This window comes from Lactuca serriola, chromosome 9 (genome assembly GCF_051521515.1).
Source record: "Lactuca serriola cultivar US96UC23 chromosome 9, Lser_US96UC23_V15, whole genome shotgun sequence".
NCBI lineage: Eukaryota > Viridiplantae > Streptophyta > Magnoliopsida > Asterales > Asteraceae > Lactuca > Lactuca serriola.
In genome coordinates this window covers 21,214,469-21,286,557 of record NC_136416.1, presented here as the reverse complement: position 1 = coordinate 21,286,557, position 72,089 = coordinate 21,214,469, and the positions used below count along the sequence as shown (strand labels likewise).

The 72,089-nt window shown below is 36.1% G+C and overlaps 3 protein-coding genes and 1 long non-coding RNA gene across 20 annotated transcripts; 2 read left to right on the top strand and 2 right to left on the bottom strand.

Annotated features, from left to right (window-relative positions):
- Nucleotides 1–18,392: 18,392 nt before the first annotated feature.
- Nucleotides 18,393–25,634, bottom strand: LOC145072985 (putative ribosomal RNA-processing protein 12). 4 transcript variants are annotated; one of them, XM_079019507.1, is made up of 19 exons: nucleotides 25,384–25,634; nucleotides 23,843–24,392; nucleotides 23,339–23,759; nucleotides 22,663–22,872; nucleotides 22,498–22,583; nucleotides 22,218–22,428; nucleotides 21,958–22,142; nucleotides 21,697–21,885; nucleotides 21,354–21,560; nucleotides 21,237–21,278; nucleotides 21,029–21,163; nucleotides 20,874–20,942; nucleotides 19,737–19,835; nucleotides 19,432–19,596; nucleotides 19,254–19,355; nucleotides 19,119–19,178; nucleotides 18,976–19,044; nucleotides 18,787–18,888; nucleotides 18,393–18,719 (listed from the first exon to the last, which is right to left on the bottom strand). In XM_079019507.1, the coding sequence occupies exons 2-19, from the start codon at nucleotides 24,341–24,343 to the stop codon at nucleotides 18,600–18,602; spliced, it is 2,973 nt and encodes a 990-aa protein (XP_078875633.1). In that variant the 5' UTR covers nucleotides 24,344–24,392; nucleotides 25,384–25,634; the 3' UTR covers nucleotides 18,393–18,599. The 4 variants fall into 4 exon arrangements, with proteins under 4 accessions (XP_078875633.1, XP_078875634.1, XP_078875636.1 ...); XM_079019508.1 differs by having other exon boundaries at nucleotides 25,395–25,634; XM_079019510.1 differs by lacking the exon at nucleotides 25,384–25,634 and having other exon boundaries at nucleotides 24,220–24,357.
- A 25,637-nt stretch (nucleotides 25,635–51,271) lies between these two features.
- Nucleotides 51,272–54,862, top strand: LOC145073176 (uncharacterized). 14 transcript variants are annotated; one of them, XR_013691268.1, is made up of 10 exons: nucleotides 51,272–51,643; nucleotides 51,854–51,922; nucleotides 52,024–52,087; nucleotides 52,173–52,215; nucleotides 52,387–52,480; nucleotides 53,007–53,239; nucleotides 53,331–53,521; nucleotides 53,670–53,766; nucleotides 54,318–54,436; nucleotides 54,576–54,862. It is a non-coding gene; the product is annotated as an uncharacterized LOC145073176 (long non-coding RNA). The 14 variants fall into 14 exon arrangements; XR_013691281.1 differs by having other exon boundaries at nucleotides 51,274–51,643; nucleotides 53,606–53,766; nucleotides 54,312–54,436; XR_013691280.1 differs by having other exon boundaries at nucleotides 53,606–54,436.
- Nucleotides 54,863–58,935: 4,073 nt separating this feature from the next.
- On the top strand, nucleotides 58,936–59,412 carry LOC145075426 (zinc finger BED domain-containing protein RICESLEEPER 2-like). Its single transcript, XM_079021678.1, has one exon. The coding sequence runs from the start codon at nucleotides 58,936–58,938 to the stop codon at nucleotides 59,410–59,412; it is 477 nt and encodes a 158-aa protein (XP_078877804.1).
- A 1,037-nt stretch (nucleotides 59,413–60,449) lies between these two features.
- On the bottom strand, nucleotides 60,450–61,135 carry LOC145075424 (zinc finger BED domain-containing protein DAYSLEEPER-like). Its single transcript, XM_079021677.1, has 2 exons — nucleotides 60,931–61,135; nucleotides 60,450–60,778 (listed from the first exon to the last, which is right to left on the bottom strand). The coding sequence occupies exons 1-2, from the start codon at nucleotides 61,133–61,135 to the stop codon at nucleotides 60,450–60,452; spliced, it is 534 nt and encodes a 177-aa protein (XP_078877803.1).
- Between the last annotated feature and the right edge of the window lie 10,954 nt (nucleotides 61,136–72,089).

Genomic DNA, 72,089 nt, shown 5'->3' with positions numbered 1-72,089 from the left:
AAGTTATGATTTTTCTAAGATTTGGCATAGCTATGCATAGTCCGAAATTCGAATTTTAGATTGATTGATTTTTGGCCAATGCAACCTAAATGAGAATTGAAGATCTCATTAATAGTAGCGCAACGGTAAAAAGACAGACGAAAACGGATGTCGGATGAAGAAGTTATGAATTTTTAACGGACTTTTCTTGTCCCGGCCTGTTAAAAATATAACTTTAAAAATAAAGTCAAAATTAGCCGACAGAGTCTATATGAAAGTTGTAGAGTACGTCTCCACCTACGTGTAGATATAAAGAACGTCAAAAACGGAGTTCGTATGAACAAGTTACAAATTATAAGAACATATTTACGTATTAAAATAAAGTATAAATCATATATATATATATATATATATATATATATCATTAGAAAGGTATTGACGATGCGGTCATCATAAGACTAATGTCGAGTTCTTTTGACATTAGTTTTGTATAAATATTGTTAAATCTATTTAAAATAGTATTATAAAGGGGTGTTTATTTGTTTATATAACTATAAGGTCATTAAGTAACTATGATGGTAGTTTTTGAAAATTCAATTACTATAAATAAGAGCCTTGGGCTCTCATATTTCTTGCACCATTCTCTTGATTCAAGAGTCTTTCTCTCCTTATCCCTCGAACATTTCGGTCCCTCGTGATTCGACTTCTCTTTCTGTAGTTTTTAGTATAGTAAGGTGAGCGGTGAAGCGTTGCACGAATCTTTCTTAGAAAGATTCAGCGACGAAGTTCTGCCCTTACAGAGCTCGGCTCCTAACTAAAACCCCCTTGTAAGTAAGTTATGTTTACCCCACTTTACGTATAACTTATAATTAATATTAGTATTGTTATTATGAACTTATAATAAATATTAGTATTGTTATTTTGAACTTATAATAAATATTCGGGCTATTATTATGAGTTATATAAGTGTCGTTATAATGTCTTTTTAACCACTCGCGGTACGGGGGTTCCGGTTTGGAGGGCCGCTTGGGTTGCTGGATTCAGAAGTGCTTTTATGCTGAAATGATCCTACCCTCCGGTGTTCCATGTCTGGCCTCGTCTGTATATAGTGGGTGAAAAGTATTGTGTCACGCTTATGTAATAGTAATAATAGTTAGACTATTAATTAGCCGCGATTAACGTCAGACTAAACCCTAGTGATATTGATACTAGGTTTTGTCGAGGGAAAATTGTTTTAAGATAACGAAGTGTTGGTCGAGTGCCGAGTCACCACCTAATCAGGTGAGTGCATAGTCTCTTTCATCTTACACATAGATATGAAGTATTTTAATATAAATTACGTGTTATGTGTGCATATTGTCTGAATACTTGCTATCTATGTTGGGTGAAAGATTTTTGTACATGTTTTAAATGATTTAAACTGTATACGTATTTTATATCTACAAAATGTGTTGGGTAAACATGGGTAGATGAAATGATGAGGGATGAAAGCTGATATAGATGAACATTAGTAGTATAGACCTAGTGCCCTATATGATAACATTGGCAGCAATGGACCTAGTAGCCTATAGATGAGCACTGGTAGTTGCGCCACAACCTGTAGATGTTTTTGATTTATGGTAAACGTCCTAGCAGCTGCGCTCTAAGGACAGTATCGGCAGTTGCGCCTAATAGAGAGCCTTATGACCATGACAGTAGCGTTTAAAGGTCAATACCGGCAGAAGCGCCTCATAGAAAATGTTACGATTCTGGCAGCTGCGCCTAAGTGATAACATTAGTAGCTGTGCTTGACAACTGTGTCATTGGCAACAATGGACTTAGCGCCGTTTCCTTAGGATGATCCTTAGGAATAAATGAACGAGGAATAGTTGATGCTTGGGGTAAATCCTTAAGAAGATAATGGGGATGGGTAATTAGGTTGATTGTTTGATGTTTAAACATAATTATTATATTATCGTGGGTTGAAAACCCTATGTACTCACCTGGTTTCCCGACCTGACCCACTCAAGCTTATTTGTATTACAAGTGTCGATACGAAGCTACTTTACACTGAGAGATTTAAAAGAGATGTAGATCACTAGTGTAAATAAATGTAAGTTCTGTTTATGCTTATGTTTCTGTATTGACGATGACATCCCAAATGTTTTAAAATGAATAAAAATACATTTCTTCGGAAATGCTTTGATAACGTATTTATCATGTTTTTCTGGGAACAAATTCCGCAACATTTTTATTAAAAGAAGTACTCTGGTTTTTATAAAGCATAAACAAAGTTGGTCTTTTCTGACGGTGAAAATGGGGATGTCACATAATCTCCACTAACACTTAAAACCACTCTAGGCTACAACTTCACTTGCTTTACACACACTCAAAGGGTATCACCGAACTCAAGCAACCCTACCCCTCATGGGTATCTACTACTCTATCAGAAAACTCCTCCAATGCTCATCTAGGTCTCTCTCCTAGATTACTCCTCTACTCAAAGTTCTCTCTCAAAGATTCATGCTGGTTACTCTTACTTCGCACATACTCAAAGCACATCACAGTTAACAACAAATCCTAGGCTAAGGCATCACAAATCAGGCAACTCTAGCCCTAAAATCTGAAATACCTAGCCTATCTTCTAGCATGCATTACCAAGATCACAATAATAATTCATAACATTAATAAGTAAGGGTATTTTAGGAAATCATCGTTCGGAATCTGGCTAATTGTACACACTGCTCTTTCTCGCTTTTCTGTTAGAACTCTTGCTCGTTTTAGAAAATCATTTCTTTTGAATTTTTTCTCAAATCCTCGGTTTGAGTCCAGACTTGTCCGAAGGTGCATCCGAATCCCTCAAACCAAGACTTTGATACCAACTTGTAACACTGAAAACTTCCAAATAAAATTTTCATTTTTCATTTTATAAATTTTAATAACACATTTCACAAAACTCATTCATTTAATTTACAACCGCATCTCCATAATTAGTTGATTTAAAATCTAGGATCCTCAAAGTATAACTCTTCCGCGGATGTGTACAATCAAGCTTGTGCCTTCCCGTGATCCTGAGAAAACCTGAAACACATAACACATAACACGGTAAGCATGAAGCTTAGTGAGTTCCCCAAAATACCGTACACAATAATTAGCCACTTCGGTCGATGTGTCTCAGTGGGACCCTCCAGTCCCATAACTCTGATGGACCATTCGGTCCTAACTCTGTAAGCTCTGAATAATATACCGCATAAATCACAAAGAAATAATGCAGGATATCACAACATAATGTAAGCATATAAGGCATTCCAACAACTCCTAATGGACCTTCCGGTCCTCACTCTATACACATAATACACATGACATAAATCACATAATGCGTAATATCACAGTACTCAAATAAACACATAAGACCCTCTGGTTGCACATAGATACCACTCTGGGTAAGGTATATTGAGAAGACTCACCTCGAAAGCAAGCAAGCACTAATCCTCATACTCGAATCTTGAACCAGCCACCGCCTAACACATAGGGCAAACATCTCTAATTAAAACTCTACTCATACTCAAATATACCAAAGGTTGTTCTCCCTCTCTCTACAATCTCTTGGAATGATAAAAGACCATTTTACCCCTCCAGGGTCTCCATTTCTCATGTTGACCAAACCCTAAAGTCAACAGAGTCAAACTCGACTCAACAACCCATATTTGACCTGACTCGCCAAGTGCACCCGTGTGACTCGTCGAGTCCCATCGATTTCCTCATAAGTCTCGTGAAGGTTGACTCAGCTCGTCGAGTTGACTCCCAACTCGTCATGGACTCGGAGAGTTCACTCGACCTAATTTCTCATTCAGACGTCCAAGGTCAGATCTACCACACCAGACTCTAGATTCATCCCTTAAAGGCACAAAAGTCACATAAAGTCTCGACCTTCACGATCATGCATGGCATATATGCCCAAAAATGCCAATTCAAAGTCTTACAAAGGGTTAGGTGCTCAAAGTCTAGTCTCTATCTCAACAAATCTCAGGTCCTTGGGCTCACAAGACCTCCTATACTCCAGATCTGAGGTTTCAACCTCAAATCATACACATAAGGCTCAATAACTCTAAATGTTGGGCGAAATCCCTAGAAAACTCCCATATCAAGATCTCCTTAGAAGATGAGCAAATCAGCATGTTTACCTCAAGCAAGCACTGTTGAATCTGTGGATCCAAAGCCTCCTCTTGTCCCAATCCTCGATACTCTTCACTTCTTCTTCAAAGAATGCACCAACAACCATCAATTTGGCTCCTCACTCACTCTCTAGCTCTAATAGTGATTAGGGTTTGCTCTCAGGGGTGTAGGGTAACTGGTGAGGCGGAAATGGGGGCATAAGTTCCCTTATATAGGACCCATTCCTAGGAAATTAGGGTTTCCCTACCCAACATCTACTCAGCGAGTCAGTTTCCCGACTCATCGAGTCCATTCATTAAAGCCCCGCGAGCATCTCGAATTGACTCGGTGAGTTGGACCCTCAACTCGTCGAGTCTCCTCACAAAACTCCAAATTACAATACACAATAATATATATGAAAATTCGGATGTTACAAAAAACGAAAAAAGAAGTTTAAGTTTTAAATGAATTGAAACTCCTAGATCTTTTGAGACTCGTTGAATTTTTCAATGAAATGTTTAATCTCGATTATTCTTTTCAAGTTTGTGACTGGGATGCCGAGGATCACAAACAAGGTGTGAATAACCATGCAAATATACTTGGTGCCCTCATGTTACCATCACCTAATCAATGTGCCGGTTAGCCACACACGCTCCATTGATCTTTGAAAAACATCGAGTTACCCTTTTCCACCCTTGCCAGTCCCAAATTAGTGTGCCGGTTAACCACACACGCTCCACTAACGTCTCAGCAAGGTGCAAAGTGTAATTTCATGGGTTAGCACCAAATTCACATTTTTCCTAAAGTGACTAAGATTTGGGAATTTATAAAAAAGTGTTTAGTTACTTTGTACTTCATTATACTTATAATAGAAGGTGGTGCCCTATCCTACCCGTTCGGCTAACGACTCTCCACTGGTCAAGGGTGTGGTGGGTAAGAGTGGATACCCAATGACGGTCATTTTACAGGCCGCTTCGTTAAACACCCCTTATAGACTAGCTTCGTGAATGAGGCCTACTAACGGTAAGACTGACTCTTTACTCATACATATATATATATATATATATATATATATATATATATATATATATATATATATATATAATATTAGACTTTTAATTTTATATATGGTATAAGGGTGTATTTTACACTTTTCAAATACTAGGTGGTTTTATTAATTTTCTCTTTTAATTAAAATTTTAATTAACTTAATGAAACCATAAGGGTGTAATTTGAACTATTCAAACATCAAGGTTCTAATTTTAAGATTTCAAAATTAAAGCTATTTAATTAAATTTTAAATTACAAAACCAAGAGGTACATATTTGAAACTTTTCAAATTACTAGGGTTTTAGAATTTAAATATTTCAAAATTAAATTTTTAATCAAAAAAATTGAATTCCAATACTTGAGGGCAAGTTTTGAAACTTTTCAAAACATATTAGATCAAATTACAAATAATACAATTAATCAAATAATTGGGGATTATCTAAATTTGACTTAATTCAACTTCTTGTAAGATAATTCAAATTAAATAATATAAATAAATCAAGTTTATCATATAAGGCAATCACCATCCAATTAAATGACAATTATCTTTTATTTTGGCAAGGATAATCACTCCATATCAATAAAAATCGGATTTTATCAACAAAAAAACGTTTTTTTTTTTGTAATTATCCCACAACAAAATAGGTCAAAATCCCGAAAATTCCTCATTCTGACCCTCTGACTCGTCGAGTTCACCAATGGACTCGGCGAGTCAGGCCTCCAGAATGCAAATTTTTTCGATTTTCAACTTGAATGATCATGTAAAGCATCAAATACATTAGATAAACAATTTAGACTCTAATACCACTAATGGGTTTTGAGCACTACATCAATCCTATGGTATACATGCAAACCCTAAAGCTTTGGATCTAGTTTGTCTAATGAACATGCAATAATCATCCAAAGCTCATAAACTCTAGATCTAGTATATAATAATCGAAATTAGGCTTTAGATCTTACCTTGAATGTTATGTAGTAATAACAATCATAAACCTTCTTGATCTTGACTTCAGAAAGCCTAGTGCCCTAAGTGTTACACCTCTAATGGAGTCACAAACACCACTAGCAACAAGGATGAAGAAGAAAGAAGAGGAGAGGCACCAAAAAGGTCCTAGGGTTTCTCTTAGAAGGTTAGAGACGTTTTTGGGAGCCTATAGGGTTCCTTTTATAGTTAGGCTTCTAGGGTTATCAACTAGGAAACCCTAATCTGACTACTTAGGCCCTAAGCAGCCCATGAACTCCCTCCTTAGAGGCGTTGGACAAAATCTTATGGGATTCCCCATAAATTTCGTCCACTCCAACTCTATGGAGTCCATCAACCCATTTATGCAACTATCAATGATTTGCATAACAGTCCTTTTTATTTAATCAGTCTCTTTTGACCACCAAATTAATTCCAAATTAATTTCTGATCAATACTAATTAAATAATATGATTTCTCTTAATATATTAGTCTCATAATATATTAATAAATCATAATTAATCATCGTTCTCCTTAATTTATCCTACAAGTTGTTATGGTGAAGGCAACCCAAAAGTACCATGCTCATAATCGGGTCAAGTACATACCAAAATAGTTATGGGCTTAAACACCTAATCCAACATAAAGTACAACACAAAATAAACACAAAAGAGACATATATGACAAAAGGTACGTTGATGTGACTTAAAAGGTGAAACCATAACTTTCTATGATTTTTTTGTTTGGAAAGTGTGAACCTCCTTTTTACAAAGACAAAAGAAAAAAGTTTTAAGTATGATGTATGATGCTCTCCATAGCTATTTTAGAATCGGTGTTGAAGAAAAGGTTTGAAGAACAAGACTTCAAGAAGTTGATGTGTAAACCCCTGAAAGTTGGTGTCTTCAATCTGTTAAAGAAAAGGTCAGAATGGATCAAGTTTAGCTTAAGGGAAAGTGTTGAAGTTAAGCTAAACTCTCTTAATTAGAAGTGTATATATATGTATGTAAATCTGATGTAAAATATTGTTGGGTTATATCAATAAAGTTCTTTGTTGTGTACACACCCACCCTCTCGTTGCTTCCCTTTCTTTTATCTTTTCTGCACTTTTGTGTTAGGGGGCTGATTCTTCCATGGGTAGTTTTTTATTATTCACTAAATTTTCTAATATAATGACAATTATACCCCCAAGCTAAGAGAATAATTACATCATGTTTAATATTGATATCCCATAAATAGATGTTTAATATTGATATCCCATAAATAGCTATAGAAAGATATTTTCCAACCGTAATCTCTTGTCTCCCTTATATCTTTGTGTATCGAAGTTCATCGAATCTGGCGCTGGTACTACTCCACCGTCAACATATTGTTGCAAGATTAAATGCAAGAAAGACCCTACCAAGTTCATAGAGATCAGTTCTATTGCCGATGGTAACATGAATCAAATGAATGATCAAGTTCAAGTTTCTTTAATTTGAAGAAGTTGGAGTTCGATAAGCTTGTTGATAAATTGAACGTGTTGATGATTGAAGTTTATTCGGGTCATATGAGTAATCAAATTTGTGAGTTTGGAATAGGTAAACTTTTGGGAGTTGTGAGGGTGATTTGGATTCATAGGTGGTTGCAGATGGCGGTGGTAACCGGTGATGTGTGGTGGTGCGAGACGGTTGGGTTGGAACTGGTGATCGAAATCCGAAGAACTTGGTTCAGTTGCATCCTAGGATTCGGGTTGAATGTTTCCTGATATTTGTATTCGAGTTTGATGGTGAACGTGAGGGTAGCCATTAAGCAATCCAAGTGAACAAGAATCTTCGTCAAGTTGTTTTTACCTGCAAATACAGTTTTAGAAACAACATAGAACAAAATATGATATCCTAGTAAGTTCTCTATTCTTGTACTTAAGATGTTCGACAAAATAATAATCATGGAGGGTAGGGAGGGATCTAGAGTTCAGAGCTCTAACTTATGGAGAAAAAGTGGCAGAGATTTCTTCAAAGATCTTCATGTGAAAAAGACAATGAATAAGCATTAAAATGGTTAAAATATTAAAGGATATCCACAAATCTTCTAGTAGAGAGAGGCATACTGAAAAATAGATAATCTTGTGCTTGTTGATGGAATGAATCTGTTAGAGAGCCTTGTTGAGACACATACACAGGGAACCAACATAATCAAACACATACAAGAATCGTATGCTCTGAAGTTATCATACTTTGTGAATATTATCGTTAGAATTAATACAATCAGAAACTTGCAGAGGAAAAAGAATCAGAGACACCGAAGGATTGCAGACTTGCAGCTTCGAAGGAGAAAGAAGCATTGCAGCGTCCCAGTCTTTTGGAAACATGAGATCTTTCTCTCTCTTTAGTATCTCCAAATTTAAATGAGGGCATAATTGTCCATTTACTATAAAAATCAGTGGATGGATAAAAGAGAGTCGTGGAAAAATCAGTTCCCTTTGTGTTAATCTCTATTTGAACCAAACAATGTTTTCTATTTGATGTTGATAAAAAAATATGTACTTGGATTGTTGGATGTGCTCTAGGGTAATATAACATTTAAGTTTGTTTTTATGTGTGTATCGTGGATTGCTGGATGTGCTCTACACTAATATAATTTTTTTTGTGGTGGAATATTGTTGGAGTGATATTAATACTAATATTCATGTTTATTGTAAAGATTATAATATTCATGAGTGATGAATGGATGTTGTCAATATTTTTTTTGGATAATAAATGAATTATTATATGTAAATTAATAATATAAATTAAATGGTAAATAATAAAGGAATTATAATAAAAAAAAAGTATTGTTTGGAGGTAACAGTGGTGTTGTTATTCACACCCAAAAAGTAGAATGAAAACCATTTTTTGAAGTCAAAACCGCTTTGACTAATTGACGCATATCATTAGGAACAAACAGTAAATAGATTTTACACTTATGGTCTCTCGTGTTATATAACAACTTTGATTTTCATTTGTTATACTTTTGTATATGAATAAGGGATCATATATTAGCAAATTTTACATATACGGTCCCTTCTTTTACATATCATTTTATATTTTAATTCTTTATGTTATTTATACTATTTAATATAAATAATATTAAATATATGATCTTTATTTTACATATTATTTTTAATATAAATTTGTTAACAAATTTTACATATATTGTCTTAAATTTTAGTATTAGTTTATATTCTTTTTTATATTATGTAATATTAATAATATTACATATATAATCCTTATTTTACATATTATTTTTAATATAAATTAAATATTTATAGATATAAAAATAATATATTGTATATTAATATTAAATAAATGTATTTCTTAAGATATGAGATTGACAATTCCTTAATTATTTTCTTTTTGATCTTTCATATATATGTATACTTAGGTATCTACATCCACCGTATTATATCGTTTTGTATAATATATGGGTTGTAGTCATTTAAATTCTTAAAAACCAACTTCTAGCTTGATTTATTTTTAAGGTTTATAAAAATTTTACCATCATATTCATCTTACATAATTTTCATTTGTAATGTAATACTACATCCGTCCCGAATTAATTGTCCACGCTTGACTTTTGAAGTCTTACTTTTCAACTTTGACTTTAAATATTTTTATTTTTTTATAGATAATACTTGATTAAAAAATATATGAATGGATTGTATTTAAAATGTCTTTTCATTGTTTTAAGTTTTATCAAATAATATATAATACAAATAGAAATATTTAAGGTCAAAGTTGAAGAAAAAAACTTCAAAAGTCAAAAATAGGCAATATGTTCATTTACTTATCTATGTTTATTGAGTTATTTTTTTCTAAATGGACATTATAGTTTATTGAGTTAAATACATTTAAAGTTCTCAATAGACAAGTCTAAATGAACGAACATAAATAAACTTTTGTTTTATTCGTTTATATATAAAGAAAACAAATATTTTTATTATTCATAACAACCAAATTCTAAATTATTTTGTTATTTTTTTAATAACAGAGAAAATGATTATGTTATTATAATTTTATAGTATATTTACTAATTTTGTAGTATATCTACTGATTAATATATATATATATATATATATATATATATATATATATATATATATATAAAAGTTGTGCACCCTTTTAGGAATGGTCAGGACCAGGGTACTGTTCCTCGGGGAGATCGATGCACTCAGAGATAGCGACTCCAAAACCCAGACCCTAACTTCCTCAAACACGACTCGCTTTAGTCTACGCTAATAGAACCCATATCTATCTTCACTACCGTCGCTAACTTTTCGGGCACATTGCATTCCATCATGGGGCCATGATTTTAGGTAATCTCTCAAGGCTCAGTGGTATTTGTTAGGTTAACATCAGATAACAAGTTGGCGAGTTTCGATTGACAAATGCCAACACGGAAGGTTATCATTTGTGGTAGAATGACATCTTATGTTGCAATTAGCTAGGTTGTGTTTGATGCATGATAGAATCAGAGGAATGAATAGAATGATCCATTCAATGTCAATTTTTTTGTTTCTTTCTTTATATAATATACTAATGAGTAATAAACATTGTAAACAGAAAATGCATCGACTCATCAACAGGGGCGGTCCTACATTGGGGGCAATTGCCCCCACAACAAAAAAAAAATCATTAAAAAGTAGGTTTTTAAAAATATATATATATTTTAACCCTTCAAAATTATATATTTTTACTCATCAAAAAAATTTGCCCCCCTTAAAAAGTTATAAAATTTTTTTGCCCCCTCTTCGGAAAATTCTTGGGTCCGCCCCTGCTCATCAAGCTTGTGGTCTTCGGTCTGACTTGGAACAATCCCTCAAGGACAATGCATCATTGTTTGTGAAGATCGGTAAGCATTAATCTCTTATATTAATTTTAAAATATTCTATTTTGATTTTTTTAAAACTATATTTCCTGTATTTTATGCAGCAAGAGAAGATAAACTGAATGCTGGGAATAGATCTGTTGTGAATAAGTTTGAATCTGAGCTCACACAAGACATTAAATCTCTCAGCAAAATCAACAACTTGAATGCATTGAAAAGTTTTGTCATACCTTCATTAACATTAATGATAAGGTCAGTTGTTGACTCAAAAAAGAAAGTCGCTTTGACTTTTGACTTTTGATTGCTTATAAGTTTTTTATGTTTTTAAGCTGTCAATGACTTGAAAAAGAAAGTTTGTGGTTCAAAAGCATTGTATGTTTCTCACCTTGAGGCACTGCAAAATGTTGTGGTTTTACATAAAGCATACTCTAATGCAAATTTGGAGGAGGTTTTATCTTTGACTTCATCTAATGCTTTTTGTGTTGAAAAAGTAAGTACTTTTAATCAATATTTTAAATCCATAATTATTGGTAAGAACTAAGAAGTCAACATATTGACCACATTTGTTTTGTCTGAATCAGGTATTAGCTGAAGAAGCATCTGAAGGACTTTCTATCTTTGATGAACTTCACGGCTCTTTATCAACTCAACAAGGAGAAACGGCACATTTTGATAGAGAGCTTCGACAGGTCTGTTTTTATTTATTTATTTTAATATATATATATATATATATATATATATATATATATATATATATATATATATATATATATATATATATATATGAGAGTTTATTTCTATCATCTAATATTTTTTTCTTTAAACTTTTTCAGAGATTTAATGTCAGTTTTGGACATACTACGGATATATCCAACTTCATCAACGAATTCTTTGATAAGTTAATTTCAGAAAGCATACAAGGTATTATATAATATTAATAGATGATTAATCTATCATTGAATCCGAATGTGATACAAAAACTCATATATCATAGTTCGTAACATAACATTTAAAAAAATGTATTTTTCTCCAGGAGCATGCGAAATCTGATGCTGAGAAACTTATTGCTGATGTAACTAGTTTGCTTTTTTCTTAGTGCAAGATACAGCAATACAGATAATGCACTTTATTTTCTACCCATAATAACAATGTACATTGCTATTATAGGTATACAATAAAGTACATTGCTATTATCGTTGGTTTGCCCTTTTTATTTGTTTTTTTTTATTCTATGAATTGATGGTTGAGTGTACAGGTGGACACACGGCTAGCTACAATTAATCAAAGAAACTGCGACTGGAAGCAAGAAAATTTCGGATGGATAGGTGTCATCGTTTGAGAGGATCACATCAGATGCAAAAAGAAAATGGCAAGAAATAAATAATCCAATTTTGAGTTTTATACGTTTATTTGAAAACCAAATCACTAACCATTTTCTTCTTCTTTTTTTTTTATTATAATTTTCAGTTTTGATACGGCTGAATCGGCTCTACAACATTCTAGAAAAACACACGATTTGGTTATTGAAATGGGAAAAAAACACGTGACAGAAGTCAACTCCCTTGTCACAAGTGGATTTGATAGTAATGAACAGCATGATGCTGAGATTAGTTCTTTAAGGGCCACTGCTGAACATGATGTCCTGAAGAACAGTGAGAATATTTCAAAGCACATTCATGGCAAGTAAATCTTTTTTTTTTTAATAAATAAATTTGAATAATTGTTTCTTCAATTCTTGAAACATTCAAACCAAATATCTTGAAAAGCTAACATCAGGATCATGGAACACAATCTGCCTCTATACGATACTTTCCATGAGAAACACATGGTCTGAGATGAGTTACAATGATGTTTTTTTTTCTTTTTCTAACATGTTATACGCAGGATTATGAGGCAACAGGAAATACACCTGTAAGAAGTGATACAGATGTCACAAGTAAAACGAGCATAGAACCCCTTCTGTATATGATCAAAATATATCCCTGTTTGGGATTTAATGGGTGGTGGTAACGTTATGTAATGTTGGGAAACTAATGAGATGTTTGTATTAGTTTTTATTTGGTTGAATTATGATATGCTAAATTGTGCATACTTTCGACAAGAAACTCGAACCATGTAAAATATGGACTGGCGTGTTAAGGAAAAAGAGTCCAAGAGTTATGCGTTGTAAAATTTATGCTAAAACATTTTTTACCTCCAACCATACACTATAAGGTTACATTAAAAACATATTTTAATATTATAAATTCTAGTAGAATAATTGTAATAGTTTTTAAACAAGACATTTCATTCTAATCTTTTTTAAACAAAAATGTTCAAAAATTTGCAAAAATAGGTATTAATTTCGCAGTGTCTTTTGTGAAATTGCGATGTCAATTTGAGAAAATATGATATAATGTGATATGATATGATAAGTTAACGATTAGTTTACAATAAAATTTATGACCATTTGGGGGATGACATCTATAAACATATTGTATTTTGACCATTTCGGAGATCGTTCCATCTAGAAATGTTAAGCTATGAGTTTTAGGAAACTAATGAGATGTTTGTATTAATTTTAATTTGGTTGAATTATGTTATAGTAGATTTTCCATACTTTGCACAAAGAATGGAAGCATGTAAAATATGGATTGATGTGTTAAGGAAAAAGAGTCAAGAAGTTATGTGTTGTAAAATTTATGCTAAAACATTTTTTTAACTCCATCACAACTCCTAGGTCTATGGATGATTGTGGTGGTTGTGGTCAAGAGTCTGTGGAGGTTCTTATGTACTTGAAGACAAAGGACTCGATAATGCTTCGTTCTTCTCAACCCTAGATTTCTTTTATTGTGCTGGTGAAGGCATCGAGGGACAACACTTGGGGAAGTTTCACTGGTTAGAAAATGAATAAGGTGACTACAATAGGGTGCATCAATATCTTATTGAATTAATCTTAATCTCAACTTTGGCCGATTGCACTCCTAAATTTATTGATACAATTATATATTTAACTTATAATGTATATATGACATACATACAATAATAACATTGTTGTCAAACACATCATCGTCATGTTGAGTCAAGTACATTTATGCTATATTTTTGTCGTAAATAGGACAAAAGTTACTTAAAATGCTTTGAATTGTTACTTTGCAGATTATTAATGTTGGATGAAAAGGAGCTAAAATGGAGCCAGAAGCTGGATTGGATCGAAGATTACTAAATAGTGCAAGATACATCGCATCCCTTTATCAAATGTGTCGCGTCCACGAGGATTACTTGGAGGATACGTGAAATTTTCTAGACGCGACACACCCACTTAATTAACGCGTCGCGTTTGACGGGTCAACAATTTCCTTATAAATCGAGGTATTATCTTTAACCTATTTATCCATCAACCCTAATACCACACCTTGGTCGACACGAAACCTCTGAACAAACATTTTGAGAGTCTAGAAGGCAGCCAAAGGCCCGTTAAGCTTATATGGAATAAAGATTTGAAGGATCGGAGAGTAGAAACGTTTGGGAATTCATATGATTTGCTTTATGACCATGTTTAACGTTTTTTGCAATTTTAGTTATGTTTTACTTTCTGACTTGGGGACTTCAACCCTTTGCTTTGTTCTTAGATGTAGATGAGACCTTGAGATTTTGGTTTGATTTTCTATGTTGGATTTTAATAATTATCTAATTTATTGTGTCAAGTTTGATAAAACTCCGTTTGTGTTAAAGGTTGTTCAATGTTACCTATTGTTGACTTTATGTGGATAGAGGACCATGTTTTCTTGAATCATAATAGTTTTAACGACATTAAATATGTTATGACTAGCGATCGACCAAATCCTAGGGTTAGGTCAAGAAGGCATGAACTTTATTTCTTTATGATCATAGGGTTAGAATCTGACCAAGAGACTTTAACAACATTAGGAATCGATGAATAATGAAGTAATATCCATTGCATGCATAGAAATCAACCATAACTTAAGGTGTAGTCAAGTTTGAGTCAAAGTACCTGAAGTCATTTGTTTCTAATAAGTTTATCTTTGTTTTGATTTATGTTTTTTTGAAAGAGCTATGTTGGATTTTAATAATTATTTAATTTATTGTGTCAAGTTTGATAAAACTCCGTTTGTGTTAAAGGTTGTTCAATGTTACCTATTGTTGACTTTATGTGGTTAGAGGACCATTTGTTTTGATTTATGTTTGCTTTATTTGAGTTTAATAATCAATTCTCCCCTCTTTTATCATCAGTGTGTTCCCATTGGGTGGTTCGACACCCGTTCTCACCAGTTCTATACTATGATATGATTGGGTCACACTTACCCAGTTATGTTGTAGTTAATTTTAAATATATTTGGTTTTATAAATTTAAAAACGTGATTTGTACACATTAAGTTTTTGGCTTTTGTCAGGGGTTGATTCACATCGCATCGTACATCCTCCCAAATCATCCGCTTTAGCGGCTCCCGAGCTTGCATATGTAGTATCAATCTACCTTGATGATGTAGAAAAATCATTCTCGATAGCAAGGGAAACATCTCCCAAATTCATATCAAACAAACAAATCAACAAGTAAAATAAATTAGTTTTTATATTTTCAAATATAAAAAACTAACAAACTAATTAAAAAAAGGTATAACAAAATACTTTTTATATTAAATAAAAATTCAAAATCATACTTGGTATGAGAAAAGAAAACTAGAGATGTCTATGAGTCTATAAATCGATCCGACAAAAAACACAAACCCAAGTCAATTTAACAAAGATATTATAGGTTAACCTAAAATTTTCCAAGAACACCGCAAAAAGCTCTAAAAATACATAACAAAACCCCTAAACTATACAAACTGAGATACATTTTCCTTTTGCGATTTTTTATTTCATTGGTGTGGAAATGGTAAAGAATGTGAGGGAGGGAGTTGGTCGTGAGGGAGAGGTTGCTAGTGGAAGGGAGGTAGTTATGGTGAGGTCGTTGGTGGAAGGGAGATGATAAGGTTGGTGATGGAAGTAAAGGTTGTGGTGGGGATGTGTTCGGAATATGGGTGTGTGAGATCCTTTTTATTTTATAATTGTATTAAAATAAATATTTAAGAATGTAAAAAACAAATCAAAATGCTATAATAATAAATTCATGTTTAGGAGAGACCAAATCTACTAAAAAAAACTTCTTTTTGGATGTTCAACGCAAATTTGAAACACAAGAGGGGCCAAATTTATTTTATATGAACCGATTAATTTTATAAACCACAAAATGCGATCTATAATTTTTTCAAAGGTTTAGCAAAATCTACAATTCTCACCTGATGATGATGATGATACGACCCCAACTACAACAGCCCCACCTTCACCTGCAACACAAATCCCAATTGAAATACTTCTAGCTCGTTTCCGTGAATAAAGTAGAAATTAACCCTAGTCTTCATTACTTCTTGTTGTTTGCATCATGTAGGAGACCACGTTCTTCATAGGAACGAGTCATAGTCACGTTTCTTCTTTTTAGGTCCTGTTTCCATGTTTTCTAGCTGATAGTTCTATTTATGCATTGCATTGTAATTTATTTTGGGATATGATTAAGAAAATTGTTTCAAGCTGCTGTGTTCTTCTCTTGATTTCTAGGAGATTAGCCATCTCAAAAAAGGCTTCTATCCATTTGTTACGATCACACATCGGCCGAGAGTAAAATAAGTTGGTGACTTATAAGTCTAAGTATCTCCTACAAGCTGACTTTTAGAAGTGAGTTCTACACTTGGGCTCATAGCATGATATGGGCCTAATATGTGATGTGTCCGTATCGGTACGAGTCAAAATGGACATAATGTAGTTATAATACAGTTAAAACTAGGGGTGTTCGCGGTGTGGTTTATCCTCAAAACCGCAAACCGCACCGCATATGCGGTTTGTTATTTTCGGGAACCGCAGACCGCACTGCAAAGGTAATAAACCGCGTTATGAGGTGCGATTTTGTGCGGGCGGTTTTGCGGTTTATGCGGTTTCATAAACATAAATATTAAATTTAGTTTTAAACATAATAATTGTGTGGTGCTTTATATTCTATGAAGAAAAGATTAATTGTCTGTATAAGCATCTTCTTTATGCTTAACATCAAAATATTTTACAATATTTGAAAATTATAATATGAACTTATGATATGTAAACACATATTTTTGATATAGTTGGCTTCCCATTTTGACTCATGTTTATCAATCGAAATCTCATAAACATTATTAAGGGTATCAAAAGTGGTAAACATCTAGCGTGTTGTGTGTGTGTGTGTGTGTATATATATATATATATATATATATATATATATATATATAGGTTCAGGTTCATTTGACAGCATTCTAATTTTGTGAGACCGTAAGACCAAATCTAAAAATAATTTTAAAATGCAAAATAAATGGAAAAATCTGAAAATTCTTTTTTTAAATATTATTTTCGGAACTTGAATTAACTAAAAAAAATTAAAAAAAAATCTCGTTTTTTTTTTAAAAATATGTGAAATATTCTAATAGAATATTACACTGACATATTCTAAAAAATAATTTTAAAATGCAAAATAAATGGAAAATCTAAAAATTCTTTTTTTTAAATATTATTTTCGGAACTTGAATTAACTAAAAAAAATCCCATTTTTTTTGAAAAATACGTGAAATTCTCTAATAGAATATTACACTGTACATATTCTAAAAAATATTTTAAAATGCAAAATAAATAGAAAAATCAAAAAGTTCTTTTTTTAAATATTATTTTCAGAACTTGAATTAACTAAAAAAAATAAAAAATAAAATAAAAATAAATAAATATAATAAAAAAAATGCGTCTCACGGTCTCACAAAATTAGGCCGTCTCACATGAACCTAACTATATATATATATATATATATATATATATATATATATATATATATATATATATATATATATATATATATATATATATAGTATGTTGCAGTGCGGTTTGAACCGCAGTTTGGTAACTATAAACCTCAAACCGCACCGCATAGTGCGGTTTATGAAAACTACAAACTGCAAACCGCGCCACGAGCGTCTAAAACAGCATTATGCGGTGCGGTGTGGTGCAGGCGGTTTATACGGTTTGATGCACACCCCTAGTTAAAACCATAAGGTTTCTAGCCCAACGATATCACACGCTGGCCTCCTTTCTCGAGGTCGAGGGTTTAAGTAGTGATAGACTTGCCAGGGTAACACATTGGAAAATTTTGCATCATGCTAGAAATTTTCTCAAAAAAATCTCACTTTTTCCAAAAAAATTGAGCATCACAGTCGGTCAATGAGTCAAAGTGTTGTTAGGGACATAGATGGATGACCTCTAAAAGATTTGATCATCTCTAAGAGTAATAAGCGATTTAGGTAGTATTTTTTTAAAAAAATAATAAGTCTTTAAATAAATGGTTACCATTTTAAATGCTCTTAGAAACACAAAATATGAAACTAAACCTTATTTAAATTGGATTGGGCTGCTTACAAATCCAATTTCGGCATAGTTGTATTTCTACTTTTTGCTAGCATCTAGCTATGCTAAAGAAAATTTTGCCATTTAAATTGTCAGCATTCAACATGGAATTCTGTTTTGTTTCAAAACTTTGATAGATGTATAAATCTTGAAAGATTGCCATTTGATTTCAGCCTCGTTATGTTCCCAACTGTTGTCTACAGCAAAAGCCTTCTTCTTGAGATGACATAAGCATAGAAGTAATTAGTGTTCTGAGTGCCTCCTTCTCCTTGCCTTCTTCGGGGGAACTTGGAAGATTCTGTAATTTAACAACTCATGAATACAACATTTCATGCATAAAATCAATTTGTAGATGTGATTGTTACCTCCAAACATATCCTAAAACCTAGGCGGTATTTCTCAGGTACAAGAGATTCAACTGATGCAGAACCACATTTTTGCACAATATTTTCAAAAATTTCATTCACCTGTAATTGTAAAAATATGAGTACATGCATACATATATATATATATATATATACGTCGTGTGTATCTATCTATAATTTAACACATACATTTGCTTTGAAATCATGTTGAGGTGATCTGCTTGTTTCCTTGCCTTCTTCCAGGGAAGTTGTACGAATCTGTAATTTAACAACTCGTGAATACAACAACATTTTATGCATAAAATCAAATGGTGATGTAATTCATTTGTTACCTCAAACACATTCCTAAAATCACCACCTTCCAGCATCAAAATCTCCGGAAGGTCACTCACCTGTAACATGATAATAATCATGAGTATGTCATACATAGATACATCATGTGAGTGAATCCATAATTTAACACATACAAATGACCAAGATTGAAGTCCATTCAGAATATCACATAGGACCATCTTCAGTTCTGCCACTTCAAGGCTCAAAACCAGCATCTTTAGAAACCATAAAACAGCCTGACAACCATATATAAACTAAATTAGATTGATCAATAGTAGAAACTCTAAAGCTAAGATAAGAAATAGTACTTACTTCTGCAACTTGTATGTCTTCTTCCCTATCCAGCAACTCAAAGATTTCTGGCACAAGATCGGGCTTCAATTCACAGATTTTTGAGTCGTTGGATAACATAATAGACAATGCAAGGATTGCACCACTTGTAATGCAAGGAGAAAACCCAAAGAGATACCCCATCATCTGAAAAGTTGAAAATATGAATAAAAGAATGTTTTCATTTCAGAAACTAAGAAAGAAAGTCTAATATATATATATATATATATATATATATATATATATATATATATATATATATATATTGAGTGGTAAGAATACCTTACCATGGTGATGAATTTATAATAAGTTTCTGGTTTGGATTGCATGATGGAACTTGTATCTAGAAGAATGTCATGTGCCACTTCTCTCCTATCCTCCTTGTCCTGTAGATCAAAAGTAGATTATATTATACAACTAGGTTACTATTTAATCATACAATTGATAATTAATACAAAATAAATAAGCCATTTTTAACCAAAATATGTGTATAAAGTACACTGCACAATAATCCAACCAAACATGTTAAGAGACACATACATGCAAAACAGAAACATGGCAATGTTTTTTAACCAAAATATGTGTAAAAAGTACAATGAAAGTTTCCATCAAGTTTATCTTTCAGTTACACATAAAAAGTATAAAAATCATAATAAGTAGGTTTGCAAATTTATGTTATTTTAGGGTAGAAAGGAAAAAAAGTGACTGTAAATATACTTTATAAAATCCTATAACTAACAGATTAGAAGTCACTTAATATTCCTATCAATTAAAGCAGTGTACTTTGAAAGTACACTGTTATTTTAGGGTATAAAGGAAAAAGTCACTAAATTTTGTTTTATAAAATCCTAAAGTAACAGATTAGAAGTTGGTTAACATTATTGTCAACTATAGCAATGTACATTGCTATTTTAGGGTAGATAGGATAAAAAGTCATATATTAGAAAGGAAAAATGGGGGTAAACCTGCATCTGTTGAAGATGAAAAGGATTCAGGAAAAACAAATTAACAGATTAGAAGTCACTTAGGATTTATTAAGTATGCTATATGTTTATTAACTTTGTGGTAGTCAACAAAATGCAGTTTAGGAAAATAAATTTGCATCAGGTTATGTGGTATGTGTATGATAACATAATAAGCTCATAATAATTTTTTTGAAGGGCCCACTTTGTGCAATCAAAACACTCAAAAATATATATAAGTTTGTCAATTCAATTTTATAAGTTTTTCTTACTGTTTCTTTTCAACTAAAGATTGACCACTGTAAATTATAGCAATGTACTTTCAAAGTACATTGCTATTTTTTTAGATAGAAAAGATTAAAATCAATAAAAAACCAAAATATAATGTTGCACAGTTTGGATAGAACAGAGATAGATTATAAGAACAAACAACTTAATGAAATGAATAAAGGTAGATCTTACATCTTTTAGTGTCACAATGATTTCATTGAGCACCCAAACGCCATACTTGTTCTCTCCATCACAAGTTCTCTACAGAAGAAATTCATTAGCAAACAAAACTATTAGAGGCAATTTGACATGATATATAAATAAATCACACTAAAAGAGAATATAACCTCGAATGAGTGAAATAGCAAGGTCTTTAAGCACAAAAACCTCCATCTAAATGAAATTATATCGACAGGGGACTTCAAATCACGTAACAAATCCACAAGTTGCTCGAATCTTGAAGACATGAACTCAAAAGATTCCTGAATATTTAAAGCAAAAACAAAAATGAGACATATTATCTAAAAGAATAAGTAGTAATGGTGTGGTCCTTACCAAAAGTATGTAAAGATTGGCATACGCTTCCTCATCATCTTCCTACATAAAAATAAGGGTATATAAGGTTTGATAGTATGATTCTAAAAATGCTAAAAACATAAAAAACAAACAAACCTTCAAACAATCCCCTATACAGCAGTATATAAAATCTATTGGATCCATTCCAACATCAGCAACAATTGCTGATGCTAGTTCATGTATCAGACCTATGTTGGCATTTTTCTGATCAGAAACATCCGGCTTCACTCTTTCAAGAGATGAAATAAAAATTGCCTTTGATGTTGGGAATTCAGCGATATTTGCTAAGCATCCAATTGTTTCCTGTGAATGTGTATTATATATATATATATATATATATATATATATATATATATATATATATATATATATATATGAAGTCAGAAACCAGGGAGTAAATAAATAAAATTTGGTGAATTGACGAAATTATGATAATGACCTTTAGAAAAGAACGTTTCTCAGGCAACACCTGAAAGAAAACATTGGTAAAAGCCTTCAATAATGCCTCTGACCATGATGCCATAACCTTGATGTTTCTCTCTGCGTTTTCTTTTTCAATTCCCATATCTATAACTCCGGAACTTCCAGGGAAACTCAAACTTAAGCTCATGTTTTGCTTCACAAGACACTACAGAAAAGGGAAAAAAATAGTTAAAAAGAAGCATCTAGAATAAAAATATAAATTAGAATTATTTATTACCTGCAGTGCAATAGCAATGCTCTCAAGCATAGAGGCATTTTCTTTGATGTTTGGAATTAAAATCTCAGCCAAGGACCCAAAACTTTCCTCCAAATCATGCGGATAGCGACAAAAAGAAGGTAGTAATTCCCAACAAGTACGTGAAAGGGACTGCATCTGCTTTCTTTTTACTGCCATCTTTTTACCTTGAAAAAAAAAACTTATGTCATTATAAAATCCAAAACCGTTATACACAGTTTGAGGGGGTAGCACTACCCTACCTCTTTTACACGCTTTTCTGAAGGATTCAGATAGAGGCACTATAGTTCTGATGAAAAACCGCACATGTGAATATATGACATACTCCTTATAGATAGGTAACAACCAAGTATTTGAGCAAGTCTGCTCATTAGCATCAAACGAGAGAGGATACAATGTGTGTATTTTATCAGGGCCCATAACCATTACGGCAGACCCGATACACTGCTCAAACTGTAAATATCAAATATCAATATTATGTTAAAAAAAACAAAACATAAATGTCAATGATAAACAACTTACATGTTTTACATCACAAGTAGATGCATCTGACATAAAACCAACAGTCTTCATAAAAATCCTGTCCATGTAGATAAAAGAGTCTAACCCTATATATCACAAATATAACACAAAGATTAGTAACAAGTGCTTAATGACGCATACAACTAAGCTAGTAAACGGCCATACCAAGATGGAGAAATAAAGCAGAGATGACACTCAAAGAATGTTCATTTGGATAGGTACTCAGAACTTCTAAAAGTGAATCACATAAGGATCTCACTATACTTGATTGCTCAGATTCATCATTAAGTTCCACTTCACTGAAAAGTACACGGGAAAACATTTCTTTTAAGATATTTGAAGCCCTTGCAGCAGTTGCCTCACATGTCAAAAGACCTAAAAGCACATTCAAAATAATATAATCAGATAACTAATTATATCGTTATCTTGACCTATATAGATCTATTTCCCTAACAAACTTGTCTAACTAACAGAATTATTCCCTTCCACGTGGCTTGGTCCTCCTTTTGTAAACTTTCAGACTCAACAACTTGTTCCTTATCATATTCATAGCTTGATTTTAGCTTAATATATCTATCATTGTAATTAGAAAGCATAAACTTCTGTAAATAGCGTTGGCATTTAGCAAACTAAATAAGGAATTAACAAAATTACAATTGGCATTATTCCCATAATAAATATAGTGATGTGACAATTAAATGAAAATGGAAAACACCATAAATTGACAAGTAGCAAAAATAATTCTAAAATTCTCAGATAATGACGTGTCAAATTCAATGAGAATGTGCCATTTGTCAAAAATGATCTTTATTTACTAGGGTAGATTAGGGTAGATGTCTACCTGTTATAGACTGAATGAGTATGGAATAATCACTTTTCCATTTGTTTGAAATCTTCACGGTCTTTACAAATGTAAGTTCGGATTCAGATTCAATGAGAGCAAGTATCTCCTCCATTACATCTAAAACATACAGTGTTGAGAACTTGGCAGTCATACACTTTTGTAATTCTAATATGACTTCCTGCATGTCTTCTGGTTTTGTTAAAAAAGGGATGAAAAGTTTCAACAGATCCAACATGTGAAGAGCCTTCAAGTGTTCACATTTTGATCCTTCATCGTCTTTAGATCCATCTGCTTTCTCAACTGCCAAGATATAGTTTCTAAATGTATCTAACACCAATTTGGTTGCACTTTCTTTGATAATAGAATTTTGGAAACACTTGAAGACCTTCAAAACACAATGTTCAGCACATTTTCTAACCTGCACATTTGGCATTAAACAATCTACTATTATAACTATTGATTATTGTCACAAATTCACAATATAGGAAAGAGACAATATACGTTTTGATTTTTGTTATCTATTGCATACTTGATAAACGTCTGGAAACTTAATTTCACAATATCCCAATCTCCCAAATCACAAATCTCCAGCAATACCCTCAAACACTCCATAAATCTCAAAACTCTCAAACTCACAAACTCAACCTCCAAACATTTAACCACAATCTTGACAGCCTCAGCTGCCTTGGACATGGATATAGACTTCTCAGGAACCAAAGTCAACACAAATGTCAAAAACGAAGACATTCCAGACATTGCATCAGCATTAAAGGTTGCATTAGAGAGGGTATGAGAATATGAGGAATCATAGAGGGCGTCAATGATGTTAACGAAGTAATTGAGCGGAGTGACGGGCAAAGATTTAGATTTTATCATACATCGGGTATAGGCAGCAGCTGCGTAGAGCTGGCGGTGATGAGGTGAGCGGGATTTCTTGTAACGGTCGGCGAGATGTTCAAGAATATCAGATTCGCCGGTTAATGAGGTAGTGGATTGCTCCATGAATGAATTCTTGTGGCCGTCGTTTTTTCTTAGGGCTGTTTGTCAAGATCTGAAAAAGTAAGAGGAAACAAATATTTGACATTGAATGTTGAGATATAAATGACAACAAACTTGCAACCGACTTTTCAAAGTATGTTGCAACCTACAAATCCAAATTCAACAAGGAAACAAATAAACACTTTAAACATATATATATATATATATATATATATATATATATATATATATATATATATATATATATATAATCTGCATATCAAATCCATCACCAACTTTTCAAAGTATGTTGCTAGAATCGATAATTTATTAAAATCTCCAATTGTTGTCACTTGTATAAACTACAATATTAACCAACCAAATTACCCTTCTGTATTATTTTTTAGTGAATTCAAATACTTGTTTATATAAAAACCGAAACAATTTCTTAAACAATTATTAAAAAAACCTAAACATCATATAAAATCCAAATTGAACATACATCAAAATGAACACAAATCCAAATAAAACATAAATATTTTCAAATCCAAAAAATTATATTGAAATCCAAATAAACCCCACAAGCACATCAGCACATATGATATGAGCTGTGAGTTTAGAAAAAAAAATAAGCATCAGATCAGATTTTCGTGTCCATACATTACCAAATCAGATTTCAACATTAATACATCAAGAAAAGGTATTTCAGGAAAAAAATGACCAAAACAGCCCTGATATTGCATTTGCCATCTCTACTCAAAGGATATGTAATCAAAATTCCTCAATTCCAAATTGAAATCATCAATCTTTATGTCAATTTAGTGTCACTTTAAATAAAAACATGCTTCCTGAAAACAATTTGAGTAAAACACAACAGAGGAGCAATTTGTGTGAACGACACATTTGACAATGGAGATTTCAGCAAAAAAAAATAACCAAATGCCAGCAACAATTACAGATTCATTATCGATTTCAGCAAGAAAACATTGATTTCACCCGGAAATCGTCGATTTCATCGTATTTGTGGAGAGAGAAAAAAGGAAAAAATAAAAAACGATACATACGTGAAGCCGACCTCATGTGCGACAGTGGCGCCGTATGCTTGGGAGGCTGCCACCGAAGGTATGGGAGGGCGGCGCCGGAGATCCGAAGGGCAGCGATGGCAGCGGCTGACGGAGGTGGAGCCTATGGCGGCAAAAGATTGCAGGTAATCGGAGTGTGTTGGGAGGGAAGAGGGGTCGATCGTATGAAATAGAAAAAAGAGGGAAGTTGCGTAGGGCAAAATAGGAAGACACGCCTCTTTTTCTTTTCAGATGGTAACAAAACGGTCTCAATCTTACAGATCTACCCTTGTTAAGTGGTATTAAGATGCAAACCAACCCAAGTTTGAATCCATGTCAAAGCCAAAAAAACACACTTGAATATGAGAAACTGGAATATTATCTAGATTAATGGCCATGTTTATTATGAGATGAATGATCTTAAGCCTTAACTATGACTACATCTCATGTTGAATCCACGCATCTAACTTTACATTTAGGACTTCGCAATCTAGCATTGCATTTACAATTCCCAAAGTCACAACAAAGAGTCTTACATCATCTAACAAAATTAGTTAAGTCTCTTTCAAAAAAAAAAAATAGTTAAGTTAACTAACTAACTAATCACTTAACCAAACCATGGTTCTCACCAAACAAATATCTTAACTATGGTGACTAATAAACAAGAGACTAACGGAAACAGACGACACTAACGACTATTACATCAGGATCATGGAACACAATCTGCTTCTATACAACAAAAGACCCACGATACTTTCCACCAGAAATACATATGAAATATGAATTGCAATGATATGTTTTTTGTAAATAAAAAATTCTAACATGATGTGGTAATGTACATAGGATTATGAGGCAACATGAAATACCCCTGTAAGAAGTGATCCTGATGTCCCAAGTAAAATGAGCATAGAATCCCATTGAGCAATGCCAATGGAGAGCTTAATGGAAGAATTCAGGGAAAATCATTCACGTGAAGGAACGGATTCCAAGATTTTTCCTGCTACTACTACACGCCCACCATTGGCACAAATCAATTGAAAATTTCTATTTTTTCATGTACAAAATCTTGTTGTTTCTGTATATGATCAAAATATATCCCTGCTTGGGATTTAATGGGTTTTGTGACATCCCCAAAATCTCGGCCAGAAAAGACCGGTTTCATTTATGCTTTTTAAACATTTTCAGAGTAAATCATTTTGATTTTAAAAGAGATGCGGAATTTGTTCCCAAAAACAAAACATGATAAAATAGATTTTTATCAAAACATTTCATGAAGAAATATAATTTCATTCCATAATCAAAAACCCGGGATGTCATGTTCCGATACAGACCATAAAGCATAAACGATAACATTACAAGTCATTCAACAAATATATACATATACAGACTTGTAAACAAAACAACTTGATGATTATCCATCTTATGCCCTTGCGCCACTTCCTGTAATACAAAGAAACTGAGTGGGGTCAGGCTTGGGAGCCTGGTGAGCATATAGGGTTTTCAACCCACAATAAATAATTAAATTAATATTCATCAACCAACAATAACCCGATTACCCATTCCCGTTATTCTCACTTTATGTCCCTAAATTAACTAATACAAGGGACCTAGTCTAAGAATATTTCATCGGGGCGACAACACATGCTTTCGGGGGTTTCCCGACAATATATGTCAAATAAGGCAACCATAGGAGGGGGGGATGGAGTACAGCGAATGAACACCCAAGTTCATTAACACCTACAGGTGGCGAGCCTGCTAGTGTTCCACAAGACTGTCTAGAAAAGTTCGTGGTCGTCATCTAAACTCCGCTAGATGACTAAATCAAAACAACAACGAGGTCTCTCATCTGTTTATTACACACCAACTATCTACCCATGTTCTACCCAACATATTAGTAGATAAAAATATACATTTTTATACATAGTTTAAAACTTGTATAGCATGCTTTAATCAATACATATTCTACATAACAGATGAGGCACACACACATAACACGTATTTCATAGAGAATAAATCAGATCTATATACATTCACACACATAACAACAAAATATATACACATAGCACGTATTTTATATAAAATACTTCATAATAATGTGTTGGAAGAAAGTAACTACACACTCACTTAATCTGAAGATGATCAGACAGCACTACGACTTGCAGAAGTAGTATTTTATATAAAATACTTCATAATAATGTGTTGGAAGAAAGTAACTACACACTCACTTAATCTGAAGATGATCAGACAGTACTACGACTTGCAGAAGTAGTGTTTCTCCATAGATCTGGAAGATTTTCACAAAAAAACCGGGCTCCTCGTGGGCAGGGCTTCGGCTCGGGAATAACGCTCTTTGGGATCCTCGAGACTTCGGATCTTGCTTCGGGGCTCGGGAATGATACCGGGGCTTCGGGATATGATTGGCACGCAAATCGAGGCAAAAACTAGAGAGAAGAAAGAGTTTGAACAAGAGAAAATGGCTGATTTCGGTTTCTATTTATAGGTTGGGGGTCTGGGATTACGTTGGGCGTAATTTCAATTTACACTGGGCGTACTCAGTACGCTGGGCGTAACTTGGTTATGCTGGGTGTACTTTGACGTCACTGCGTGCGTCAATCGGTGGCACTCGAGTATTGGTCAGGCAACTTGCATCCTCCTGAGTACGCTGGGCGTACTCAAATTACGCTCGGCGTAATTTGACTCGTCAAACTTCTAAATTGTGTAACTTTCGTATACGAGCTCCGTTTTCGACGTTCTTTATATCCACGCATAGGTGAGACTATGCTCTACAACTTTCGTTTAGACTCCGTCGGCTAGTTTTGACTTTATTTTTATTATTTATTTTTAGTAGGCCCGGACAGGAAAACTTCGTTATAAATTCATAACTTCTTCGTCCGACGTCCGTTCTCGCCTAACTTTTCATCGTTTCGCTACTGACAACGAGATCTTCAATTCCCATTTAGATTGTTTCGGCTATAAACCGTTCAATCTCAAATCAAGGATTCGGGCTACATACTGCCAAGTCGAAACTTCAGAAAATCATAACTTCCTCATACGAAGTCAGATTTGGGCGTTCTTTATATATTCGGAAACCTTGTTTCGGCCACTACAACTTTATGAAAAGATATTGGGCTTATCTCACACTTTAATTTTGACACTTATTTTATTCTTAATTCATTAAATTATAATAATTAAGAAAATACACACATAATTCACATAATTCACAAATAATACATTCTTATTATTTCAAAACGGGTTACAAAGGTTAACCTAGACTGTTACATCAACGAAAATGCTTAGCCTGGAAATGCGGGTGTTACATGTTTTATATTAAAATCAAAGGTGGTAAGAAAATCCAGGAAAACTATGATGTAATTTAGGGATTTTTGTTGATTTGGGGAGAATATGTACTTCATTTTTTCTTATATTGTAATGTTATGGGGAAGAGTGTGGTAATGTTTACTATTGGATACATTTCTTATATCACGATTAATGTTTATGTTTGGTGTTTTAAAGATATGTACTATGTATGTATCTTGTAACGACCCAAAAATCACTATTAAAAATTTCTTTTAAAACATTACTAAAACCATGTTTATAAAAACGTATCATAAGTCATAACATAATTTTTCGAGTATTAAATTCAAAACATAATCTCATTATCAGAGTAAAACATTCCCCAGGCTAACTGACTATGGTGTGTGCACTGCAACCTCTCCAGGCTCCCCTTTTTAAAACTGAGTACCTGAAACCAAAACTGAAAACCGTAAGCACGAAGCTTAGTGAGCTCCCCCAAACTATCACATACCATACAACATATAAAGCACATATTGGGCCTTGCCCACTGCATCGGACCAAAGTCCGGAAACTGCATCGGGCCAAAGCCCGGACTAACTGGGACCATGTCCCCTGCATCGGACCAAAGTCCGGAAACTGCATCGGGCCGAAGCCCGAACTAACCGGGGCCTTGCCCCCTACATCGGACCGAAGTCCGGAAACTGACTGGGACCTTGTCCCCTGCATCGGACCGAAGTCCGGAACTAACTGAACAAAGCATAACATAAACATATCAACTAACATGAACACACATATACTGCATACTGCATCGGGCCGTGACCCGGAACACATAACACATAAATCATATCTGAGCCACGAAGGCATCAAACATACTAACTACTGCATCGGACCGAAGTCCGGAAACTACTGCTAACTAAACGGGATGGCATTGTGGCCTTAGACCTGTTCCTATTGGAAGGAAACTCACCTCAAATTGTTGACTGCTGAAAACTCGAGTGAAAGATCCCCGACTACTGTCCCGGCTGCTTTCCGGCTATCATGACAAGTCAAACACTAAATCAAAAAGGAAATCTTTTGATGGGTAAAATGACCATTTTACCCCTGCTATGGCATGGGTCACAATATAGCCCAAACCCTCAATTCCTTCCAAATCCATCCATGGCCCCGCTAAAGGCCCACTAATGGCCCAATTTGCTCCTTTGGGCCCAAAGCCCTTTATTGGACCCTACTCAAGCCCAATGATAAATCCTTGGTCATTAACAACTGAATTCTGATGGCCCAATAAGGCCCAAGGACCCTAAGTCTCAACTCAGCCCACACCAAGGCCCAAAATGCAATAAGCCCAACTGACTACGCTACGCGGGGCGTACTCTAATGTACGCTTAGCGTACTGGCCTACTAGAGAGTACGCGGGGCGTACCTGCAATTACGCTCGGCGTACTCATTCTGTTAAGACACTTTTTCATTTAAGTGCTTAATACTCAAACTCAAGAGCCATAAACTTAGATCTAGGTCTTATTCTATGCATTAAGCCATAAAGTCACTGACTTGGTGACTTTACATGGCCCAAACCAACCCAAACTCTCAAAACACTCTTCTACTTCCACAAAGGGGGTCTAGATCTCATGCATGGACTTAATAGGACCACAAAGGTCGAAACTTTACTGCTTCTGGGACTCATATGACTCTAAGGGAGGCAACCCTGGTCTTAGAAACGAGCTTAGTTCATAAAGTCCCAATCTTGGGACCAAAAGGTCCAAAAACTTGCACTAAGGAGATCTAAGAGGTTAATCATCAAGCTCAAGACTTTTTACCTTGCAAAGGTCTGAAATGAAGCACTTATCCCAGATCTACAAGCTCTAGCTTCAAAGGTTCCTCCTTGCCAATCTTCTTCTCTTTGCTTCCAAGCTTTAATCCACCAAAATGGGTCCTCCGAGGTCAAGATCTCATAAAAAGAAGGTAGGGACGTTCTAGGGTTTCTTTTGAGGTTGGGGAGGCTCATATGTGGGCTAGGGTTGGAACCATAATGTCCTTTATATAGTGCTCAATCCGAAATTAGGGTTTCATAACTTTTTAGCGTACGCTGGGCGTACGCCTTGGATACCCGCGACCCAGCTGCCTCATTACGCTGGGCGTAACCCAGCCTACGCTGGGAGTACCCACGCGTGTTCCAAACATGCATGAATGGTCTTCTATGCAAACTTTTCTCTTTAAGGGCCATTCTCGCCAAATCTTCAAAGTGACATAACTCCTTCGTTCTAGATCCGTTTCTGATGAACTTTATATCCACAGAAAGGTGGCGAGAAATCCTACGCTTCTAACAACCTAACCCAACCTGGAAACTTCTCGAATAATAACTCCAAATTAATAAAGGACTAAAACGCCCCTGGCCTTGGCCTCTGAAATTCCATAAACGAATATTTTAGAACAGGGCGTTACATATCTATACATTCATTGTTTCAAAATCATGTTTTGAGTGACAAGCAAATAGCCAAATAGATGATTTCTGGAAATGTTGAGATGTGATTGTAATTTAATTTTTACAATAAAATTTTCATTTTTAAACCAGGATAAACATCCAAAATCCAATTTGAAAACATAATATGTAAACCATTGTTTCAAAATCATAAGGTTAAAAGATGTTAATTGGAAAAACCAACGCAAGTAAATAACAATAAAACATCGATGAGAATGTATAGTCACGCTGCACCCTTTCTTCAAACGATCTGAAAAATATTAAACTTAATAATGCAAGCATAAAGCATATTGAGTTCTCTAGTATACAACATATTTCACCATACATATAATGCATACAAGCAAAAACTCTCGATTCAAAAGCCGATCCACCATCATCCCCATCCAAAATACAATTAACATACATAACAAAGATTGGCACCTTGCCATCATATCATGCTGACTCTCAAACATCAATCATCACTGACTCTCAACCGTCATACCTTCATCGACTCTTAGCCGACATACAACCATCGGCTCTCAGTCAAGCAATAAATATACCGAGCCTATTACTAATACTGACGATCGCCTTGAAAATTCATACTCATACGTAGTCGAGAAATAAGATAGACAATCGAACTAATAATCCTACCTGAGAACAACAAACAAGAACCATGCATAAATCCAGATTAACAGTTCTCAGTTATGAATTTTAAACTACATATCACCCTTATGGCATTCGCTCAACGATCGACCAAGACTACTAATAACTCAACCAAACATGACACAAGTAGGAATGGAAAAAATCCCCATACCCGATGGGGAACCCGAAACCCTCACTCGCACTCGCTTTGACCGGGGAATCCCCAAGTTGACATGGGGAGGATGGGAATGGGGAATTGTAACGACCCAAAAATACAACCCAAAAATTTCATTTTTTTTTAACATAACCAAAAACCATAATCTGAGTGTCATATCATAAACCATACATGTTGTATCTCAAAATACTAATAAAACACTGTGCGGAAAACTGTATCATATCCATGACATATAAATATCAAGAACTAAATCAACTTCCAGGATAAAAGCTGAAGCTGTGGTGTGTGCGATGCCATCATCCCGAACTCTTCCCTCTGCTGGCGAAAGTACCTGAAACCAAAACTGAAACTGTAAGCACGAAGCTTAGTGAGCTCCCCCAAATTACCACATACACACAATAATATATCAAGCACATTATGGGGCCTTGCTCCCTCCATCGGACCGAAGTCCGAAGCTGACTGACTGGGACCTTGTCCCCTACATCGGACCGGAGTCCGAAGCTAACTGACTGGGACCTTGTCCCCTACATCGGACCGAAGACCGAAGCTGACATCGGACCGAAGTCCGAAGCTGACTGGGACCGTGTCCCCTACATCGAACCGAAGTTCGAAGCTGACATCGGACCGAAGTCCGAAGCTGACTGATCATAACATAAACGTATCATTTAACATGAACACACATAATCCTGTCTGAACCACGAAGGCATCAAACACGCTAACTACTGCATCGGATAAAATCCGGATACTACTGCTAGCTAAACGGGTCGGCGTTGTGGCCTTAGACCCGTTCCTACTGAAAGGGAACTCACCTCGTGAACTGGCTGCTGAGTGAATAGCTCTGAGGGCTAACTGCTGCTGCTCCGGTATCTCCCCGGCTACAAGTCCACAAACACACTCAATCAAATACTAAACACTGCATTGGGTAAAATGACTCTTTTACCCTTGGTCAAAGTCAACTCTCAGACAAAGTCAACTCTCGGTCAAAGTCAACCCACAGTTGACCTGACTCGCCGAGTTGGGCCGCCAACTCGCCGAGTCCCTATTCTCACTCCTCGACCCTACTCGCTGCTACTCGTCGAGTATGGCATCGACTCGACGAGTACCCCTTCGAGCCAGGAACTCAGACAATCTTCATCCGTCTCGCCGAGTCATATGAACAGCTCGACGAGTTGTTCTTGAGCTTAAGAAGATTGCCTTGGACTCGCCGAGTTGTATGAACAACTCGCCGAGTCCCTCCATTACTGAGTCTACCCTCAAACTCGCTGAGTCCACCCCACTACTCACTGATCCCACTCGACACCGCTCAAAACGGAAGAAATCAGGGACTCGCGACTCGACTCGCCGAGTCACCGCCATGCAACTATTCTACACTCGATTCTGCTCGAATCCAATACATCCAAATGATAGATCTGAGTCCAATAAGCTGATTTACCACGTAAAGTTTCCAACTTTACGTGTACAAACACATGAACAAGGGAATAAAGGCTAAAAGATGCTTAAAAGGGGTAGATCTAGGGTTAATATGCAAAATAGCTCCATAAAGGCAATAGATCTGGGCTCTACAACTCCTAGAGGAACAGATCTAAGGTTATCTCGGCATAAGAGAGCTTCCATATCAACATAAAGCTTTGAGAAAGGCATTAACAAGATCTAGAAAGGGTTTTTAAGCATAAAAAGGGAAGGGAATCTGAAGAATACCTCAGAGAGCTCTTGCTTTCCCTTGAATCTCTGCTCTACAATCCTTCTCCTTGCTCCTTTCTTCTTCTCCTTCTTCAAGCCTTCACAAATGCACACAAGATCACTAAAAACACTCAAGATCGAATTAGGGTTTTTCTCACAGCTTTAGAGGGTGAAGGAGGCGAGATTGGGGGCTATAAGGTGGCTTAAATAGTGGGCAACCCGGGGATTTAGGGTTTCTCCCAGACGGACAGACTCGCCGAGTCCAGAATATGGACTCGCCGAGTCGCCAGCTAATCACGTGCTCGAAATCCCGACCCTACTCGGCGAGTCAGGCTATGAACTCGCCGAGTCCCTCTTGCAAAACTTCAAAATAAATACCAAGAAATTATCATACCGGAGACGGGTCGTTACAATTCTCCCCCACTTATCTCAGACTTCGTCCTCGAAGTCTGCCACGGCTGAATCTGCAAATAACTCTGGGTAATGCTCCCTCATCTCCTCCTCAGCCTCCCACGTCCATTCCGATCCCTTCCGGTGCTGCCACTGCACCTTCACGAACTGAATTACCTTGTTCCTCAAAGTCTTGGTCTTCCGGTCCAGAACCGCGACCGGCCTCTCAATATAATTCAGGCTGCTATCAACCTGAATATCCTCTAGGGGAACGACTGCTGACTCATCCACCAAACACTTCCTCAACTGAGACACATGGAAGTGTTGTGGATCTGACTAAGCTCCTCAGGAAGATCCAATCGATAAGCAACCCGACCCACCCGGGCCAAAACCCTGAAAGGACCAATAAATCTGGGGCCCAACTTGCCCCTCTTCCGGAACCTGATGACACCCTTCCAAGGTGAGACCTTCAGAAGGACCATATCTCCCACCTGGAACTCCAAGTCCGAACGCCTCCTATCGGCGTAGCTCTTCTGCCGACTCTGCGCAGTCTGCAGTCTACTACGGACCTGCTGGATCAACTCGGTCGTCTTGAGCACCACTTCCGTGCTCCCGATGACCTGTTGACCGACCTCACCCCAACAAATCGGGGTCCTACACTTCCTCCCGTACAGCATCTCAAAGGGAGGTCGATCAATGCTCGCATGATAACTGTTGTTATATGAAAATTCCGCCAACGGAAGATACGTATCCCAACTGCCACCGAAATCAAGAACACATGCCCTAAGCATGTCCTTGAGAGTCTGAATCATCCTCTCGCTCTGCCCGTCCGTCTGAGGGTGGAAATCGGTGCTGAAATGAAGACGAGTGCCCATCTCGTCGTGAAACCGCTTCCAGAATCTGGATGTGAAACGGACATCTCGGTCTGACACCACCGATACCGGCACTCCATGACGTGCCACAATCTCTCGTATATAGATATCGGCTAACTTCTCCGCCGATATACTTTCCTGGATCGGGATAAAATGGGCACTCTTCGTCCCATATCGAATCCACTCCTCGTGCAGTCATGGGAAGCTTGGTGACAAAATCCATGGTGATGTCCTCCCATTTCCACACAGGAATGTCTAACGGCTGCATCCTGCCGTGAGGTCTCTGGTGCTCCGCCTTGACCTTCCGGCAGGTCAGGCATCTCTCGACGTACCAGGCGACGTCCTGTTTCATGCAGGGCCACCAATAATCAGGTCGAAGATCTCGATACATCTTCGTCGCCCCTGGGTGGATAGAAAACCGAGACTTATGAGCCTCATCCATCAACACTTGCCGTACTCCACCCCAGTACGGTACCCACACTCTCCCGTGAAGCGTCAGCAAACCACGACTATCATGATCAAACGAGGCTACTCGGCCCACGATCCTCTCACACTTCTGTCTTTCCTCCTTGAGACCCTCCACCTGAGCCTCCTTGATCCGCTCCAACAACGGAGTGATCATTGTCATCCTCAAACATAGATCTCTGATAGGGGCCGCCGACACTTTGCGGCTCAGGGCATCAGCCACCACGTTGGCCTTCCCTGGATGGTAAAGGATCTCACAGTCGTAATCCTTTAGCACATCCAACCACCTTCTCTGCCTCATGTTCAGACTCGGCTGATCCATAAGGTACCTCAAACTCTTGTGATCCGTGTAAATAGTACAACGGACCCCATAGAGGTAATGCCTCCAAATCTTGAGGGCAAACACAACTGCCCCCAGCTCCAAATCATGGGTAGGATAATTAGCCTCGTGAGGCTTCAACTGTCTCGAGGCATAAGCTATCACATGGCCTCGCTGCATCAAAACTGCTCCCAAACCTGTGATCGAGGCATCACAATAGACTACAAAGTCCTCTACTCCCTCTGGCAAGGTAAGGATCGGAGCCTCGCACAATCTCTGCCTGAGGGTCTCGAATGCTGTCTGCTGCTCCGGGCCCCAACGAAATACCACTGACTTCTTGGTCAGTCGGGTGAGCGGCACTGCTATCTTGGAGAAATCCTGAATAAATCTCCGATAATACCCTGCCAACCCTAGGAAGCTCCGAATCTCAGATGGAGACTTCGGGACCTCCCACTGCATCACGGCCTCTATCTTGGCCGGATCTACCAGAATACCCTTCTGGTTGACGAGGTGACCAAGGAACTGCACCTCGCGCAACCAGAACTCACATTTGGAGAACTTTGCGAAAAGTCTCTCCCTCCTCAAAACCTCTAGCACCTCCCGCAGGTGCTCCTCGTGCTGCTCCTGTGTCTTGGAATATACCAAGATGTCATCTATGAACACTATCACTGACCGATCCAGCATCGGCCTACACACGCGGTTCATGAGATCCATGAACGCGGCTGGAGCATTGGTGAGCCCAAATGGCATCACCACAAACTCGTAATGACCATACCTGGTCCTGAAAGCAGTCTTCGGTACATCCTCATCTCTAACCCGCATCTGATGATATCCGGAGCGTAGATCGATCTTGGAGAACCAAGACGCTCCCTGAAGCTGATCAAACAAATCATCTATCCTCGGGAGTGGGTAACGGTTCTTCACCGTTACCTTATTCAACTCCCGGTAATCTATACACATACGGTGCGACCCATCCTTCTTCCTCACAAACAGGATCGGCGCTCCCCAAGGCGAACTGCTCGGCCGAATGAAACCCTTGTCTAACAGCTCCTGCAGCTGTGTAGACAACTCTTGCATCTCAGGGGGAGCTAGTCGATACGGTGCTTTGGCTATCGGAGCCGCACCAGGAATTAGGTCGATCTTGAACTCGACCTGTCTCTCAGGAGGTATCCCCGGAAAATCCTCGGGAAACACATCCGGGTAGTCTCGAACGATAGGAAAATCATCAATTGTCGTCTTGCCCTTCTCCCGGGCATCCAAGACGTAAGCTACAAAACCGGCGCAACCCTGCTGAACATAGCGCCTCGCCCTTGCGGCGGAACAAAAGGCCGGTCCCCGCTATGGCCTCTCGCCCTGAATCACTAACTCTCCCCCACTGGGAGTGCGGACCCTCACTAGCTGAAGCTCACAATCAATCACCGCCCCATTGGGGCTTAGCCAATCCATGCCCACAATAACCTTATTCCCTCGCAGAGGAATAGGTACCAGATCCACTGAAAACTGCTCGCCAAATAACTGAAGAGAACACCCTCTATGTACTCTGTCGACCCTCACGGTCCTATCATCTGCTATCTCAACCTCTAATGGACAATCCAGCTCCCCTGGAGCTCTACTAAACCTCTTGCTAAGCGCAAGTGATACGAATGATCGGGTTACCCCCGAATCGAATAATACCATAGCAGAAATGTCGTTCACAGAGAACGACCCTGAATAAAACATACAATCATAAGCAATACTCAAACGATAATAATAATAAAGAGATGAAGGAAGGTAGATACCCGCCACCACATCAGGAGTCGCTCGAGCCTCCTCTGCTGTCATCTGAAACGCCCTGCTCTTCGCCACTGGCGTCTCGGCTCGGCCCTGCCGGCCATCTGTAATCCTCAAGGTAGCAGGGGCAGGTGCAACCACCTTCCCTGCTATAGCTAAACTCGGACACTGGGACTTTTTATGTCCCCTCTGATTGCACTGAAAGCAAATCAGATCTGATGTTGCAACAGAAGTAGCAGGAGCCGTACAATCCCTACTCACATGTCCAATCCGACCGCACTTGAAGCATCCGGAACTCCCTGCCTTGCACGCCCCCTCGTGCATTTTCCCACACCTACCACATCGACCGTGGCTCGGCTGTCCCCTGGACCTGTGATCTGAAACCCTGGGCTTTTTGCCCGAACCGCCTGAACCCGAAACCGCCTCCGGTTTCCTCTTCTTCTCCATCTCGAGATCGATCTCCCTCTCCCGAGCCCTAGCAATCATATCTTCCAGCGTTTTACAGCTGGATCGGCTCACAAACTGGCGGATATCGCTCCGCAACATCTCATGATAACGGGCCTTCTTCATTTCCTCATCAGCCACGTACTGAGGAACGAGAAGAGCCCTCTCCCTGAACTTGGCGGTGATCTCCGCCACTGTCTCTGTAGTCTGGGTGAGGTCCTGAAACTCCCTAGCTAGCTGCTGCACCTCAATAACCGGTGCAAACTCCGCCCTGAACCTGGTAGAGAAATCAGCCCAGGTCATGGCGTCCAATGCTGCATCATCCCCAATGGCATGTCCGACCTCCTCCCACCAATCTCGTGCCCTGTCCTTCAGAAGACAGGACGCCAATCTGACCTTGTCCCCCTCGGGACATCTGCTAGTGCGGAAAGCGTTGGCCACATCCGCCAACCATCTGGTGCTCGCTATGGGGTCTCGAGCCCCATGATAGTCCGGAGCTCCACATGCCCTGAACTCCCTGAAAGTAAGGGTGCGCGACCCCATCATGGCTGCCACCTCGGCACGGAAAGTGCCCAATTTCTCATCCATCAGCTCTAGAATCCCCTCCTTGATCGAACCGAAGATCATAGGAGTCTGCTCTAAAATGATACAAGTAATCTCTGAAGAAAGAAACTCTCTAGTCTGCTCATCCATGTGCTCGCTCCCCGAGCCTGATCCTGATCCCTCCCCGGCACCTCCACTGCCGGCTGCTGTCATCGGACGCAAAACCACCATACTGAAACACATCACAACAATATCAGAAACTGAAATATCTCAAGGGATCATTGATACTACTACTAGCTTCCTGGCCTTGTCTCAGCCTTCCTTGATTCGAGTACGGATCCTCTGCTTTCGGTAGTACGGGCCCATACTACCTTCCACATCTATCCGTACTTTCCTCAAGAACCGCCTTGACTCCACCAAGTCACTTCTACTACTGCTAATCTCTGCTACTCTCATCCTAGGCTTGCCCTAGGGAAACTTCAAACTCAACTCAACTAGTCCTCAGCTGCTGAAGGTCTCCTTATAATGCTAATTAGCCACCACCTGAACACCATCACATGTGACGAGGATCAGATAATCCTTCAAGTAAAAGACTCGTCCCTATAACGGTTGGACTCAAACAAGAGCTGCGCAATAGGGCCAGTTCCAGCACTCTGGGATTATTCAACTCTGTTCACATGTGGTGTGACGTGTTCACCTAATGGCTAACTTCCATCATTCAGAGTCCCACAAAGCACAAAGCAAGCAGCATTCGGATAAGGGGAACATACTCAGGCAAAACTATCCTCATAACGCGAAACTGTTCTAGCATACAGTGCTAAGCTCATACTATCAGGCATAACCTAAACAGGCTATCCTACTGCTGTCTGGTCAATACTAGCATGCAATACTCATAAAGCTGTAACACATAAAGCAGGCACATAAGGCATCCTCCTAAATCCTTAGTCCTATACTAGCATGCTGTTCTACTGAAGCTGGAACAATTAATCATAATAATAAAACTTGTATTGGTAATTTGGGAGTACTTACTTGAGCTCGGCTGATCGCATGCACCACACCCTTATCTTGTTTTAAAAAAAAATTTCTTTCTTTCTAAGTGCTTTAAAAATTCTTTTAGAAAACATTTCCCTTTTAGAAAAATCTTTTCACTTCCCTTAGTTTGAGTTCAGATGCACCCGGAAGTGCATCCGAATCCCTCAAACCAGGGCTCTGATACCAACTTGTAACGACCCAAAAATACGACCCAAAAATTTCATTTTTTTTTAACATAACCAAAAACCATAATCTTAGTGTCATATCATAAACCATACATGTTGTATCTCAAAATATTAATAAAACACTGTGCGGAAAACTGTATCATATCCATGACATATAAATATCAAGAACTAAATCAACTTCCAGGATAAAAGCTGAAGCTGTGGTGTGTGCGATGCCATCATCCCGAACTCTTCCCTCTGCTGGCGGAAGTACCTGAAACCAAAACTGAAACTGTAAGCACGAAGCTTAGTGAGCTCCCCCAAATTACCACATACACACAATAATATATCAAGCACATTATGGGGCCTTGCTCCCTCCATCGGACCGAAGTCCGAAGCTGACTGACTGGGACCTTGTCCCCTACATCGGACCGGAGTCCGAAGCTAACTGACTGGGACCTTGTCCCCTACATCGGACCGAAGACCGAAGCTGACATCGGACCGAAGTCCGAAGCTGACTGGGACCGTGTCCCCTACATCGAACCGAAGTTCGAAGCTGACATCGGACCGAAGTCCGAAGCTGACTGATCATAACATAAACGTATCATTTAACATGAACACACATAATCCTGTCTGAACCACGAAGGCATCAAACACGCTAACTACTGCATCGGATAAAATCCGGATACTACTGCTAGCTAAACGGGTCGGCGTTGTGGCCTTAGACCCGTTCCTACTGAAAGGGAACTCACCTCGTGAACTGGCTGCTGAGTGAATAGCTCTGAGGGCTAACTGCTGCTGCTCCGGTATCTCCCCGGCTACAAGTCCACAAACACACTCAATCAAATACTAAACACTGCATTGGGTAAAATGACTCTTTTACCCTTGGTCAAAGTCAACTCTCAGACAAAGTCAACTCTCGGTCAAAGTCAACCCACAGTTGACCTGACTCGCCGAGTTGGGCCGCCAACTCGCCGAGTCCCTATTCTCACTCCTCGACCCTACTCGCTGCTACTCGTCGAGTATGGCATCGACTCGACGAGTACCCCTTCGAGCCAGGAACTCAGACAATCTTCATCCGTCTCGCCGAGTCATATGAACAGCTCGACGAGTTGTTCTTGAGCTTAAGAAGATTGCCTTGGACTCGCCGAGTTGTATGAACAACTCGCCGAGTCCCTCCATTACTGAGTCTACCCTCAAACTCGCTGAGTCCACCCCACTACTCACTGATCCCACTCGACACCGCTCAAAACGGAAGAAATCAGGGACTCGCGACTCGACTCGCCGAGTCACCGCCATGCAACTATTCTACACTCGATTCTGCTCGAATCCAATACATCCAAATGATAGATCTGAGTCCAATAAGCTGATTTACCACGTAAAGTTTCCAACTTTACGTGTACAAACACATGAACAAGGGAATAAAGGCTAAAAGATGCTTAAAAGGGGTAGATCTAGGGTTAATATGCAAAATAGCTCCATAAAGGCAATAGATCTGGGCTCTACAACTCCTAGAGGAACAGATCTAAGGTTATCTCGGCATAAGAGAGCTTCCATATCAACATAAAGCTTTGAGAAAGGCATTAACAAGATCTAGAAAGGGTTTTTAAGCATAAAAAGGGAAGGGAATCTGAAGAATACCTCAGAGAGCTCTTGCTTTCCCTTGAATCTCTGCTCTACAATCCTTCTCCTTGCTCCTTTCTTCTTCTCCTTCTTCAAGCCTTCACAAATGCACACAAGATCACTAAAAACACTCAAGATCGAATTAGGGTTTTTCTCACAGCTTTAGAGGGTGAAGGAGGCGAGATTGGGGGCTATAAGGTGGCTTAAATAGTGGGCAACCCGGGGATTTAGGGTTTCTCCCAGACGGACAGACTCGCCGAGTCCAGAATATGGACTCGCCGAGTCGCCAGCTAATCACGTGCTCGAAATCCCGACCCTACTCGGCGAGTCAGGCTATGAACTCGCCGAGTCCCTCTTGCAAAACTTCAAAATAAATACCAAGAAATTATCATACCGGAGACGGGTCGTTACAGGAATCCCTAAATTAAAAAGTGGGGATGGGGATACCCCTAGTCCCCGACCCCAGAACCGTCCCGGTAGATATTAATATATAAAAGTAATACAAAACATATATATTTATAGTCAAATTTCAATATCTAAATTTTGATCCAACTAACCAAACTCATTAGTAATTACTTGGTTGAAATTATATTTTTCCTTATACGTTTATCTATTTTAACCTTGTGTGTGTGCGTGTGGGTGTGTGTGTGTGTGTGTGTATATATATATATATATATATATATAACAAATTACTGAAATTGTCCTGTGATTTGATAAAAATTACGTGTTTGGTCCCTAACATTTCTTTTGCACTAGGACCGTCCCTATTGTTTTGATTTGTTGCGCTTTTCGTCTCTTACAAACATAAAAAGACTATATTACCATTGATCATTTCTTCTTTGTAATTTATTTAATATTTATTTAATTTTAACCTATTAAAGAATATTATTAAAATTAAAAACATGGGTCCCTCACCCCATTATCTCTTCCCCCTAGTCTACCAACACCCTCGTATGTCTCACATTAATCTCTCCATCCCATCTTCTCTCTTCTCACCGGAAAACACTTCCGCCTTTGGACCGTCGGTAAAGGCCACAATGACGACACCGGTAGCAAGTGAGTTTGATGAAGAAAATGAAGTATCCAAGAGCAAGCCTTCAATTTCCTGCCACAGCAAAGCTTAGATCTGGGTTTTCTCTAGAAACCATCCAGATTCCGACTGCCCTCCATCTAGAAACCTGCAACACCCTCCATTGAAACTGATGACACCATCCCTCTGTAACCACAAATGTAAACTTGAATTTGAGCCACCACCACCATCCAAAAATTAGTGTAATTCTGAAATCGGTTCACCTCTCTACTCCACCCTCTCTCTAAAAGTGAATTGTTGCAAAAAAAAATGGAGCTTGGGGGCTTTCTACGCTAAAGAAAGAGGTTGATAATAAACAAAGTTAGGGCTCGTTGTTGGATGGAAATCAAAAGAAAATTGTTGATTGTGGTCGTCAATGGCAGAAGTGGGTGGTGGTGGCTTTCAGGTTCCAGTAAGATTATTTGGAGTTAATTTGAGGTTTTAGGTGGTGTCTGGTGGTGGTTGTCAGCCATTGGAGGTGTCTGGTTGTGTTGATTTCAGGTTTCCGGTGGATGGTGGTGATTACTAGTTCTTTTTGTAGGGAAGGTGGTGGTGCTCGTCAACGATCTACTTGAGGAAGGTGTTGAGACCTAGTATAAGGAAAAGGAAGAGGGGGGGGGGGTAGGATTGGTGGTGGGACCCAATGATTTTTAATTATAATTAAATATTTATTTTAATTATTAAAAATATGAAAAAAAATTACATGACAAGGGTAAAATAGTCTTTTTTATATATGTTAGGGACCAAAAACGAAACAAAAATAAACCGTAGGAATGGTCCGAATGCAAAAAAATATTAGGGACCAAACACGTAATTTTAACCAAACCACAGGGACGATTTCAATAATTTGTTTATATATATATATATATATATAAGTTCACATGAGACTGTTAGGTACAAAGTTCTTCATAGGGATGACTTTGTGAAGATTTGAGAAGACCTACTTGCACATGTGGGTGGGAGAGAGAGAGAGAGAGAGAGAGAGAGAGAGAGAGAGAGAGAGTCTAGCACCTCTATATATAGTGAGAGAAACATCATTTATAGAGTGTTCTTATTAGTAGTTGAGATATTTATGTAAAGCTTGATAAGTTCATTTTTGTAACTCAATTAGTATCTTTTAGCACCCAAATACTCGAGTGAATTGTGTTCTGTACAATTCCACATGTCAAATGAAATGATTATAATTGTATCGAAGCTGGTCTTTGAAGATCAAAGTGATTTTTGAAGAAATTGTTTTCGATTTGACAATGTTCAACACAACATGATCGATTTATGGTGAGTTTCTCTTTATCTCTCGGAATCTCTTAAAATCGTATTTTCATTATTGATTTTTGATCATTTTGACTAATTGGATCAAATTTGTTGCAAGCCTAATTTTTATGATCCAATCATATTTTCTTTCAATGATGCATAAAATTTCAGCCAAATTCAAAACAGTTTTGAGCCCAAAATTCGTAATCATATATTGTTCATCAAATAGACCAAATCCATTTTATTGTTACTGTTCATTAACTGCAATCCAAAATAATTTGTTAATGTACATGATCAATATTCATATGTTTGAGCCCAATCTTCAATCTAAAATCACAATTTGTTACTGTTTCATATTTCTTTGGCCCAATATCAAATCGATTATCAGTATTCGTTCATTCCCTTTCTTTGCTAAAATTGATTATCGAATTTTGATTATTTCACGGTTTCTTGTCTTTGCGAATACTAATTTTACTGGATGTCATCACGTTTGTCCCTGTGAGTCAAAAAACCGTCTCCTTCATTACAGCCGTTCAAACTCCCCCATTTCAATCACAGCCGTAATAACTCAACTTTACGGTTAATCCGAAGTTACTTCCTCACCATTCCTCCCCACGACTCCTCCTTCGGCTGCCCATGTACACGGCTGACGGTTGTCTCCTTCCAAAACCGTTCCATCAGCTTCTGAGCCTCCTTTCAATAGTGTTTTATGGCGATTCTCCTTCAACCAACCACGTGGTTTTTTGCGGTTCCAAACTGTTCTTTGCTTGAGAGATGTAACATTGAGAGTGTTAGTGTGTGTTAATTATGTAGATTTAGATTTAGATCTTTTTTTGTAAACACCTTTCATAATCGAATGTATCTCTTAAACACCTAAATCACTGTGTTCTTTGTGTGTTCTTTAATTCCGCATGTCAAACCAATGGTCATAATTCACATCAGTGAGAATGATTCATTTTTTTTTGTAAAACCAAAATCAGATTGGAAATTTTGATTTTTTATTTTGGAAAATACCAAACTATTGGTTTTTTATTTCGGTTTCGGTTTTTCGTAGATTTATTCATCAACAAATGTTGCTAGAATTTAACAAAAATAAATAATTTGTTAAAACATAATAAAACAGGAAGTTTGTTCACATTTAGTGTAACATCCCGAAATATCAAGAGTAGAGTTGAAGGGCTAAAAGAGTAAATTGAAAAAGGGAACTCGGCGAGTCCATGGGTGGACTCGGCGAGTAGGGTCACGAATGGGTCGTGTGTTAAATGGCCGACTCGGCGAGTTAGCGGCTGGACTCGGCGAGTAGGCGCTGAGTGGAGAAAACCCTAATTCTCGGGGTTGAGCCCTATATAAAGATCATAACATCCATTCCCCCAGCCTCTTTACTCTTCCTCAAGTCCAGAAACCCTAACCTTCGTGTGTGAGTGGATCAAGTTGCATTTGGAAGCTTGGAGAAGCAATTGTTGAGGAAATCTTGAAGGGTAGGAGGCTTGGAGCAAGGGGCTTTGCTTGGATTCGAGTTTCCTTGCTGTTGGGGCGTTCTTTTGAGGTATTATCTCGTTCTTGGGCTGTTACTCATATAGATTCTTCATTTTTGGAATGGGTGAGAGGTTTGGCTTGTGGTATCTTGGGATTGAAGGATAAATCTGAGGTTTCTACCTCAGATCTGGTAGGGAGAAGGTCTAGAGTGCATTAAAGTCCCTGTGTTTGAGTGTTTAGTGAAGCCATCATGTCCCAAACCCTAGCCCTAAAGTGTAAAAGGCCTATATCTCTTTGGATTCACGTAAAGTTTGCCACTTTACGTGATGGATGGGTTATAGGAGGCTAGATCTACGTTTTGGATCAATTGCATGGCCTGGAATGCTTCTGTATGGATTCAGACCGGTGGTACTCGGCGAGTCACATGGGTAGACTCGACGAGTTGCTTGAAGATGAGCTGGAACTCGACGAGTTGGAAGAACAACTCGGCGAGCTGGATGAAGATGGTCTGGAACTCGGCGAGTAGTAAGAACAACTCGGCGAGTAGGTTGAATATAGCCTCAGACTCGGCGAGTCTGTTCTTGGACTCGGCGAGTCTTGTCGAAGAGTCCCAATCTTTTCTGGTTGAGCCGTGAATCGGTGAGTCAAGGGATGACTCGGTGAGTTGTGTGAGTGTGGACTCAGAGTTGTTGGACTCGGCGAGTCTCGGGGTGACTCGGCGAGTGGGATCGCGGATTGAAGGAATGCTGAGCATGGGGACTCGGCGAGTCATCGGGTTGACTCGGCGAGTAGAGTCAGTCAGGGGTTGACTTTGACCTTGTCCTTGACCAAGGGTTGACCAATTGATTTCCATGGACATTTTGGTAATTGTTGGATATTGTTTTGAGTTCAGTGCTTTGGTGGTTGTCCAGTGGTGGAGATCGTATAAGTGATCGGAGCAGCTTGGGTTATCTGTTCAGTCGGCAGTTTCGAGGTGAGTTATCCTCACTATATCAACAGGGTCTAAGGCACCAAGACCGGCCCTTATCGGATTGAGATCCGGGTAGTTGTTATGTTATTGCTTGATATGGTTGCATCCTGGTAGCTAGGATGGTATATATTAGGGACCTGGTTAAGATCAGTATCCTGAGAGATAGGGTGATGCTATGCTAGTGACCGATTAGGTCGGTATCCTGGTTAGGATGATGATATGTTATGTGATCTGTTTGATTTGCTTCTTAACTGTGAATTGCTATATGATTGTATGTTTATGTGCACATGGTTGTTTGGACTGGAGTTGGGTTGAGGCGGGTCCTGCTTTGTGCTGTAGGCCAAGATACCCAGGGCAGACCGGTTGTCCCGAAGGCCCAGCGAGTGGTCCGGATAAGCTGTAGGCCCCAAGAGGGCGGACCAGACATGCCAAGGCTCGGAGAGTGGACCAGGCCGACTGAAGGCCCGGTGCGGCGGACCAGTCATACCGTAGACTCAGAGAGTGGACCAGGTGGATTGAAGGTCTGGTGCGGGCGGACCAATCACACTATAGACTCGAGGTATATGAGTAGATTCGGAGGGTGGACCAGGTGGACTGTTGGCCGGTGCGGCGGACCAGTCCCACAGTAGACCCGAAGTGCATGACTGTTCTGTGATCGGATATGTATGGCATGTTATGCGTGTATGGTATATGTGGTTGGTATTTTGGGGATATCTCACTAACTTTCGGGCTTACAGTTGTGGTTTAATGTTTTGCAGGTTCTTCAGGAGACCGTGGCAAGGCGAATGCGTGATCGTTTGTATTGTGATGAGATTCTGGGAATACTTAAAATAAATTGTATTGAAAACCTTTTTGTAATAACTTTAATGGAATCGGGTTGTTTTCGAAAATTTTTAAATTGGTTGAAATTTTTGGTCATTACATTTAGTCATTAAACTTTTTTAGAGGGAAAACAGACTTTCGATTTTGTTCATATTTAGTCACTAAACTTTTTTCATTATCTATTTGTCACCGAACTACTGATAATGTTCACATTTTACCCTTATGACCGGTAACAACCGGTCATAAGGGTAAAATGTGAACAGTTTCAATAGTTCAATGGCAAATAGATAACGAAAAAAAGTTTAGTGACTAAATGTGAACAAAATCGAAAGTTCGTTACCCTTACAAGTCATTTCCCCTTATCCTCTCACATGAACATATATTAGGTGTATTTACACTGTGTACTTGTGTATATCTATAGGACAAGAGTGCAAGAATGGTCCATTTGACAAAACTAACAAGTTTGAAATGTCAAAACTAACAAGTTTAGTCCAAATCGCAGCGTAGTCCAAAAATTTGATTTTGTTGCGTGTTTGGTCCAAAAATTTTGAAACTTTTTAAAACGATGAATTTGCCCCTTATTATTTTATTTATTATTTTCTTTTATTACAATAATTAAAAAACAATTAAAAATAAAACAAAAACAAAATATCTCTCTTCAGGAACACATACAATCACATTCAAAACAACATGCCTGCTGCCACCAAAACCACCATCAGCCGCCACCGACACCACCGTACGCCACCACCACCACCGTCTGCCCACCTACATTTGAAACCATCCCCGACCACCTGATTTTTTTCACTAAAAAAAACACCGCCACTACCACCACCTGCCGGTAGCCATTGTTTTTGTCTAACCGCCGCTAGAGAAACCACCGTCGATGCCGACACAAATCTGAACTTCCCGGGATTATTTCATCTCCGTCTCTGTCTTTTTCGATCTGAGGTGGTTTACATTTTGAAAACCCTAACTCCCAAACGACTCTACAGATCTCCGTCTTCCCATTCTCACTGCCTTCTCCGGAGCCGTTGAACCACCACCTTCGCAGCCCCTCCCTGCCTCCCTCCGGTCGTGTAACACCACCAACCACCCATCCCTTCACCCTCCCAGGTGTCTCCCCCTCGATATTCCTCCTCCAACATCGACTTAACCTCTAAATCAACCACCATCTCCACCCCTAGTCTTCATTTCTCCATCACATATCCACCTGCAACTTGAGAACCAGAAGGAGAAAGAGGGAAAAAACGCCTCTTGATTTGATCACATTCTCCCTCTCTAAAAATAGATTGTGGATCTGGTTTTGTCATATTAACACATCAGAGGGTTGGTTTTGGTCAAATAAATAAATAAAAGAGGGGTTAGTACTTTGGTTCTCGTCTGAGCAGGAAGGAACAACAGAAGCAGAAATCGGTCAAGCATCGGGAAGCACCTCCAGTGCTTGACCGATTCGAAGAAGGAGAGTGACAGAAACATTGGTGGTGGAGTGTGGTTTGGTGGTGGCAGAACCGTCGAGAGAGGAACCAGCTGTCGAGACCGACGATCTTCGTTACCTTTCTTGACTTCGTCGCCGATAGTAAACCGAAGGAAAGGTTTCCAATTCTTGACTAATCGCGGAAAAGGAAGACGAAGGCAACAAATTGTTGTCGACTTCAGTTAAGGCAGTGAGGGGCTGCTCCGGCAGCCTCTTGGTTGTTTCTTTTATGATCCGGTAGTAAAGCACGCAAGAGAGGGAGGAACGAAAGCAATACAACATCAGGTGGGGTGTTTGGCTTACTAGGAAATCGAGGAGAATGAAGGAAAACGAGAGAAGGCTGTTGTCCTCTTGGCTGTCGGCAAACCGAAGAAGAAGAATAGGAAGGAAGGAGCAGATAAGCACACCAATTTCAGAGGGTGTTTGGGGCATGTTTATCTCATGAGAGAGAGAGAGAGAGTATTTTTGTTTAATTTTTAGTTTTTATAATCGCTCGTAATAAAAACAAAAACGGAAAATTAAATAATAAGAAAAAAATCGTCTTTACAAAAAAATTTCAAACTAAAATGGACCAAACCCACGAAAAAATGAAACTTTTGGACCACCGATACTAGTCCAAACTCTTTTTGCCAGACATGTTAGTTTTGACATGACCATACTTGAATTTTATCTAATTATAATATGGGACCGACCGGATACCAAAACTATCAAAAGATTGAAAAATTACACATTAGACCCCTTTTATCTTGTTTAAATACATGTTTGGTACTAAATTTTGTTTCATCTAATAATAATCCTTCGTTTCCGCATATAGATGATGTTTCTATAGAAACTAGATGATGATCTTCTGTACTTAAATCATTATCTATTTTATGTTTATAAACCGAATATTATTTATTATTGTTTTTGTTTATTTATTTATTTTAACTGCCACTTTCCACTTGTATATTTTGCACTCCTATCTGTCATAATCGACCCTCTTTCATTCATTTATTTATTTATATTTATTGTTTTTGGTTTATTTACTGTTAACAGAACAATATTCTTTTCTAATAAAGAAAATTGTTTTATATTTTATTTAATGTAAGCAACTATAGAAACATACCGAAAATTATCATATTGTCATATTTATAGAAAATTACTAAAATTAATGTTTTATACTAAGTAATTGAAGGACGTATATACGATATAGGTAATAGGTAATTGAAGGACGCATATATCATGAATATCTACCCTGATAAATAAATATTTTTTTGACACATGTCATATATTCATTTTGTCACATGTCATTTACTCATTTTGTGGTTATTTTGAATTAGTTTTTATTCTATATGTCATTTTATGATTTTTTTTTCCATTTTATTAAATTTCATATAATATTTAAATGTAATAATTCCAATAAATGTAATAATAAATGCATATCAATTTCGTTAATGAACTTTCCTTCTAATTTCAAAATTCATAAATTAAAGCTTCATTAATTTCATTTGTTTATTTATCTAAATTATTTATTTAAATTTAAAACAGAAAAAAACTTTAATTTTAATAATTCAATATTTTTATTAATTTTCTTATAAATTTAAACTTCTTAAATATTTAATTTTTCATATATAGTTTTTCTTTTAAATAAACTCATGTAATATATGAATCTCACATATGGTTAGTTAATAATTAAACAAATATGTTTATTTGATCATTAAGAAATCTTAAAAACTATTTATGTTTACCAAATAAAATAGCTTTAAGGGTGTATGTTTGTCAATGGAAGAGTTTACAAAGTGGAAATATTAGTTATTTAAAAAAACTATAATTACTATTTTTATATATTAAAAGACATAATAAAACGTTAATATATATATATATATATATATATATATATATATATATATATATATATATATATATATATATATATATATATATATATATATATATATATATATATATTAAAATTCTCTCATGTTAACTACAGTGAAATAATTGTCTTTTTGGCAGAAATAGTCCTGGGCATGGTTTCTTTTGACATTTGTTTCCTGATTTTGTGTTCCGGGCAGTTTATGCCATTCGAACGATTTTTGATGCTACGTGTTTTTCGCCTGTTCTCTTCACCGCTTTTCCACCCAATCACTTTTCGATTGCTGACATTTTTTTCAATCTTTATTTCGACGAATTTTCTTTTCTTGCTCTGTTTCGATCTATCGTTACATTCCTTTTCTTCCTTCTCTGTTTCCTCTTCTAATTGCAGGTGAGAATTTTCCACTATCTTTTCATGAGCCCTAGATGCATGTTGATGTTTCTACTCTAAATTGATGGTGCAGGTTCACGATTGGCGTGGTTGTCGGGTTCGATGGTGTCACCGCCATTAGCTCCAACATCCTCTACCTTCCGCTTCTTCATTTTATCCCTTCTTAATCGCCGGTGTGAGGTCTGATTTTTGCCTCTTCGATTTTACCCCAACCGATTCATCGATCTTCAACATCAGACGAACTAGGGATGAGCATCGGAACTGTGTACCCGCTTTTGGAACTGGAACCGCCTCGGAACTGCCGGTTTTGGAACGGGAACCGCCTTAGGCGGTTCCGGTTCCGATTCCTAAAGTTATGGAACCGCCTTAAGCGGTTCCGGTTCTCGTTTTTTCAGAACCGCTACCCGTTGGGTAACCGCCGAAACCGGTTTATATATATATATATATATATATAATTTCATATAAATGTGTGTTACTTAGACCGGTTTAGAGTATATTGGTCCGATTTTGTCTGTCTTTGGCCCGAATTGATTTGATTTGGATCGAACTACATTGCGGTTTTGACGAAGAAAGTTAACAAAATTAATGCGACCGGGTTACCCGCTTCCGGAACCGGAACCGCCGGTTCCGGGACTGGTTCCAAACATTTAAGAACTGCCTAGAGCGGTTCCGGTTCCGGTTCTAACTTTATAGGAACCGTCCGTTCAGTTCAGGTTCAGTTCCGGTTCTCACCAAACCAAATGAGGCGGGTACCCGCCGCTCATCTCTAAGACGAACCCATCCCCACCTCCAATTGCTTCGCTTTTCTCCATCCCTACCTCCAATTTTTTTGCTTTTCTGTACCGGCATCGACTTAGGTGCAGAGGAAGACCGACAAACGGAGTCGTTTGACGATGCGATGTATCACTCCGCCATCGCTTACGTGTGTTTCTTGTGCGACAGATGCAGAAGCGACAGGTAGGTGAGCAAGGCGGAGAGTCGGGTGGCTCCTTGACTTAGACGACAACTGAAACACTCAGACACACATATATGTGTTGCTTCAAAATCCACCAGTGTCACTTCGCAACCCACGACCATCATCACATCAGGTTTAATTTTGGATTGATTAAAGTCCAAAATCCCCACTTCCGAACTTCTGCTTCAAATCTTACAGTCTAATAATCAATGTTTCGTTCCATTTTACTATTAGGGCTTAATAAATTTCTCCATGTGATTACGCTTTCACTGTCTAAATTAATTTGGTCCTAATTTTTAATCGATGGGTCTGAAATCAATTTATGTTTCTTTTGCATTCATAGCTCGATTTTAGTTTCCAGACGTCTCCCTTATCAATCCAAACTTCACAAATTGAACGTTTCGGGATTCAGGTAGGGTTGAGCACTCAAATTTTATGATTCCATGCTTTGTCGATTTCAATTTTTGGGTTAATCACTTAATTGGTTATTGACCTGCCCTCTTTACTGTGTAGTACGATGCTGGATACAGACCCGATGAGGATGAAAGGAAAGTAAACAACGACTCCTACTGATTACGTGAGTTTCTTACCAGTTTTAATTAGGTATATTAGATTAGATTATTTCCCCAAGTTTGTTTGTTCATAGGCGAGCTCTCTAACAGGCGCTAAATCAATAATACGTGGAGTTGCATATGTTCCATGAAGGTGATTCAAATATCTAATAAATTTTATATCTACTTCCTGAGTTTTGCCTCTATATACATTGTTGTGCTATTGTTTCTTATACATTAAGCAAATTTATCCATTTTAGATTTTCTTCTAAATTTTGAACTAAATTAGGTTTTGGGTTGAACTGAATGGCCTTTGGTTGTGCAGATGACTGATGATGCCAAATTGAATCCCATAAATCTCACCAACGACATCGTCCCACGTGTCATGCCATATCTTTATAACTCTGCTAAGACGTATGGTATGTAATGTATACACATGAGCAGTGATAGTAGATCTTATTTTGTTGAGTTTCTCAAAGAAAATTTTTTACAAAAGGTTTTAACTGAAAATTATTATTTTTTTGTCAAAAATTCCATTCATGTTTATAGAAGTTTTAAAAATGCTCAGATTTTATAATTAGTTTGCAGAATAGTAAATCTTGACCAATGAAATCCATTAGCATGTCTTTCCAAATTTTATATGCTGATCACATCTATGTGTCACATACATGATGTTATTTCAAAGACCAAAGTACAATCAGCATAACTATAGATTTTATGTGGTACCTTTGCATTTAAATTTTCCATATGAGTTTAGAATACACATATTATATGCAAACTGAAAAGCATCATATAGGCATAGTTAAAAAGGCTGTTCGTTTGACCTGAAACTCAAACAGTAAGATCCCGAATATAAAGGCTATGATCTATATTAGTTTTGTTCAAGAATGCGTAATCTGATCTTTCAAACAATCTATATTAAGTCCTTTGGATATTTGTATTCAGGTAAAGGTAAAGGAAAGAATTTATATACATGGATGGGCCCATGACCTTTTGTGCACGTAACAGAACCTGCACTAATACGACTGATTTTGGCAAATTATTCTCAATTTCAAAAACTATATGGAGGAAATTCGTTGACAAAGTTGCTACTAAGTGGGCTAGCAGATGTTGAAGCTGATCAATGGGCAAAACATAGAAAGATTATGAATCATGCATTCCATGTGGAAAAGCTTAAGGTTCATCTTCTTTATGGATTACCAGAGCAAAAGTGTCAATATGTAACTAAAATTAATAAACCACTGATTCCATTAATGCTCCTTTTTGTAGCATATGGTACCGGCCTTTTACATTAGTTGCAGTGATATGATCAAAAGTATTAACAAAAGAAAGATCATCTGCAGTGGATGTACAACATTTGGTAGTAGCTATGAAGAAGGAAGAAAGATATTTGAACTTCAAAAAGAACAAACATAGTTAGTTATGAAGGGTTTACAATCGTTGTATATTCCAGGATCCCGGTAAGTGCACTAATTTGCATTAATAATTTTGGTTTTTAGCATCTTAATTATTCCAAAAAAATCATGCAAAACTGTTTGCTTAAGGAAGAGGAGGAGCGAAAACGCCATTTTTGTTTCCGTGATGATGATTCCGTGGGGTGTCAGCCAGGATCACATGTGGCGATATTGCGTCCCTCGAGGTTAACTGCATCTATTTATCCCAGGGCATGGAATGTTTCATTCACGCGCCAAAGAGGGAGCCTCTGGTAAGTTAATGTGACTTTATACTATATTTAATTTTAATTTTTTTGTTGGAGAATACCAACATGCTTTACTATTGCTACCAAATGAGCAATATATTTTACTTTTTATCAATAACATAAATGTTTTCACATACATGAATAAAGTCTTTTTCTTTTTCAATTTTTCCAAAGTTGAGTGGATGAGCATTTTACCCTTATGTCTAAGAATTTAACGCTCCAACATCACAACAATTTGCAATGAGACTATGAGTCAATCTCTCATCAGTTGTACATTTGAGAGATATTGAAATATTTTTCAGCAAATATATTCAGATAAAAGAAATAAGATTGATTTTTATTTGTAGAGTTCTTATATAAGGAATTAATAATTGTATTTAAGTAATTTTACTCTAAAACTTTGTAGTTTGAGATTTGGTTATTTAAAATTGGTTAAATGATAGCTTAAACTTTTTTAATTTCAGTTGAGAAAGTAGTTTTTAGGACCATATTGGCCATGCACACTTTTATTACATTAATAAACTTCAATTCTTCATAAAATCCAAGTACAGTTTTAGGGTCCTGTGGCTATACGGATGGCTAAAAGAGTGATTAGCCATGGTTCAGAAATGGAGACCAGGTCTGATTTGGAATTGGAAGACGAATGCTATGAAGAGATATTGGTCACGGGTGATAGGTTAGAAGGGTTGAATGCATTTTCTGAGAAGCGAAAACCATTGTACAAAGGCTGATGAAATTAACGTATTTTGGTTTATTGATATTGGCAACGTACTTTAGTTTTTTTTCTTTGATAAGGTGTATAAGATTTTTGACAGGTACTATGGGCAGATGGTTGTCTTACTTTAACATGGAGTTGCAGAGAGAGAACTTGGTCATTTCAATAACTAGGAGGGGAAGTGATGATGGCAGGAAGGGAAATAGGGGTAAATTAGTCATTTGAGGATAGGAAGGGTTTTTTGTAACTAGGATGGGAGGTGATGATGGCAGGAAGGAAAATAGAGGTAAATTGGTCATTTTAGGATCACCGATTGTATTATTGCTTTTGTAACTTAGGATTAGACTTTTAATTCTTATACAATTGATTAAAATTCAATTTTTTTAACTATATTTGTCACCCATAATAGCAACATACTTACATTTCGATACCAATATCAACAATGGTCATCAAATCACCAACAATATACTGAGCATCCTGTCGGTTTTTTTTGACTTTAGTGGCGAATCCAACCCCCGCGAAGCGGGGTTTCCTATCTAGTTAATAATTATGTTTATCAACACAAGAGACATAAATAAAAATAAAAATATTGTTATGCAACCAAATATCCAAAAAAATCTATAGGTTAAAGACAAAGTATATCTATTTATAATTATTAAATAATATAAAGGGAAACATGTATTAATTAATACTTTTAACTTAAAATTAAAGTAATGTTTTTTTAAATAAATGTTAAATTTAAAAATTTATATTAGCTATTATTTAATTAATATTTTTATGATTACTTTTTATCAAGAATAATTAGTTTTGATTAGGATGGTATTAGAGTTCGCCTCATTCAAAATGGTATCCAACTTATAATTACTGTGGATGGAGAGAGAGAGAGAGAGAGAGAGAGAGAGAGAGAGAGAGAGAGAGAGAGAGAGAGAGAGAGAGAGAGAGAGAGAGAGAGAGAGCAACACTACCCGTACATAAGGACCGGCCGTGGCGGACGCAGACTGTTTTAATAGGGGTGTCCCTCGTACTTCAAGCGGGTGTACCTAATAGAAAAAAAAAATAAAAAATAAAAAATTACACTGCGTGCCGGAAATTGAGCAGTGGCCCGGGACCCCAAATGCCCAACTAAGGTCTGCCACTGAGGACTGGTGTTTGTCATAGCCACCATGACATACAATGTTGCATATACCACGACGACTCTCATCGGTCTTAAAGATATATTTTTATTAAAATAAGATGCGAGTCCCTTAAAAATTTCTTTTAGTAAAACTAGAAGGTTATCCGTACTTTGCGGTGTTTAGAATATATATTTTTTATGTTTATGTATTTCGGTGTTTCTTTGGTGTTTTTTTATGAGAATATTGAAGACGGGCGACCAAAAGTGTCAACTCCACAAAGTAATATGACAAAAACTTTAGGGGTCAGTAAATTCTAAGGGATCAAAAATAGCAAACTTTTGAACAAAAGGCTAGTCACATTTATATATAAATGTTAGGGAATAAAAATGACAAACTCTTGAAAGTGGCTAAATTACGAATCATCGTAAAGTTACTAAGTGACATGTCTTTTAATATATATATATATATATATATATATATATATATATATATATATATATATATATATATAGAGAGAGAGAGAGAGAGAGAGAGAGAGAGAGAGAGATAAGTTTATGTATTCTAACTGCCTAGATGTATGGTTGAATGTGGACTAATTAAAATTTAAAAACAATCAATTATTTATTTATTTATTTAAGGGTGTAATAGTAATCTTTGTTATATTTAATTATGGTAGAAAATTAAAATATTAATTATCGACAAAAGTTCAAAAATGGACCCTGTGCTTTTCAAAAAGTAGCGACTTAATGATATCTTTCATTAGGGTAACACCGTTGGTCGCTAACGTTTCCAAATCCGACACGGATGGTCCTGGGGTTTAATGTCGTTAAGTTATCTTCGTTTGAGAGGGGGCATTTTCGTCCTTTTCGCTTGTTTCCAAATCACAAGGACCTTTTGAATGCTTCTTGGAACTTACTAATCCCTACACCCTCCTCCTCCACATCCGTTCATCTTTCCTTCTAAAAAGCTCCATGTTGTCGTCGCCGTTATCACAACCACCATGGTCGGACATTACGACAGCCACTTGCATGCCAACTACCACTCACAGCTCCTGCATTCTCAACGATTCACTTCCCACTGATGTTGCCTTCTCCGCTGTTATTATCCCACATCGGCCGAAACTACTTATGGTAGTAATGATTGTGAATGTTATTTTAATGAATTTTTGTGATGTTTTTTTTGTTAGATTATTATGTAAAAAAAGTCGAAAATACCAATTAAATTTTCAATAATTTTTATAATATAACGATTTATGTAAGAAAAAACAAGTGACATCATGTTGTAGAAGTTAATCCCTTATCATAGCTTTTAATAATTTATTAAAACAAAAAAGTCAAAAGGATCTTGCTCAACTAGCTTTATATGTGTTTTCCACTTTTAATCAAAGCACAAACCCTTCTAATTTTATTTTTTATTTATATTATATAGAATGTTAGATGAAGTTTTGAAGTGTTATATTTTGTTTAATCCAACTTTCAACATGTGTCATCTCCACACACTGCTGATGCATTGTCAGAAGCTATGATGAGATGCTTTTTGGAGTGGAAAATTGACAACAAGTTGTCAACATTAACACCTGACAATTGTTCAACAAATGATGCCATCGTTGAAAAGCTTTTAGGTACGCTTACTACTTCATCGCTAACTTTGAAGGGGAGATTATTTCATATGCGATGTTGTACACACATAATTAATCTTATTGTGCAAGATGGATTTTCTGTGATTGGGAGTGCAATTGAAAATGTTAGGAATAGTATCTCATTTTGGACAAGTTCTCCTAAAAGAATACAAGATTTTAGACTTTTTTCTAGACAAGCAGGTGTTGATTGCCAAAATGAGTTACTTCTTGATTGCAAAACAAGGTGGAATCACTACTAGAAAAACAACCTTTTACAACGCCCAATCAATGACACTCGCTGATAGAGGGCAAGTATTTGTGTGTGCCCTAAAAATTGGTGTCAGTTTTTCAAAATATGAAGCATATAGGACACACATTTATGTGTGCCCTAAAATTAGTGTCCAACAAAAAAAAAACACGGAGGGCACCTGCCATAAAAAAGTGTGTCGTGTAGAACTGTCGTTTTATAATTTTTTTCATCAACACGCGTTCTTCAACTTTTTAATTGCCAAGGGGGTAATGAAATACCAAAAAATTGAAAACCCCGCCTGATACTCTCCTCCTTCTTCTTCGTATTGTGAAATCCTCTTCGATCAAAAGAAACCCTAAAAGCATTTAGGTTTTTGTTTAGTTATTTCCAACAAAAATGTTTCCATGATGAATCTTTTGGTAGAGACAATGTATAAGAATTACTTCATTGAGCTAATTATGATGCCATCCTTTGTTTATTTGTTTTCAGAGGTCAAATATTGCTATCAACCAATTAAAATTTCGTTCACCAATGGCGTAATTAAGGTATCAATATCCGCACTCTTACTTATTGGTCTATATCATTTTCATGAAAATGTTTATGTTGCGTATTATCTATTCATATGTCCAGTTGTGCTTTCTATATAGCAAATGTTAACCTTGGTCTTTGCGTTTTTTGTTCATAGATTACAAACACCAATTTCTTTCAAACAACAGAATATATAGAGTTTAATTGGGTGATTGAAGGTGATGGATGTAAACTTGATTCTGGAACTCTCAGTCTACCAACATTAGAGTTTAATTGGGTGATTGAAGGTGATTTTGGTTCTTGAAACGAGACTCAAGATATCATATTTTGGCATGGCTAGAAGCTTTGGAGGAAATGAGACTCAAGCAAAAGTAAACACACAGAGATTTATTGGCACATAGTAAGCTAGATGATGCAATTGTATATAAATGAGTTCATTTTTTTATAACATTTACTCACTTTTGGAATAATTATTTATATTTGACATATTAGTGAAATGAATTATCTTTGTTATTTATGGTATTTTATTTTGTATTATGAGATTTTTAATGTATTATTTAATTTGAAAATTAGTAAATCTATAAATAAAATTTCTTTTAAACATTTAAAATTATGATACGCAAAAATGTGTGTCATCTTCATTTATGACATGACCTTTCTTGACAGGGGCTTTCTTGATACGCATTGCGTGTCATTAACACGTGCGTCGTAAGGTTACGACACGCGAATACGTGTCGTCTTCCTTCATGACAGGGCCTTCCTTGATACACATTGCGTATCGTAAACGCGCGTCGTAATTGTGCGTCGTAAATGAGCGTCGTAAATACGTGTCGTCTCTCTTTATGACAGGGCCTTCCTTGACGCGCATTTGCGCGTCATCTGAACCTTTTACGACGCGCAATGAGCGTCGTAAAATGCTGTTTTTCTAGTAGTGAATTCCATTTATATGATGTTAAGTGTTGCTTTGGAGTATAGAGAAGTTTTTAATCGTTTGAGCAAAAAGGAGAAACATTATGTTTGCTTGCCTAGTGAAGATGAATGGAATATGGCATCAGAGGTTTGTGAAAAGTTGAAATTGTTCTATCATGTGACAGAAAATTTTTATGGTACAAAATATCCCACATTAAACATTTTCTTCCCTCTAATTTGTGAGATGGAACTATCTTTGTTGAGTTGGAAAGTATCTGATAATGAAGTTATTAAGTCAATGGCATCAACTATGTTAACCAAATTTGAGAAGTATTGGAATGTAATACATAATGTTATAAGTGTAGCAATTGTCTTGGATCCCAGGTATAAGTTAAATTTGATCAATTATTTCTTTCCAAAGTTATATGGGGAAGGAGCAAGAAGTGAGATTATGCAAATACGTGACATAATTACCGAGTTGTTTGAAGAGTATAAAAAGAAACATGATGCCAAATGAGGAGCTTCTTGGAAACGACAAAGTGCAACTAACGTCTCGGAGGGAGGGGGTTCTACTTCTAGCAAATCAACATGGGAGTTAGATTTCGAGACTATGCTTTCTGAGGATGATGGATTTAAAAAACTGAGTTGGATGATTATTTAGCTGAGAAGTTGTTACCAAATGAGGAGATTGATATGGTGGAAGTGCAATGGCTCCAAGTTTCCTATATTACAGAAGATTGCTAGAGATGTGTTAGTCATTCCAATTTCTACCGTTTCTTCAGAATCAACATTTAGCATGAGAGGGAATAAGGTGATGAAACAACGTAGCCGTCTCAAATCGAAAACAGTCGGGGCGTTAATGTGTAGCCAAAGTTGGTTACGGAAGGAAATTCAAGGTAAAATTTTAATAAATATATAAATTGGTATATTATACATGCTTATAAATATTACTTTTTCTAACTATAATTTTTATGTGTTTCAGGTAAAAATCAAGACGAATCAAAGGATTTTGATCAGACGGTTGCATATGATGATGATGTTGAGTAATTTTTCAAATTAAACACAAGAAACAAAGAGAACCAAAGACTTGAAGTTTCTTTTGTATAAGTTTGTTTTCTTTTTGATGCTTATTAAACCTTATAATTGCCATTTTAATGCTTGTTAAACTTTATGAATGATGTAAACACAATCTAATTATGACCTTTGGTTTTGATATTTTATTAATCTTGAAATTGTTTTTTGCGTTAATTGATTCTAGTATGTTAGTAGATTGAGGATGGGTTGGGGATGAGTCAGGGATGGACCGGGGATAAGCCCAAAATCTAAAGGGTATGAGATTCAATTCCCCGCATTCGTTGGGGATGGGGATGGGGACGAGGTTACGAAGTCGGTGATGGGGACAAGGATGGTAAAACCCGCCCCTTATCCGCGCCATTTCCATCCCTAATAAGTATTTGAAATCTGGCATTAACATTAAATTCACTATATGAGATCTGGCTTAGAAATCATATTCCTATAAACCAAAATTCTATAAAATATAAATAATAACATTAATTAGAGTGAATACCTCATAATTTGATTTTGTAACTTCCAATTGCCATCTATATAATGTGTCGTGATTGTCATATAACCTTTCTTTTGGTTACTTACAGTCCACATATCAGACGTGAGAGCAATCCTACTATCGTTTTCTTCAAAACATTTCAAGATATAACATTTTTTATTCTCGTATATCTTCATTATATCATCCTTGATTGTAGGACGACAAGGCACCTTAAATAAAGGTTGAAGACTTTCTGTATACTTTCGAAAACCGTAATGTTCAACAATGGAGAGCGGATAATCATGAATTATAATCATCTTTGCTAGTTCCTCTCTAGATACTTCAACATCAAATGAATATTTACTCATATAAGATAAACCATCTGTAGTTTTTTGCCCTTGAACTAATATATGTTGCCTAATGTCCCTTGTATTTTTCCTAGGGCATATTCTGTAATGATCTTTTAAAATGTTGTTCCATCATTTGATCTACCAGTTAGTTGTTTATTGCAGCCTTTGCACTTTGCCCATCTACGAACACCATCAACATAAATCGGATCAAAATGGTTCCACGCAACGGATTTCAACTTTTTTTTGGTATGCTCGGTGGCCGTATCATTTTCTACAAGCTCTAGTTCTTTATCATCTTCATTTTCATCGGTCATGGCGGGTTGTTTATCATTTTCTAAATTAGCCATAAAAAACTACAACAAGAAATCGTAACACTTTGTAAGTTGTCACTAAGATCTATTAGAGACCAAAACAAAAAAAAAACAATCTGAATAAATATTCTATAAACACATATACGTATATGAGAAGTATAAAAAAACATAGATAAACATGTCTTGTATAAACAAAAAAACAATCCCATACATCTAAGTATTTTGTTCGGTCTATATACAAAAAAAAAAACAAAACAAAACAAAAAACAAAAAAATCATGCATTTATCGGTAGGTCTACGAATTTATTCACTAACTTGTAAGAAACTAATATAATCGAACGACATACCTGAAGCGATACTAAGAAAGGAGTTGTGGGTATAAATCACCAAGAAGACAATGCCGTCACATGTGCTCAGCGACTAAATATTGCCGAATGAATTTCTTATGTTGTACGTATATGTGGAATGTGGTCTACCAAATTGAAATTGGGTCAATTAATTGGGCCTACTTAAAATACTTAATATCCATAATAAACTAATACATATAATCTTAAACGAATAACAATAATTAAATTACTAATCAATGTATATATGTAGGGATGAAAATTTGGCCTGAAAACCCGAACCCAACCGAACCGAAAACCGAACCGAACCGAACCGAATTAGACCCGAATAAGCAATTCGATTCGGTTTTCGGGTATCTATATAAGGCTTATTCGGTTTTCGGTTTATTCGGTCCGGGTTACCCGAATAAGGGCTTATTCGGTCCAAAAGGATCGAAATGCATATGAAAAGTCACATTTTTTTCCTAACACGATTGCTTATTCGGTCTTCTTTTTTATCGATCGTTACCCAACAAAACTCACGTAATACACCAAAAAAAGATCAACGAAATCGAATTCGATCATCCGTTACACCAAATCGACAGTATCGTATTAGTTATTATACCAAATCGACGAGTTGACGACATTACTCTTTGATCGATTGAGGTTTTTCTCATCCTTGCAACATTACTCTTTGATCGACGATTGCGGCTGCTGCCCCTGCGACTTGCAATAACCTGGACTCATTGATCGATCATCACTAGTTCAAAGTTCAAACTTCAAAGTCCATTCACGATAAAAAAAAGTCGGCCCTTGTGTCTGGAAAAAATAATCGTCTCCTCATCCTTGTTTTCTAGTTTCTAGTGTGATCAAACTCCATTCAAGTCATGGAAAATTGGGTTCCAAATCAAGAAACTCAAGTAAGAATTTATATCTTAATCTTCTACTCAATCTTTCAATATGGTATTATGTATGTTACTCATTGAAATTTGAATGTGTTAATCTACTACTCAATCTTTTAATTTATTTCTTTAAAATATTTGTTATGAAATCATAAGCTACAAAAGTCATACAAAATACAATATTTATAATCACATTCTAAATGTTATTTGGGTTATTCGGCACCTTAATCATCTTGTACATGTTATTTGGGTTATTCGGGCCGGAACCGAACCGAACCGAATAATACCCGAACGAACCGAACCCGTATTGCTTATTTGGTTCGGTTTTCGGTTCATACAATTACCCTTATTCGGTTTTCGGTTTATTCGGATTCGGGTCGGTTCGATTCGGTTCCGACCCTGATAACATCCCTATATATATATATATATATATATATATATATATATATATATATATGGGTATAATATAACCGGGACGGGGCGGGTTGGGGAATAGGATACCCGGACCCGGCCCCATCCCCAATTTTTTCTATATGGGGATCCCCGGCCCCATACCCGTTACTCGGTTTTGCGGGGAATACCCATCCCCGATCAGGGCGGGTCAACCGGGTTTCCCAATGGGTCGGGTCAAATTTCCATGCCTAACTCCCACAAATTGTTTGGGGCAGGCAATACACATGTTTTACGCTACTATTTGATCCTCTCTCTTCATGATAGACTATAGTGGCGGACGCTTATAGGGGCTGGGAGGGGCCATGGCCTCCCCGGTTTTCAGCCTCCTAATACCTGAAATATATATAGTTTTTTTTTATAAAATGAGTCCAATAATCATTATATTTTGCTATTTGCTCATTTGACTTTGCTATTTGCTCATTTGACCCCTTCTGAGATTATGTAATGTAAGTTACAAAATTTTGTTATTAACCCGTAAAATTATTCCGAAAATCACTGATTAAATCAAAAGAATCTTGATAAAATCAAAAGAAACCATATGATATTAGGAAACTAATTAAGCTAATAAACAATCTCTTAAACTCTATAAAACAAAAGAAAAAAAAATCGAATAAGAGATATAAAATTCTTAACTCAAAGATTTGAGTTTAAGAAAACAATAAAGACCAAGAAATTTCGACGTTGGAAACGTCAAAATCTCACCGGAATAACACCGTCGCCCACCGCCCAACTGCATCTCCAACACCGGTCTCTCTCGCCGATCTTCGGACCAGTGCTTCTTCGTCGCCGGACGTGGCTTCTCCGCTTCGATCTCTTTTCTCCGTCGTGTGATGGTGCTGGAAAAATAGTGCATGCTCTTCTTCCGATACCCTCTTGACCTCTTCGATCTCCTCTCCACAATGGTAAACATGTATTTTTTCCCCTCTTGTTTCTCTCTCTTTAACCCTCTTTGGCTTTTACTCTCTTTCTCTTTCTTTATGCTGAAAACATGAGAGATGATGGATGATGGTGGAGTGTAAAATTGGTGTATACTACATAGACTAGACTAAATGATAACATTGGTGTATAGTACATAGACTAGACTTAATGATAACATCTATATATATATATATATATATATATATATATATATATATATATATATATATATATACTAGGTTTAAACCCGTGGAATCCACGGTTAAAAAAGAAAAACAATATTGATAAATCCAAATTGTAATTGTAATGACTAATAAAAGATTAGTCAAAAATTTATTTATTTACGAAAATAGAAGTATTATCTGTAAGTTTATAATGAATATTTAAAATTAATATATACAATGTTATAATATCATATCTATGTTTTGTGTGTAGACATTTGATAAAATTATGAGTTTGTACAATACAATATAAATTTATATCGAGTGAAAAAAAACACAATCAATATATACAATAATGTAAACGGTTAAATATGTATTTACACAACAATATTTCAGTATTTTACCTAACATCCAACACTGTATCAATTTTTAGGCAAATTTATAGAACAATTATCAAATGCTTTACATTGAAGAGTTTAAAAAAAAAAAAAACAATCACCACGTGCAAATCATGATCATCAAATAATTCCATACATGGGCAATGTTGTTTCACTCCACGTGCAAATGATGATATTTTCATCACTAACTAATATGATTAAAATCAACGATTTTAGGAAATTCCCACAAGGCCACAACTAAAAACAACTATTCACATACTTGGAAGGTTTATTAGTAAAAAAACCAAATAAATAAATAAAAATAAACAACAACAACAACAATGCTAAACATAGGTATGATCATCAAAAAATGATTTTGTCATCAATAACACAACCTTAATTCTTAGCTCATGAAACCCAACACAAAAAGTAAGAAGAAAAGGAGTGAGTTGACTCACTTAAATTAGATGAATATGTTTACTTAAAACCTAAAACAAAGGGTTAAATTGAGGAAATAGTAACATACTTTTTTTATTATTATATTATCCCACTTTCGTTTCCTCCTATTACATCATAGTACTTCGAAAAAATCGATCCAAATATAACAATTTCATCCAAATACAAGCCAAGTGGGTGGATTTTTCAAATTACAATGTTCTAATATGAGAAAAAATGAAAGTACCGTGCCATAAATGGGTAAAAGTTTCAAAATATAAAGACAGTGAAAGTACAATAATAAACAATGAAAATGGAATTATTTATTGCTATTTCTTGCATTAAGCCCCAAAACAAAGGTTAAATACAAGAAATAACATTGTAGATTATAAAATCCACCAACAAACATTATGAAAATAAAAACTTCCAAAGTAATTTCAACTGTTATAAACTTATAATTACAATGTTTCATATTACAATGTCCTAAAAAGAAGATATTGAAAATACAGTAATGCAATAGAAAAAAACGAAAGGAAAATAGGATGCCATAATATACAAAAATGGAGTACATTACTATTTCTTGAGTTTACCCCTAAAACTAATAAAAATTGCCCAACATCTGTATTTTGAATTTGCTCCTTTTATGTACAACATACTCATTTTATCATAATGCTAAAGAAGCTAAAACATTAAAAAGAAACTATGTCACATGTAATGCCCACAAAAAAAGAACTTTTAAATTATGTTATATAATTAGTAAATGAATGCTTACATTGCTAGATAAAGATGCCAGCTGCCATAATTCCCATGACAACCCAGTTACCACTACCATGATCTCTCCCTTATGTCAAATCAAAACTTGCTGCTAACATAACTCATGTAGCCTTTCCATTACCTGCAAATTGAGCATGAGGTTCAACAAAGAAGAATGGCACGACACTCAAACCAATAGCAGCAACCATGACTAATGTAAACAAAAAGAAAGAGGTAATCAACAAACCTTTACTTGAAGCACCAACCTATCCATATCTTCATTATAAAAAAATATACTACACGGGTCTATAAAGTAAAACAAATTTGAAAAATTCAAATTATAATAAAAAAGAAAACCAAATGAAGTCTAGGTTAAAAATTGGAAATCAAAAACATAAAATAAATAAATAAATAAGCCAGAAACATGATAAAACCCTCTTAATCCCATTTTACTTCCCTTCCTCACAACATGGTTATTTTTATCGTAGGGACTTTCACTTTATAAAATTTAATATAGCAGACTATACCACTTAAAAGTGATTTGTATTTAAGGACATTGCTATAAATTGGTGGAAATTCCAAGTATAACGATATAATGGTAAGAAATGAAAGTAATATGTCATAATACACAAATTAATGAAACTTCACAAGTGATACATTATGCTAGTCCCATGGACTTTAAAAGAGACATCGACATCTAGAAAAGTTTTGTACTTGGAACACAAAGATTTAGTTTGATATTCTTTAAAGTAGGATGTTGAAATAGAAAGTTTCTATTGAATCATTGAGAATCAAAGTAAAACTCAGAAATTATCGAGAAATTTAATGAGGGCAATTTTATAATCAAACAATGAGAGGGGAATGAGTAAGTTATTTACTTATCCTCATAAATTTTGGTCAACCTGCACCGGTGACAAAAGATTTGATGTAACTTTAACCATGCCACTCTTGAAAGGTATTTCTCTTGCATACATATTCTCATTAAGATTAAATCAAGTACATGAAATAAAGAGGATATTAGGTTATTCTTTTCACCATCACCCCTGGAACGGCAAAGCTTCTCCTGTCAGGATCAAAACTATTTCTTTAAAGAATAAGATGCGAAGTTATTGAAAATTATACACTAAAAGTCCCAAAAATGAAACGCAAGTTTGTCATGGTAAATAAAATCAAATTCCCAAATTAAGAATTGAAAAATAAATAACTTTATATTTTCTATTTCCGTACAATGAAAAATTAAACCTAGATCATGAAAAACCCAAACAATAATAATTTAATTCGTGAACAATTTGAATGGTCAGAATGAAAAGTAGAACATTCATTACAACTCTTAAGCACAACATTAGTGTCTAATTCCTCGTGAAAACAAATGTAATGAGAAACTCATAAGATATTTACTTACATTGATGCACACGAAGTACCAGGAATAGCAATTATCCGGCTAACAACGGCCAATTAATATATAGAAAAACCAGTTTCTCAGTATTGAATATCACATCACCGGGAAAACCTTTGTGTTGATAGAAAATAAATACAGATAACAAAACGATTAGGTTAAAATCATTGGGTAAAGATCGGCACATTATAAATAGCAAGATTGAGAATCTCGCAAATTTGGGATATGAGAATTTCACAAGAATCAGGCATGATTTCATGGGATACACTTGATAAATAATTTTGGAAAAGATTACCTTCAACAATCTCTGAAATTTCTGGAATTTTCAAGCTGATTTATCGTGAGAATGGAGGCGGACAGGGTATTAAGAAATAGAAGGGGCATTTTCGGAACTTCACATTGAAACCTTGAGCGGGAAAAAGAAGCTGGGAGGGGCGGAGGGATTGCCACGTGGACCATTTTGCACTGTTTTATTAGTATAGAAGATATATATATATATATATATATATATATATATAGAGAGAGAGAGAGAGAGAGAGAGAGAGAGAGAGAGTTAGGCTCAAATGTTTTTGACAAGTATTGTGTGCCTTCAACAACCAATCAGAATTAAGAAAAAATAAATTTAATAATAAATCATAAAAGGGTATAATAGTAATCTTAATTATGATAAATATGGTAAATAATTAAAATCATTAATACCCTTTAAATATGGAAATTCTGTTAATAAACACTACAAAATCACAAAACAGATCCCTTTATTCGACATCTTCCTCTTTTAACCCTAGCCCAAAGTCGACTCTCCCTGTTTCTCTTAAAATCATCGTGCACCACCACCATCATTTTGTTCTCTGTTTACAGGCCTCGAAAACCTTTCTCCTCTTCTTATTTCGACACCACTAGAATAGCAGCACCACCCCACACCACGATCGAACCACCAACTTTATGAATCAGAGAACCACTAGCTGCGAAATTTCTAGGGTTTGTCCACTTGTTGCTGCCGAGAAGATGATAACTTTTGTGAGTTTTTTTATTGTTTAGAATTTCATAAACTTCATCTGTATCTATGTGCAATTCGTTGGATGAAATTAATCCAACTTCATCTATTTCTTACTTTTGTGAGTTTTTTCATTGTTTAAAATTTCACCAACTTCATCTGTATATATTTCACAACTCGTTGGATGAAATTGGATTAAATAGTTTGTCTAATAATCATTGAGTTATATTTGGATTAATTGTTGTGTTTGTTCTTTTTTCTTCTATTATGTTACTCTTATGCACATAATTTAGTGTATCACAATCTCGTTCCTAATTGTTTAATTCATATGGACATTATAGATTTTGTTAATGTAAACACCTTCAGATGTTTCATTTACAAAGAATTTTGGTTTATTATGATAAAATTTTAGCATTTATATGTTGATAATGCATTCTAATAGAATTTTATTGTTGCATTCTAATAGAATTTTACTGTTGCATTATAATAGAATTTTACTGTTTCATTGTAATATAATTTTATTATTGCATTATAATAGATTTTTAGTTGATAAGTGTACATTCTAATAGAATTTTACTGTTGCATTCTAATAGATATATTCTGCCAGAATGTATTATATGTATTCTGTCATATTTTATATATTCTAGCAGAATATATAAAGTGATAGTTTATTGCAAGTAACATGTTTTTAACCATTATTAGTTTTTGTTGTATTTAAGACAGGAATTGCTGGAAGAATGCGTTGAAGACCTAATAGGAATAACTTGAAGAATGAATAAAGTTTGATCATACTCACAATTTAAGAATGTTCTTATTTTTTAAGAATTTTATTCATTTTTGTTGATATTCTTTTAAAATATATATAATTATATTAAAATGTATAAGACTTTTAGTCTGTAAGAATATGTATGAATTTGTATTTAAGTTTGAATGTATAAAAATATATTAGAATGTTCTTATTTTTCAACCACAGATTCAAAAATTCTGTTATTCTTCAATAATATTCTAATAGAATAGAATTCTGAAAGAGCATCATTCTAAGAAAAAAAATATTCTGATAGAATAAAATCGGTTATATTTACAAATTATGTTATAATTAAAATTGAATTAATTAAAAAAATTCAGATATTTAAAATTATGAGAATTAATTATCCCTAAAAATCCGAAAATTTCCTTTTATAATTGTAGTTAATTGTCCAAAATACCCTTTTGCTAAAATTTGTGTGATTATATGGTACATGTTATCCCACTGTAATATCATACACTCTCAAATCATGTTCATTGATTAATTTCATCCATTGGTCCAGATCTGTGCATTCTGGCACACAATAGTTAGTAAAAACAAAATAACCTAACTATATATATATATATATATATATATATATATATATATATATATATATATAGAGAGAGAGAGAGAGAGAGAGAGAGAGAATTATAGTATACAAAATCCATATGTAAACACTAAAAGTCTAAAAGGAATATACTTATATATTTTATATATTGGTATATAATGGAATTAATAAAAATCACAACCATATTATCTAGTTTAGGCTTTCATATAGTTATAAAAGAAAATTCAATAACATCTATTTATTAAATTCTAGTTGTTATTTTATTTTAGTATTAGTATTATACTTTGTTATTTATTAATTGCTAGTTAATTAATTTATATAATACATATCAACATAAAAAACCAATTGATTATTGTCCGGTTATTTAAAAGAAAACATATTCATTTTATTCAAGAATCTATAAAACCATTAGAGATTGTTTTGGATGAAAATACCCCAACGTCTAGCATTTCTGTTGCGGAGAACCCAACGTTTAGTATTCCTGCTACAACAAGACTTTAAAAATGCAAAAGATTGACAAGTTCCACTTTCAAGTGCAATATAACAATATTTGTTACTATTTTTCTTCTTTCAAATTTTGATATGTGATCATTCTGAACAATTTTTTTTTTGCCTATATAGTTTTGTTTTGAAATTTTAATTTCGGCCCCCTTAGTTATAAACTTATAATGCTTGTGTTCCGCCCCTGATAGACTACCAAGCACCAAATTTTGGATTTTTTGTGGATCCAATAGATGTTGATCACTGTCAAGAAACAAGAATGTTACAATAGCTTAAAAGGTAGGGATATCGGCTGCAGGTCAGGGCATCTAATGGCATCTTCTACTCTAAACATTGTATCTCTATGTTGCCTCCTATGCCTTTTATTTTTGTGAAAACATTTCAAGTGTGTTGCAGCATTGGCATGCCTTTTAGAATTTCCGAGTTCATACTTGGAAAAGCAATAAATGGAATCACAAGTGGTTGAGAGCTTAATTTCTTGACACATATAGAATTCATATTTAATTGCATCCAAATTGAAGAGGTTGTGGAGAGGAATTGGTTTGAAGTTGAATTTTATGCTAATTATTGGAGACTTTTTTTTATCAGAAGAGGTTCTGTGTTATTTCTCGCTACATATGTGAAGATCCAAGATAGAATTTTGTTGTTTTAAGGAATAACTTTGGTTTTTTATTTTAGCTTCTTTTTTCATTGAATATACAGCAGTATATTTCATTCTAATTTCAAGTTCATTGCCTACCTTTTGGTCGAGGATAATGAAGATATTTTTAGGTGTTTGATTTTCAATGTAACACTCTACTGTCCTGCCATAATCCATTGCCTTTATGGTGGATCCTCTATATTTTGGTTCGAGTGATGTGAAGGATAAAATACACTCCATGAATGGTGCGCTCAAGGATTAAATACACTATATTATTGTTTTGTTTTCTTATTATACATCTATCTTCTTGTTTTACTTTTGTTCTTTATCTTGTATTGCCAACTTCATGTTGTTTTTAATTTCAATAAAATTTTGATATGGAAAAAAAGTAGATTTAAATTTTGGTATGGAAAAAAGTAGAAAATCGATTAAAATCCTCCCCATTCCAGAAAATCGTCAAAACTAAACGTGGATGATGAAGATGATTTAGATTGAAGATGAAACCCAAACTATTAAATATTGAATTAAAAAATAATAAACAAAAACATAAATTATATATTAATAACAATACTTATCTAAAATAATCGGAAACAATAAAACAAAATCAAAATAAGATACAATTGTAGTATTGGTCCTTGTAGTATTTTTATATTTCAAATTTGGTCCAAAGGGTAAATCAGTCATTTTAGAAAAACTAACCACTTAAAAGTTAGTTTTAACGACAAAAGGGACCATCCGTGTTATCCTAATAAAAGATATCCTTAACTTGCTATTTTTTACAAACCAGAGTGACCAGTTTTGAAATTTTCATTAATTATCCCTTTAAACAAGGCAAATCAAAATCAAAGCCCTATAATAAGGAAAACAAACTTCACCAGGTTATCATTATCGCCGCACACCTCGACCACACAAATCAAAAGAGGTCGTCGGGGCGTCTTGTTGTCACCTCCACAAACCGCCACCCTTCACCACCACTCTTTCTATATAGCAGCGCCTTCGGATGCATCTCCTTTAATCCACCATATCACCTCCTTCTTGTATACATCAGCCCCTTCATATGCATCTCACCCTGGGTTTTTTATTAGTTTGATTTCATATATGTGTGTCATTGAGAACTAATTTGAATGGGCTACTGGAACTTTGTCGGCAACCAGATGGAATCATGAATCTTGTTCTTAATCTAAGGTAACATCTTTTTTTTTAAAACCTAATTGACGCCTAGTAAATTTAATGGACTAATTAAATGTTAGTGGTATATAGTATGTATAATTGTTAATGGACTAACTGTGTTCATGAATCGTTTTCTTAATATGAGGTAACATCTATTTTGTTCATGGATTTTTGAATAATTACTCTATCTTATGTATTCCTTATATTCTAACTTTGTATTTTCTGTTTTCTATTTGAAGTGAATCCGATCGACCAAATATAAACCTTCAATTGGTATCAGAGCAGGTTTGTCGATTCACTCAAGCAATCATGTCATATTCCAACAATGTGAAGTCTTTTGGCATCGATAAGATCCCTCCATCCGACGAACATAACTTTGCCATGTGGAAGACCAAGACCATGGTTGTTCTGGAAACCATGGATTATGAGATGGTCAAGATTATCAAGACCGGACCTCATATTCCCATCTTCCAACCAATTGTCAACAATGCTCCTATCGGTCCAATGAAGCAAAAACCAGAATCTAGCTACGACGATGATGACAAGAGGCTAGTAAATTTGGATGTAAGGGCAAGAGCAGCGATTGGAAATTCACTTCCTTATTATATATAT

Bases quoted from the DNA above. Each gene is read 5' to 3' on its own strand.
- LOC145075426 (XM_079021678.1), top strand. From the start codon at position 58,936: ATGTTAAGTGTTGCTTTGGAGTATAGAGAAGTTTTTAATCGTTTGAGC.
- LOC145075424 (XM_079021677.1), bottom strand. From the start codon at position 61,135: ATGGCTAATTTAGAAAATGATAAACAACCCGCCATGACCGATGAAAAT. The intron at 60,779-60,930 runs GTAGATCAAATG...TTGATGTTGAAG, and splicing joins CTGCAATAAACAACTAACTG to TATCTAGAGAGGAACTAGCA.
- LOC145072985 (XM_079019507.1), bottom strand. From the start codon at position 24,343: ATGGAGCAATCCACTACCTCATTAACCGGCGAATCTGATATTCTTGAA. The intron at 19,356-19,431 runs GTAAGTACTATT...TATGGTTGTCAG, and splicing joins AAGACATACAAGTTGCAGAA to GCTGTTTTATGGTTTCTAAA. The intron at 18,889-18,975 runs GTATGTGTTAAA...TTACAATTACAG, and splicing joins AACATGATTTCAAAGCAAAT to GTGAATGAAATTTTTGAAAA.